This window comes from Globicephala melas, chromosome 3 (genome assembly GCF_963455315.2).
Source record: "Globicephala melas chromosome 3, mGloMel1.2, whole genome shotgun sequence".
Taxonomy (NCBI): domain Eukaryota; kingdom Metazoa; phylum Chordata; class Mammalia; order Artiodactyla; family Delphinidae; genus Globicephala; species Globicephala melas.
In genome coordinates, this window is record NC_083316.1 from 77,427,352 (window position 1) to 77,499,440 (window position 72,089).

The 72,089-nt window shown below is 40.0% G+C and overlaps 1 protein-coding gene across 3 annotated transcripts; it reads right to left on the bottom strand.

The window, feature by feature from the left end:
- Window positions 1-4,290: 4,290 nt before the first annotated feature.
- Window positions 4,291-47,617, bottom strand: PCSK1 (proprotein convertase subtilisin/kexin type 1). 3 transcript variants are annotated; one of them, XM_030848191.2, is made up of 14 exons: window positions 46,871-47,613; window positions 43,610-43,714; window positions 40,200-40,310; window positions 38,103-38,249; window positions 36,717-36,793; window positions 31,010-31,098; window positions 28,195-28,367; window positions 26,966-27,178; window positions 24,377-24,477; window positions 15,997-16,230; window positions 12,741-12,898; window positions 11,229-11,362; window positions 9,512-9,673; window positions 4,291-7,404 (listed from the first exon to the last, which is right to left on the bottom strand). In XM_030848191.2, the coding sequence occupies exons 1-14, from the start codon at window positions 47,048-47,050 to the stop codon at window positions 7,027-7,029; spliced, it is 2,262 nt and encodes a 753-aa protein (XP_030704051.1). In that variant the 5' UTR covers window positions 47,051-47,613; the 3' UTR covers window positions 4,291-7,026. The 3 variants fall into 3 exon arrangements, with proteins under 3 accessions (XP_030704051.1, XP_060152012.1, XP_060152013.1); XM_060296030.1 differs by lacking the exon at window positions 46,871-47,613 and adding an exon at window positions 45,207-45,329 and having other exon boundaries at window positions 4,292-7,404; XM_060296029.1 differs by lacking the exon at window positions 43,610-43,714 and having other exon boundaries at window positions 46,871-47,617.
- Window positions 47,618-72,089: the final 24,472 nt, after the last annotated feature.

Genomic DNA, 72,089 nt, shown 5'->3' on the forward strand with positions numbered 1-72,089 from the left:
GACAGAACCCTAGGACAAATGGTGAAAGCAAAGCTATACAGACAAAATCTCACACAGAAGTATACACATACATACTCAAAAAGAGGAAAAGGGGAAAAAGTCATAAATCTTGCTCTCAAAGTCCACCTCCTCAATTTGGGATGATTCATTGTCTATTCAGGTATTCCACAGGTTCACGGTACATCAGGTTGATTGTGGAGCTTTAATCCACTGCTTCTGAGGCTGCTGGGAGAGATTTCCCTTTCTCTTCTTTGTTCTCACAGCTCCCTGAGTTCAGCTTTGGATTTGGACCCGCCTCTGCATGTAGGTCGCCTGAGGGCGTCTGTTCTTTGCTCAGACAGGACAGGGTTAAAGGAGCAGCTGATTAGGGGACTCTGGCTCACTGAGGCCGAGGGGAGGGAGGGATGCGGATGCGGGGCGGGCCTGCAGAGGCAGAGGCCGGTGTGACGTTGCACCAGCCTGAGGCCAGCCGTGCGTTCTCCCGGGGAAGTTGTCCCTGGATCCTGGGACCCTGGCAGTGGCGGGCTGCACAGGCTCCCGGGAGGGGAGGTGTGTATAGTGACTTGTGCTCGCACACAGGCTTCTTGGTGGCGGCAGCAGCAGCCTTAGCGTCTCACGCCAGTCTCTGGGATCTGCCCTGTTAGCCGCGGCTCCTGCCCGTCTCAGGAGCTCCTTTAAGCAGGGCTCTTAATCCCCTCTCCTCGTGCACCGGGAAACAAAGAGGGAAGAAAAAGTCTCTTGCCTCTTTGGCAGGTCCAGACTTCTCCCCGGACTCCCTCCCGGCTAGCCGTGGTGCACTAACCCCCTGCAGGCTGTGTTCACGCCACCAACCCCAGTCCTCTCCCGGCGCTCTGACCGAAGCCTGAGACTCAGCTCCCAGCCCCGCCCGCCCGGCGGGTGAGCAGACAAACCTCTCGGGCTGGTGAGTGCTGGTCGGCATTGATCCTCTGTGCGGGAATCTCTCTGCTTTGCCCTCTGCATCCCTGTTGCTGCGCTCTCCTCCGTGACTCCGAAGCTTTCTCCCTTCGCCACCCGCAGTCTCTGCCCGCGAAGGGGCTTCTTAGTGTGTGGAAACCTTCACAGTTCCCTCCCACTCCTTCACAGTTCCCTCCCACTGGTGCAGGTCCCGTCCCTATCCTTTCGTCTCTATTTATTCTTTTTTCTTTTGCCCTACCCAGGTACGTGGGGGGGTTTCTTGCCTTTTGGGAGGTCTGATGTCTTCTGCCAGCGTTCAGTGGGTGTTCTGTAGGAGTTGTTCCACGTGTAGGTGTATTTCTGATGTATCTGTGGGGAGGAAGGTGATCTCCGCGTCTTACTCTTCCGCCGTCTTCCCGCTCTAGCCCATCTTCTTGATTGATTCTAATTTTTTCTCCTGTCTTGAATTTGTAGGTAAGAGCTGCATATTGAAATCTATTTGGCTTTAATGTCCATTTTGTTTTCACAGCACCATAGTAATAATAAGAGTAGCAGTCTCACTAATTATAAAAACTAAAATTTATTGAATATTTATTAGGTCAAGAACCATACTGAATTATTTATCTCCATTATCTTATTTAATTCTAACAGTGAACCTATGAGCAGTAGACTTCATTGTCATACATGAAGAAACAAGACCCAGAGAGGTGAAGTAACCTTCTCAAGGGCACACAGCTGGGACATTGTAGAGCCAGAATTCAAATTTACTTGTGGCTGACTCAAGAACCTATACCTTTAGCTGTTGCTGTTGCATTTTCAGACTTTTCTTGCCCTTTAATAATGATGATGCCAGTAGTAACTCTAAAGGATTTAAGGCAGAACCAGATATAGAGGCTACTCTCCTCACATCAAAGCAGCATCTAGAGTTATAAACCATCTGCTGTTAGGGCTACTAGGGCCAGGGATAAAGGAACTGACGATGGAAGGGAATAGTCATGACAGCCCTGTAGGAGCAGACCTGAGAATGTTTCCCCCTACCTTCTCCTATGAAGAAGACCCTTTTTGAGACTGTGGCCCCTTCCCCAGGTAAATATTCAGTGAAAATACCTACAATATGGGCTTCTATGGAGGTGGAGGGTATGTGGGTGTGGATGAGAGTGAATGTCCTTTATGGAGTTCCAAGCAAGTTGTCTGGAAGGAGCACACATGATAGAGGTCCCATATAGAAAGTGATTTTTGCCTCCCTTGCACATGCCCTGAGAATGGTGGACACATAATGACCATAGTCACCTCTTTGCGCATACACTGATGATAGATTAGTGCTTACCTAATATCTATATGTAGCAATATACAGGCAACACAAATTGTATAGATGTACAAATTGCAAGCCAAAACCCAAGTGAGCAAAAGTTACTTCATTATTTTTTTGTAACAGAACTTTGTTTATGTTGAAAGTTGCGTTTCTAATAAGTGGTGTCAACTTGATCTCAGCCAATCAAGTTTTCTTCCCTTATGCTGGGGTTGCTTCTGAGAGCGGCTGGTGGACCATGAAGGCATTGAATGGGGTAGGGACGGGGGAGAGAGGGGAGCATAGGTGTCTGCTCTGAGCTACCTTCTACCAATGCCATTGTCAGCTGAAACGTCAATTCTAGTCTTTGGGAAGTCTTGTGCTGATCAATGTTACTCCATGCTCCTTGAGAGTTATGTGAGAGTCATTTTTGCTCTTGGCTATTACCTCCTAAATGACTACCTGTATGCAGTTGTTTATTATCTGAGGCTCTGCTTCCAGGTAGAACTAAGCTTGGGCAGGGTTTTTGTTTATCTATTGGATCAGCATTAAGAGGTGCATGGTTTAATACTGGCTCTTTTTTGTACTCTAGGCTCAAGAAGGCACAATTTGAAAGGGATGGTATTGGTAGTGGAATGAACAAATGGAACTTTTATGAGTTTTGTTGATATAGTAAGGCTGTGTAATCAACTACCTGAAGACTCAGTTGCTTACAACCAGCATTTATTCTCAATTCAACTTGCCAAGGTGACGAGTTCAGTTTATTTAGGCTGCACTCATCTGGACAGCTCTGGTTCATGCTGTGAGATGGCTGGGGTTTGTTCCAGAATGTGGATCTGCTCCATATATATCTGTTCCGGAAACAGGCTGAAGGGGCAATAGCTCCCAGGAACATACTCTTCTCATAGCACGGAACCACCGAAAAGTAAGCGCCAAGCCAAACCGCGAGCAGATTTAGGGCCCTTATTTGCACCACGTTCACTAATATTTCGTTGACCAAAGCAGATCAAGCTTAGCATCCGTAGGCCAGGAAAGTACACTCTGTCCACTGGGGCAGAAGGAGTAGAGTGAATAATCATCATCATCGTGTGTGTTAGTGCTACATAGCCTTGTAAAATTATGAGGCAGTTAGGAAAACATTGCTCTTCCTGCTTATGGGTTTAAATTTATATTTAAGAATTAATGTCTGTCCTTGAGTCATGTGTGTGTATTTGTGTTTGTACTCACAACCTGCACATGGTTAGTCCAATAGTTACCAAATGGGCATTCAAAAGAAAACAGAGATATATCTTCAACCCTCCTGGTGGGAAGACTTTGAAGGTGGCTGGATATGGAGGACAAAAGCCAGTTGAACAATCCTCTGGAATTCTTGAAAAATTATTTTAGTTTTACTGAGTATTTATAACTTAGGGGGAAGGAATGGGGTTTGGGGGAAAACCAACACTCCCCCTCCCACCTCCCAGTAGGAAGAGGTCAGATTCTGCAATGGTGGATGGAAATTCCTGGAATGAAGGTTTGAAGCAGGAGAGAAAAATGGGCCTGAGAATAGGAGATCAGAGTTAGGAATTGGGGGCTTCTAATGAGGGGCCCTCTGGGAGGGAGTTAATGCTTAGTTGCTGTAATCTGGCCTATAAACAATGTCATGATTAGTGAACTGTTGCAAATGACTTCTCTCACATGCAGTCCCTGTAGTTCGGGTTTTTTGTTTTCTGTTTTTCCCTCAACACTTTAGTTAACGCTCAATCATACAATTCACACAGTGAAAGACGGGGCTATAAAGGAAAATGAAATATACCTATTTAAGCAGATTCTTAAATTACCTTCAAGAAAGCCCATTTAGGGACTTCCCTGGTGGTCTAGTGGTTGAGACTCTATGCTTCCACTGCAGGGGGCTTGGGTTCAATCCCTGGTTGGGGAACTAAGATCCCACATGCCCTGTGGTGAAGCCAAAAAATAAAGAAGAATAATTAATAAAAAAGGAAAGAAAGCCCATTTAACTTCTTAATGTAAACCTTCACCTTTTCCTTTTTACGGTTCATTTGGGAAATATAATAAGTAAGAGAAGGAGGTCCTGTTTTTGTTGGAAACATAAGCTTTTTTTTTTTGACTTTGTGAGAAACCATTTATTCTTTTGATTTATAAGCATATTGTACATATTCTAGTTAATACATCAAGTATATAATGTGGGAGTTCCTTTAAAAATGCTAAAACCATACATGTTAAACTCAGCTACACATTGTATTAGGCTACTAGACAAATGTCATTTTTAATACCACAACACATATATATTATACTTTTTGTTTTCACTGACAGAGGAACATGCCTTTCAAAAATATTTTATTGGATGAAACTCTCTTATTCTCAGGAAAATTTTGGTTTTTGATATAATTTATTATGCCTTTTAAAATTCTGTTTGATAAAAGCATTTGGTAAAGCATTATAAATACCTGTAAAGAAAATATAGTTTAAAATTCTGAGGGAAATATTATATAAGTTTCCTTTTCTACATTTTCACAAAAATCCACACAGGCACTAAGAAAGACTGACAAAAATATTTTATGTCTGAACAGTATATTCCAGGTTGGAAACATTCAAACATGACTTTATTTAAACATTAAAGCTTCTCTTGATTGAACCTTTGGCTACAATCCAATGGTTGGTTGGGGTTTTAACCAGGAAAAGATACTGTCAGAAGAATGAAAAAGAAAGCTTCATACAATTAGCACTAGGTTAGGAATGGGGATAGGATGAGTTTTCATTTTTTACTGTTTATTGGCCTCTCTGGGCCTTAGCTTTATTTTTTTAGTTGAAAATTGATCTAACAACTCTCTGGTACTTTTCAGCTTTATTTAATACTTTTTCTTGTGCAGAAATTTTCAAAATTCTATCTAACACTATGTATCAAACACGTGATACTTCCAAGGACAGAGTGATACTGCAGTTCTTTCAGGAGAACATCCTACATGCATCATGGGTATTGCTCTGGAAATACCCTCATTCTGCACAAATTCAAATGGTAGAATTGGGGGTGAAAGTTTGTCTTACCAAACACACTTTAAAGCAAGTGACAGACTCTAGGGTTCTTTTCCTGATCTAGTTCAATGTAGTTCTCTTCCTGGTCCAGTGCATGTGTGGCCTTATGAAGTTCAGACTTCATGGAAGAATTGCAAACAGCAAATTCAGTGGGAGAATGCCAGTATTGTAGGTGACAGGAAGCTTTGTGAGCATATAGGGAGTGGAAAGTGAGGGGATTGGCAGTTAATGAATTAGTATAAATGAGCATCTGGGTAAGGTGAGATTAAACACATAAGTCAAACAGTATTTCAGAGCTACTTTCAGGGGTCTCAAATACCATTTTTTTTTTTTTTTTGGCCTATAAATTAGATCATGACAGATTCTTATAATTATGGATTATCATACAGAAAGAAGTTGGGGATATTTCTTTCCTAATGCATTTACACTTTGTACATGTTCATTAGTGCAGGAAAGGGTAAAATCAAATGCCTATTGAATGCTGACCTGTAAGGTGCCCGTGATAAGCAGCACGGAACAGGGTATCATGGGGGCATGTGTTCAAGTCTAGCTGGGCAGCTGCTACTCAGCTCCAGCCAACTGTTGCGATGAGGGAAGATGGGTCTGAGAATTAGGTTTTATGTGAAATCTCATATTTTCAATAATCACTCACATATTTAAAACATTTAACAGGCCAAACAAAATCTAGCCTTTGGGCTGCCAGCTTGTGTCCTCTGAGTTGAAGCTTGGAAACAGTTTGGTGAGAATTTGGATACTATCATCTATAAGACTGGAGAAGGGCCTTTAACGTCAAGGAATAAACACTCAGTTTCAAAGATCCAGAAAAATCTGCTCTAATGAACATAATTTAAAAAGCAAATGAAACCTCCCACTGGCTCTCCTTATTATGAATAATTTCCTGTTATTGGTTTTCCATGTTATGAGTGGTTTCCTATTATGACTATTAAAAACATTATGATTAGGAATTTGCCAAGTCCCGAGTATAAGTTTGTTCTAAGAAAGTGGTATCAGTAGCTCTCTCAGTATTTAGTTTGTGGCTGAGAAAGGAGAAGGTAATGAGGAAGAGAGGAAGGCCAGAGCTCACAGCACGAGTCACAGTCACCTTTAGATCCATGGAGGCCTCTCCATGGTACACCAAGCCAAGCAAAGAAAAATGCTCTAAAACTGCTCAACCCAGAAAATGCAGGGTTTGAGGCCTATTTCTGGATCTAAATAACCCAGCCTTTCCCCAGGATGATCTAATGGCCACTTCCTGAATGAGCAGTACTTTGGAGTAGAAAGACCCAGGGTGTGAGTCTGATTGTGAACTCCTTCATTAGAGACTTTCCAAACCCTTCTTTGGCATCAAAATTTGAATCACCGCATGGCAAAGACAGAGGACAAGCTGTTAAGAATAGTTTTCCTTCCTCTCATTTTTTGCAGATTACTTTTTCAAATTAACTGTTGCCCAGGTGATGCCTTTTCTTTTCAGACATGAAATGGGAGGCTTGAGGAGGCATTCTCATGTGGTATGAGGACCACGTCTGAACCGTGGCTCCAGAAAGAACAAAACATTTGACTTGTGCAGGCAGGGAAGATGTGTTTTGAAAGAGCTATAATCAATTCAGGAAGTTGGATTTACTGCTTGAGCTCAGAGCTTTCAACTATCCAGGTTGGGGAGAAAAAGAAAAAGTACCGCAAAGGATATTACAAGCAGAAGAATCAATGACAAAACAACCACTTCAGACACAGGCAATATCTAACGGGAAGGAAAAAGCATGACTATTTCCAACTTAGGGCCACCACTCATTTTAATTTTCCTTCCTCAGAATGTCCACCAGAGCTTGCAGCAGCCGGTCATCCCTGTGCTTATAAGGTTTCGTGTTATAGAAAACATCAACATAGTCATTATACAGACTATCCTCAGAGTCTTTAAGCTGGGAAGGTTTGTTCAGCCTTTCCAGGGCTTCATAGAAATTTTCGTAAGGGATGTTGAGCTTTGCACTTGGAGACTTCTTTGGTGATTGCTTTGGGGGTGAGTTTTTGCTGAAAGCGCTTTGTAGGAGTTGTAGCATGGCCTCAGAAGGGGCTCCCTCTGCCAGCTCATCCCTTCTGCCCCCCACACCGCTGCTGCTGGGGCTTTTGGATGCCAGAGGATTCTCATTCAGGTTCTCTTGTGTGGGCTGCTCCTGAAACACAGAAAGCCACCGGCAAAGGGGAGAAGGCTCATTATTCAGGAGCAGGCAAGCCAGCTGCAGCACACGCCCACTGCCTGCCCCTCGAGAGGCAGTCTGGGGAGCAGAGAGAGCACAAGGCTTGGAATCACACTATCTCGGAGTTCAATCCTCATTTTCTCATTTACTGAGGCACCTTTGGCACCTTTTTAAACTCCATGAACTTCTCCTGTAAGATGGCAATAAGAATCCCTCCATTTCTGGTGGTGTTGAAGACTGAACCAGATGATGTATGTAAGCGCTCATACCTATCGGTCTCCTTCACTTGTCAGCCTGCTGTAGTAGAATTCATGTTAGGGAATTTAACAATATTGAATTCATTAATTTTAATGTCTGAATTCTGGATGAAAAAATAAATTTTAAAAGATAGTAGGGGGCTTCCCTGGTGGCACAGTGGTTGAGAGTCCGCCTGCCGATGCAGGGGACACGGGTTCGTGCCCCGGTCCGGGAAGATGCCACATGCCGCGGAGCGGCTGGGCCCGTGAGCCGTGGACGCTGAGCCTGCGCGTCCGGAGCCTGTGCTCCACAACGGGAGAGGCCACAACAGTGAGAGGCCCGCGTACCGCAAAAAAAAGATAGTAGGGTTTCATCCTATGGAAAAGAAGCAGTTTACCACTCCCACTCCCTTTCCTCCCACCCATGTTTTGGGAAGGAGCTGATAATAATGTAGGTAATAACTCGTACAGAGGCGCCAACAGTGCTGTCATGTGGGAATAGCTTTCTAGAGGCCTCTTGCTCTGTCAGGAGCTGCACTTTCAGCCTCTGAGTTGTCAGAAGGGGCCTGGGAAGAGATTGGGGTGGTGGGCGGGGAAGGGGGGAACTGGAGAAATCAGAGAAGCGGCTCTTTGTCAACGTTGTGGAAGCATTTCAGTATTTTAACAGCCAAATGGTCCTGTTAATACCCCTTAAGGAATCTTGGAGGAAGAAATACCCACAAGGTCCACCTGCCTCCAGAATTGGGAAGAGGAGGCCTCCAAGGTGGAGTCCCAGAGGAAAGCTATTCTGCAGAATGTAAACGGGCCATAATATGAGCTGAGGCCTTCTCACAGCTAGTTTATAAATTTCTTGAATAAATAATGTCTTTGTACCTTCCAAAACACCTGTCACAGAGCCAGACCTATTCAGGAAAGGACATTCTGGGAATTCTGATAACCTACCTACTACCTCTGAGGCACTGTGCTAGAGGCCTGGGGGATACAGAGATAAAGAAAATGTGTTTTCTGCCCACCATCTGATAAGGGAGAAGCCAGCAGCCTCAGTAGGCTGAGACCTAGGAACGTAACTGACTGACTTGAGCTTTCCTTGGCAACTTTCTGAGAGAAACTGTGATTCTATAGCTCCCCTTGGAGTTGCCAAGAAGTGTCAGTTAAGGAATTAGTAAAGAGAAGCCTGCATGATTTGATCAGTTGAGCCTTGGTCTTCTTTCTGTAAAATGGATATATTGAGGTCTCTCCTTTCTAGGTTACAAGGATTATTCGTTAAATGAGACAATGTGAAAAATGCTTACAAACTAGGTGCAATACAAATGTTAGCTATACGTGATCATACAAAAAGACAGCTCTCTTTAAAATTTGATATTGTTATAAATGGAGAAAATTCATGTTAGAGAACTGAATAATTTTGAATTCATTCATTTTAATTTCTAACTTTCGGATAAAAGAATAAATGAATGAAACAATTTCCTATGGAAACTAAACAGTTTACTCCTACTCCCTTTCCTCCCAACCCATGTTTTTTTGTGTTTTTTTTTTTTTTTGCGGTGCGCGGGCCTCTCACTGCTGTGGCCTCTCCCGTTGCGGAGCACAGGCTCCGGACGCGCAGGCTCAGCGGCCATGGCTCACGGGCCCAGCCGCTCCGCGGCATGTGGGATCTTCCCGGACCGGGGCACGAACCCGTGTCTCCTGTATCGGCAGGCGGACTCTCAACCACTGCGCCACCAGGGAAGCCCTGCCAACCCATGTTTGATTCACTTCCTGCCTAAAAGTTAGGGGCAGCTTCACCCACTACACTGTCTACTACAGTTCACAAAAGAACATGCCAGTAAGAACAGAGCCACACAGACCTCCCCCGAATCCACCATCTTCTCCACCCCTCTTCGGTCATTCTGAACGGTGTTGTAGGACGTGTACACTCGGGGCTGTTTCATGTGTTCTGGTTGAGAAGAGGTCCCATGCAGAATTAGCTTCCAGTTCACGATTCTTCCTTCATTTTGCATTCTTCCAGACTAATGAGTAAGCATACATAATTTTAGTGTATGTTCTGAGCAATATAAACTCCTTCAAAATACTAAATTTTATAGTTTAATTTTAAAATTCTGTGCATTTCATGTGTAGAGCTCTGGGTACAAAGACAAAAATCACTGGCCTCACTCTTCCTATGAAAATAGATAGTTGACAGGTTCAAAGATTTAAAAACTGATTAATTGCCTTCAATTAAAAAAGGAGAACTCTCTACGTGAACCTTCTTTTCTATACTGGGTGTGTCCTTGAAAAGTTGACTATATCTTATATAATGAGAATTATATTTATCAATTATCAACTTGTAGAAGCATTCCATTGGGGAAAAAAAAAGTCTGCAGAGTAATATAAATAGCCCTCAGCATTAAGCAGTCCTTAAGAGCTGTATATTTATGGGAAGAGTAATAATTTTCACAGGCTCAACAATTATGTTAAAAATAATGCTGAAATCTAAAATATCTTTTAAAAAAATCTAAAATATCTTTAAAAATAATCTAAAATTATAGAATCAGATTTTGCAGACTTGGTATAAAATAGTCCCATCTTGGTAAACAGATTTTCTTAGTTTCCTTATGGTGAAACTGAGTAAAAGAATGGAAGCCAAGGTCAGGAACAGGACCATAAACTAAGAATGTTTTCTTGTTCTCCCTATGAGAGCAGAAATTTTTACAACTTCCATTGCTAAATCACAATTTTAGCAGTCTTTAGATGAAAGCTATTCTCAGAGAAAAAAAAAGTAACAATGACTGTAGAATTTTTATTAACTTAAGTAACATCTCCAGGAATTTAAAATCATTTATTTTAAAAAAGTTATCTAGACATTGAATCTGGTGCTACTGGTACTTATAACACTGCTATCTCAGAATAACTTGGACCTGAAAAACCACTCATTTATATGCTCACCTATAGAAAATGCTGGAGAAATGATATAAAAATAAATAATTCAAATGTATTTGGCTTTTTGCTCAGACACTTTATTTTTGGGACTGTGTGTTACAATTATAGAAGAAAATCAGTGTTAGCAAACAGAAAGAAAACTGAGAAATGCTTTTGTTTCATAACTGAAACAAAACCAAAAAAGTCGTATTAAATAAGATATGTTATCTAACAAGTAAGCTACTTTTAAATAGCCACTGCAGTAAATATTGCTAAGAGTTCTGTCATATGACCCCAGCAGAGTGTCATAGCAAAGTTGGTGTAGCATTTAACTATGGTTGTAAATACAGCTGATTCTGGTGGCTGAGTAGGTCATGTGGCTGGCTGTGTTTTGACATGACATGGGTATACTTGGATTTGCCCCACAGTCTGTCACATTGTGTATCAAAATATATTTTCTTCCTTCTTATATGGCTGGTGCCTAATTTTTTTAAATTTATTTTCTATATAGCCAAGTGGGGAGAGCTTGAAACACTAAACTTTCTCCTTACCTCTATAAGGAGTGATCAAATTTCCTTTGGGCCCTTTCTTATGCACTAACTTTAAAAGAGCTTCAGAGTGTTTAAAAGTGAGCTTGTGGTTCTGTATCCTTTCATTCATACTTACAATGTCTGTAATTCCCAAAGTCCAAGTGCCTATGGGATTCTCTCCCCATGTGTGAACAGACATGAAGTCCCAATTCTTAAAGCCATTAGGAGATGTATCCCGCTCTCTTTCAGCCAACAGTACGGTGCTGGTTCCTGTTTTCATGCAAGCATCACAAATTAACAAGTGTCCTAACAGATCTGATAGTAGGACACACTTTAGCATTTGATAACTGAAAATAGAAGCCGGGTAAAACTAGCCCTCTTAATTTTCCCTTTGAGTATAATACTAGGATGGAGACATTCTCAGGAAATAAAAAAGTTTTTATTCACAGTACTTAGTGCATTGCCTGACATATAATAAGCTGTCAATAAATATTGTAGAAAAATAAATAATGGATGAATATATTGAGTAAGGTTTATCTGAATAAGGAGAATTCAGAGAACTATGTTTATGAACTACATTAAAGAAGAGCATCAAAGACCTAACATACATATTAATGGAACTATCATTTTGAAATTTAAGAGGAAGTTTTGAAAATTTAATAGGTGCCTGAGTCTATAATGTAGCATAGACATAATAAAATAAAGCCATATATAATTTAATCTCTTGTCATATAAAATCTACTAGTAAAAGTAGTTTACTAGTAAGAGTAGTTACTCTAAATTTTCAAATCCAAGTTCTCTATAGATCAATAAATAATATTTTTAAAAGAAAGTGTCAAATGAACTATAGGGCCATTAATGAAAAAGCATTCTGCCAATATTTCAGGCCAATTCCAAGGTATTAAGGAAGCATAATTCCAGAATTAACAGAACTTACTCCAAACCTCTAGGAAGTTCATATCCTGGAAGGGCATTATAGAGATAGTTCATCTTTCTCATACATCACTTATGGGAATTAAATTTAGTCAGTTGAACCCTACTAAAACATGAAAAAGGATTAGGACAGCTTCTCCTGGTTGGATTATGGTTTATGTTTCACAAGCTCTTTACCATCTATGATCTTGTCTGACTTAGTAACCTTTCAGGAGAGGACAAATTGTCCATATATCGTATCATATGCCTTAATCATATAATTGTGGAAAATTTGTTAGTCTCCTCAACTCTCTTTCATGGATCAGAATTCTCAGTTTTTCCACTTAATTCCTTGGATGAGACTGATATATCTGTCAGCTTAATTATTAGAGTAATTTTCACTAATGTGTTACCTGAGAGAAATGAATGATAGATCAGTGACCTGGGATAATGAGCACAGTTTGAAAATGCATAACTCAGAAGGGTTTATTAATTGGTATTATTTGAATAGGCCTCATTCTTTGCTTATCTAAGGATCAGTTTGAATGAGCAGAGCAGAGTTCTGATGCAAAAAAAAACCAAACAAACATATTTTTTAAGACCTGAAAGTGTCTATGGGAAGACTTAGGTCTATATATAAACAAAAATCAATCATTGATTTGAAATCATTTAATTTATACTGAAAAATTTAAAATTTAGAAGAAATTGAATTTTGTTTTGTTTTGTTGAAATTTACCAGCAGCAGAAGTGAGGGTGACATGAAGGTCTCCTCTGCGGGAATATTCAATTGTTGCTTCAAATTGCACATGTTCCAGTGACTTGATAGCATTTTCTTGTCCTTCACAAGCTCTTGTTGGAATTTCTATGATAACTTCTCCATTAGCTTTCAGGGCTCTAAATACATTAAAGAATCATCACTGAACAAAGTGTATCTCTTCTTCCTTGCATTTTATGGAAATATGTACACAACACTCTTAAGGAGATACTCAGCTAGGCTTGTTGTCTCTGTCTATTACGAGTAGAAACCAATTCAGGATTAGGTGTAAAGTAATTTTAATGCACAAGAAAATGATAAGGTTTTTCTGGAAATAGAAAAAACAATTCTACAATTTATATGGAACCACAAAAGACTATAAATAGCCAAATCAACCCCAAGAAAGAAGATCAAAGCTGGAGGAATCACACTTCTTAATTTCAAAATATAATACAAAGCTACAGCAATCAAAACAGTATGGTACTGAAGGAAAAAAAGCACTAATTCGAAAGGATACATGCATCCCAGTATTCATAGCACCATTATTTATAATTGCCAAGATATGGAAGCAGCTTAAGTGTCTATCAACAGATAAATGGATAAAGACGATGTGATACACACACACACATACGATGGAATACTAACCAGCCATAAAAAAAAAATGAAATTTTGCCATTTGCAACAACATGGCTGGACTTGGTGAGTACTATGCTAAGTGAAATAAGTCAGAGAAAGACAAATGCTGTATGATATCACTTATATGTGGAATCTAAAATACACAACAAACTAGTAAATATAACAAAAAAGAAACAGACTCACAGATATAGAGAACAAACTAGTGGTTACCAGTGTGGAGAGGGAAGTGGAGGGGCAATACAGGGGTAGGGGATTAAGAGGTATAAACTCTTAGGTATAAAATAAGCTATAAGGTATATTGTACAACACAGGGAATATAACCAATATTTTATAATAATTATAAATGGAGTATAAACTTTAAAAATTGTAAATCACTATATTTTACATCTGCAACTTATATAATATTGTACATCAACTATACTTCAAAAGAAAAAAGTATAGTACTGGCATAAAGACAGAAATACAAGCCAATAGAAGAGAATAGAGATCCCAGACATAAACCCACCCATTAGACCTGAAACTGTAAAACTCCTAGAAGAAAACAGGGAAAAAGCTTCATGACATTGGTCTTGGCACTGATTTAATGGATATGACATTAAAAGCACAGGCAGCACACACAAAAAAAATAAACGAGTAGGACTACATCAAACTAAAAAGCCTCTGCACAGCAAAGGAAACAATCAAACTGAAATGGCAACCTGCAGAATGGTAGACAATATCTGATAAAGGGTTAATCTCTAAAATATATAAGAACTCCTACAACTCAATAGCAAAAAAACCAACAACCTGATTCAAAAATGAACTAAGGACCTAAATTAACATTTCTCCAAAGAGGACATACAAATGACCAATAGGTATGTGAAAAAAAAATGTTTACCATCATTAATCATCAGGGAAATGCAAATCAAAACCCACATCAAAACACCTGTCAAGGGGCTTCCCTGGTGGCGCAGTGGTTGAGATTCCGCCTGCCGATGCAAGGGACATGGGTTCCATGCCCCGGTCTGGGAAGATCCCACATGCCACGGAGCAGCTGGGCCCGTGAGCTATGGCCGCTGAGCCTGCGTGTCCGGAGCCTGTGCTCCGCAACAGGAGAGGCCACAACAGTGAGAGGCCCCCGCGTACCGCAAAAAAAAAAAAACACCTGTTAAGAGTCAGATGACTATTACTAAAAAAAAGAAAAAAGACAAAGTGTTGATGAGCATGTGGAGAAATTGGAGCCCTTGCACAATTGGTGGGAGTGCAAAATGGTACAGCCACTATGGAAAACAGTATGAAGTTTCCTAAAAAAAAATAAAACTGCCGTATGATACAGCAGTCTCACTTCTGGATATTTATCACAAGAATTGAAACCAGGATCTCAAAGAGATATTAGCACTCCCATGTTCATTGCAGTATTAGTCACAGTAGCCAAGATGTGGAAACAACCTAGATATTCATCAACAGATGAATGGATAAAGAATGTGTAATATTCCATACATACAATGGAATATTAGCTTTAAAAAAGAAGGAAATTCTGCTTTATGTGACAATATGGATACAACTTGAGGACATTGTGCTGAGTGAATAAACCAGTCACAGGTAGATAAATATTGCATGATTCTACTTATATGAGGAATCTAAAATACTCATAGAATCAAAGAGTGGAATGTTGGTTGCCTGAGGCTTGTGGGGGGAATGGAGAGTTCCTAATCACTGGGCATAAACTTTAAGCAAGATAAATAAGTTCTAGAGATCAGTTGTACATTGTACCTATAGTTAACAATTATGTATTGTACACTTAAAATTTAAGAGGGTAGATCTCATGTTAAGACTTCTTAACACAATAAAATAAAAAGGGAAAAAAGGAAAAAAATGTTAAGGAAGACACAGATACTTAAATACAATGCTATTTGCCATGGCATTGAATTCAAGCAGATTTGCCTTATAGCCTTCAAAAAGTGGTCCAATACTGAAATATACCCTCTTAAGAAATGATTTTCTCTCCCTAATGCAGGGCCTCCAAGCCTCCCACCCTTGGGTATTTTGTGTGAGTGGGTCTTCAGTATAATTGCAGTTGCCTTGATACGAGATTCTGCTTCCGTAGCTAGATGTAGTGGGAGAGGTGTAGTCTAATTGAAAGCCATATGATAAAAGATCCTTCACGGAAGGAAAGTCATGAATCACAAAGCACTGTGGCATGAAGCGAGGTTCTTTTGGAAGTAGGTTTGGGGTAACACTGGTTGGCAAGTACTGCATTTCATCATTTCTAAGATGCATTAAAAAAAACTTTAACATCTTTGAATTTGGAATGAATATTAAAGAACTGATGGTTGGTAATAGTTTAATTGGCAATGATTTTTCTTAGTGATATATAAAACAATTGTGCACATTAACTTACTGCTATCGGGTTGGTAGGCTATGAGAGGAAAATACAAATATGTTAACATGATTTGCAAATCTTTGATCTCTGTGATTCCTCATGGACACACAAGGAACACTGACAAATGCCATCTCCATCTACTTCAGAAGGGTAGGTGAGAAAAATTAGGCAGAGTGACAAATGTCATACTCAAATAGTGCCATGGGCGCACATTTGTTTAAAATTCCTGGAGACACTTACCTGGGCTCAAAGTCATTGTCCTTTACAACACATTCCTTCTTCTCAGGCACACTGCTCCAGGTCCTGGGATCAGCTAAATCCACCAGAGCTTTGGCATTTAGCAACCCGAATCCAAATCGACTATTCACCATCAAGCCTGCTCCATTCTTTTTCCATCCAGGGTTATTGGCCAGTGGGTCATACTCAGAGGTCCAGACAACCAAGTGCTGCATATCTCGCCAGGTGAGATTTGGACTGGAGAGGAAGTGACCCAAAGAATCTTTAAGGGACAAAAAGAAGTTTCCTTGCAAAAGCAAGTGCTAAAAACAATCATCTCCATTCAGAGATGATGAGGTATCTTTTGCAACTGTGCTTATGTAAATTTTGTGTGTATCACTATTGTTATGTCTTTCATTCATAATTTAAAATACAGTCTTGAAAACTTCTCCTCATACCACATAAGTTACAATCTTAGCATGAGTAAAATTGGTTTTCAGCATTGTAGAAAAGTAGAACTTGGCCCCTGATTCCTATGTACTTACATTTAACTGGAGCAAAAATTAAAAATGACAGCACTTCCTTTGTGCCCTCCAATCTTCTGCTGTTCATTAACAGCCTTAGTATTTTCAGCATTATGAACCCACAGTTGAGCTTTTGACTTCCTTCTTAGGAACACTCAGATTTAGACATGGGCTGGCTACCTACTCTTAAATATATATATATATATAATTTTTTTTTTTTAAATTTTTTTGCAGTACACAGGCCTCTCACTGTCATGGCCTCTCCCGATGTGGAGCACAGGCTCCGGACGCGCAGGCTCAGCGGCCATGGCTCACGGGCCCAGCCACTCCGCGGCATGTGGGATCCTCCAGACCGGGGCACGAACCCATGTCCCCTGCATCGGCAGGCAGACTCTCAACCACTGCGCCACCAGGGAAGCCCAACTCTTAAATATTTTTTATCTCTTTTCTTTATATAGCAAAAGTGTCAAGAAGCTCTTAGCTACTTGAGATCATTCTTACAAGGCACCATGCTGAATAGTGTGGGGATATTCAAGGAGGTAGTTCATGTTTTTAAGAAGTGTACAATCAAGTAAATGAACTAAGTCTTTCAATAACTATAATATATCTGCTGAATGCTGTATTCATAGCATAATGTACTGTAGAACTTTGAAGAGAAAGAATTCTTTTGGGATGGAAAGATCTAGGATGGCTTTTCTAGGAGGAAATATTTGAGTTGATTTTTAAAGGGTGGGTAGAATGTCAAAAAGTTGAAAGAGAGAGAACAGGGGATGAGGCAATGGGTCAAAATCTCTGACAGGGGAAGGATAGGATGTGACCAGAGTACAGTGAATAGTCTTGTTTACTGAAGCAAGGAAGAGGTGAGCTGGAGTACTGAGCCGGATGGTGAGGGCCTTGAATGCCAGGAAAAGGAGCTTATACTTTATCGTTTGGGTAAAGGGGAGCCATTGAGGATTTTTGAGCAAGGGAATGGTATAATGAGGAGTCTTGGCAAAATTAATTTAGCAGCAATATAAAGATAAATCAGAGATGCATGGGATTGTCAGGTCTGTTATAATGAATATGAAACCTTCCCTGATCACCCTATTTAAGATTTCAATTCTCCCCAAATACTCCTGAGCTCCCTTGCCTTGCTATACTTTTTTTTTCTTTCATAGTGCTTATCATCTTCTAACATACTGAGCAACTCATTTGTTTTGTGTATTATTAATGTCTGTCTCCCCTGCTAGAATCAGCTGGGAGAAGGGCTGAGATTTTTATCCATCTTGTTCTCTGATGTGTACCAAGCACTCAGAAGTATGCCAGGCGCAGGGTATATATGCTTGGTAAATATCGGTTGGTTGGATGATTGAGTGTGTGCAAGTGTTTAACTAGCCTTAAATACAATTTTAAAACTTACTGCTATTAGTCATTAGAGTCTTTCATGATCTCAAGCTTTTCCTTAGCTTTGAGACCTGCATTGTTTCTACCAAGCCAATCAAGCATTATTTATTAAATAATAAATGTCTAAGTGTTGAGTCTTCAAGGTTTCTATCTTACCACTAGGTTGTGAAACAACCATCAGGGGAATCTGTCTCAACTTGCTATCTTCTCCCCAGAGCCCATCATGGACTGGTTTAACAAACCCCTGGTGACAAGCAAGAGGCAATACACATTCCTAAACACTGAGGAGTCTGTTGCTGACTAAGATCTAAGTCCTCATCATGAGTGCTGCAAAGGCTCTATCTGGTGGGCCTCATGGGGAAGCTGTCCTCTCCACCCCAGTTTGAGTGCACAGCCCGTGCATCACCATCTCTGAAGGGAGCTGCAGTCAAGGACTCAGGCCTTCCTCCCCCATCAAGCTTTTCCCATATTTACATTCTTAGGCCCTGCGCCTTCGTGCCTAGGTCTCCTTATCTGAGGCCTTGGGCAAAGCTCTTCTTCAGGCCCTCAGCCAAGGCCTCCTAATGGGGGAGGAGAAGGAACCTCGAAGATACTTCTCCCCACTCTGACTCAGTACCCAGTACTTCTCCACTCCGAGCCTTCCCCCTCACCCCACCCCACCCCAGAGTCCATAAAGCTACCAGAGCCTTCTGTTGCGGCTTCCTCAACAGTGAGACAACCCCCATGTCCATGCTTTCACCTGACCATCAGCTGGTGCACCTTTCCATGGGGGAAAATGGAATAGGGAGAGTCAGTGTTTTCTCTGGTTTTAGACTCTGGCCTTTACCATCACAGTAAGTGATGAAAGGCTTAACTCTTTCATTTTTGGTCTGTTGCTTTAAAGCTACCCTGACCCCTGGCAGCTCAATATGCTTTCTCTCTGCTCAGCTGAGCTCCTGACAAACAGCACAGAGAGTGACTGATAAAGGCCTGAACCTACTGAATCAAAATATCTGAGGGCAGGGCATGATTTTCTATGTATATTGGAAAGAAACTGTCTAGGCAGTTTTATGTTATACCTAAAATAATAGGAGTTGGAAGAAAGAATACAAGCATATAACTAATTAAGACAATTAGGGGTCAGAATAGGGAGTAATAGAAGGCACATTAAATTATATTCTACTGCCAAAGACCCGTGTGATCTTAAGCAAAGCACTTCATCTCCCTGGGCCTGAGTGGACTCATCTATAAGATGAGTGGTTGAGTATGACAATCTTGAAAATTCCATATTATTCAGAGCTCCAGTCTGCCCAATACCATACATACTTCATTGTAGATCTTGTTTCCACATTGGCCATCCCACACGGAGGAATAATTAACTAGCTGAGCAGAAGTGGCTTATTTTCTGAAAGTGGAAACTAGTTCTGGCCTATATGGCACTTTATTGAAATTCTTGCTTCCAGTCTTTTAAAGGGAGTTTTAGGTAAAAGCCTCTTATCAAGGGGGTCTCTGGGCAACACACCAATTTCCCACTTGGACTCTCAGTGCGGGCGTGTGTGTGTGTGTGTGTGTGTGTGTGTGTGTGTGTGTGTGTGTGTGTGTGTGTGTGTGTGTGTGTGTGTGTGTAGGTTGGGATGAGGATATGTAGTAAGGAGGCATGGTCTTGATAATCATGATAATCGAACACAAAGCAGATTTTCTACATTTCTACAGTTAGAGAATTGTTTTTTATTTAGTTGCAGATTTTGTTTTTTAATTTTCTTTTACCTATTCTTTGCAAAATATTCAAAGAGGCTTCATTGTCATGCAATTAGGAAAATTAAGCCTATTTTTCATTTGAGTGAGTGCATTTGGTAAATGAAAAGGAGCTTCTAACAATAGTGCATCTCATTCCTGACAGTCTTCCTCTGTTAATTAGCAACTCACTCCTCAGTGGCATCCAGAATAATTAAATTTTTTAAAAATTACATTGGGTTGCTAATCAAGGCTGTGTTTATAGAAAATAAGGGCTTTGGAATTAAACACTGAAATTAAGCATTGCTTCTAATTAGAAGAGTGTAGGTAAAGTAATCTGGAGACAAAACTCTAAGGGGAAAAATCTCAAAGGCTACGTGGGTTAGCCTCTAATCACAATTAGATAAGCCTAGATGTTGAAGATTTTCTAACCTAGAGACTTTCCAACATTTCACAATCCACTGAGTCAAGGATTTCTTTGATGTGATTTATCCAAAGGTTTCACGCAACTTTGAAAGTCCGTTTCCCATCCTCTAACCTTTAATGAAAACAGAAGATTGGTTCATCTGTTTGTTTAATACCTCCAAAGATGTGAAGGGATTCAATGCTTCACTTTTTGTTCTTTATTAAAAATTATTCTGATTCTTTGCTCTCCCCTCAAAAGACAGGTTACTGTCTGCCATCTTTCTTAAGTATAATAGTACCACAGGCATTTATCCAAGGAATTCCTGTCTCTTAGTGTGTGTGTGTGTGTGTGTGTGTGTGTGTGTGTGCGTTTGTGTATTATTTATAATATATATATATATATTTCCAGGATATGCCTATTAAGTATCCTAATGGGCATCTTTACAGTCACAGCCCAGTGAGATTGTAGGAAAATACAGTTGTAAGGTAACCCTTCATAGCAGCTGTTTCTCAAATTTTGGCTAAGGTAACTACCAGCATAAACATTGCCTGGAATATCAGAAACTTCTGAATCTGAATCACTGGCCGTTGGACCCGGGAATCTGCAAACTAAATAAACACCCAAGGTGATGACTGTATGCTGGTGTTTGAGAAACACTCTTTTAGGGAAGGAAAGTATTCCTCTGTACATTTGCCCCAGAAACTATTCTTTGAGCCAGAAATCATTCTTTCTCCTTCCCTCTCCTCTTCCCTTTCCCCAGAGTCCCATATTTAATGCAGCATAGTGAGTAATATGCATGACAGGAGCCTTTTATTCAGAACTCATAAATATGAGTTAAGATGTTTATCAGTCTCAATCTTCTTAACTCCTCTTTCTTTGAGGGGATGAACTTTCCCCTCCCTCACAGGACTATAGGAGGCAGTGTCCCGTAGCTGCTGGTAGTACAGGCTTTGGGGTCAGACAGACCTAAGTTTGAATCTTTTGTGGGAACTTGGTTACATTTCTCAACCTCTCTAAGTCTCAGTTTCTTCCTTAGTAAAATGCAATTAATAATTTCTGTGTCACAAGACTGTTGTAAGGATTAGAGTTGGTCTTGTATATAAAGAGGTTAGCACAGTGTCCGGCCATGGTAAGAGGCTGATAAATACTGAATGTTATTATCCTTGATAAATTTAGCCCAGAGTTGTTCTTCAGTCTCCATAGTTGTTCCTTGAGGAGAAGCACATGGTTAAATGATTCTTCCAATCTTGATTGTCTAGGGACTCTTCTAGAAATTCTGGCATTCAGATTTTCTGAAATAGTCATTTGGGTATAGACAATTGAATGGAGCTAAGAAAACTGCCCAGTTGAGAACAGACATCCCAATAATCTGTATGTACTTTGGCAGGAAGTTTATGAATGTTAAGATAGATTATGGCCATCTTACTGATGATTGAATCAAAACGAAAAGAATTAAATTCTTATTACATGCACCAGGGAGATCATAGACTCTTAATGTCTCTTAAATCGTGAGCAGTGTGAGAATCTGATGGAACCTACAAACCATTCCCCCCAAAATGCCAGACACGCACTCCCAAACATTTCTGCATCTAGTTTCAAAGAAGTTCATGGACCCCACGTATTTCATAACAATCCATGGAGCCCCTGCTTTATACATAGTCCATTAGGAATTAACTGAGATTAATAAGGCTAGATCATTCTTAATCACTTTCTCCTTATACAGAAATAGAAGGTTTGAAATTTTAGAAGTCAGAGATTACACTTTTAAAATTTCAGTTCTTGGTCAAAATAACATTACATCTGTTCAGCTAGATGGGTGTTTCTACTATTCTGGTCACTAGACAAGGATGGGCTAGGTCTGGCTAGTTACATTTGCATGCGTCTGATAGGTGTTGGGTAGGGAAGACAAGATTTTAAGGATGGTTTTCTTTTAAAAGCTCCCTGGAGCTAAAAGCTTGTATCCTAAAATCATAAATATCATGATCTTGTTTCACTACGTGTGTATAACTACTTGCCTTTATAGGACCTTATTTCTTTCACTCTGGACCTCTTACCACCAACCTCAGCAATTCATGTTAGATGATCTCTATATGCTGATACCTTCAGTTTCAAGCTGGAGGATTTTGTAAAGGGAAAAGGTTCAAAAAAAAATGATCTGATCTGACCCTTCCATTCTATAGATGATAAATTGAGCCCTCTTAATTTGCCTAAGGTCACATAGCTAGTGATACGCCTAGAACTTGAAGCCAGGTGTTCCTTGCACTTTTCACTGCTTAGATTATCTTTCCTCATATTTGGTTTGGGTCTGCTGATGCCAGTCAAAGCTTGTGTCTTTAGACTTTGCCCTCTGTCCATCCCCTTCCTGTTACAACTGGACTCAGATTCTGAACATAGCTTTTCTGTTGGATTCAAGAGCTTCAGATTTCCCTGTTTCTGATCGGGCATCTGGATTTGCTCTTCCTTTATCAGTATCTTTCCAGCCCCTCCAAGTAGGTAGACTCTTGATACAAGCCTTACTAGGCCTATCTTTCTTAGCCGCTGTGGCCATTGCATAACTGAGATACCAGGGACTAAACCACAACTCCACAGGAGGCTCCAGGGCTCCTGGAACAATGCTGGACTCTCCTCAGCAGCTGCAGGGCTTTTCCAGCTATGGCCCGGGCCAAGGAGTTCAGTTCTTCTACTACTGTGAACCTCACCTCATCTACTGAACCTGACATGAAGGAACTGCTTTGTCCTCTCTGTAGAGAATATGGATGTTCTTCTAAGATAACTTCCTTATTAGGAAGGATAATAGTAATTTACAAGTTTTAACACGTCCTCTATCATGCAACCATGCACCTGACTTAACATTTAAAGATTTCTCACCACACAACATCGGAACATTTTTTCCTCTGTATTAAGTATTAGACTATTGAATAACTATTATGAAGGGAAAAATGTTGCTAAACCTCTTTTTGGTAACATACACTAAAATAAATTCCAGGGGGATTTAGAACATAAATATGGTTAAAGAACCATAATAAAAGACATATAAATAAATGTGTATATAATTTGGAGTTGTAAAGATTTTTCTGAGCATAAAAAGGAAAAAAAGCTTAAAGAGACTAACAAAGATAACCGTATACATATTAACTTCATTACATTAAAAATTACATGTAAGTAAAATTAAAAGGTAAATGTCAAACTAACCAAGCATTAGTAGCTTTTCTAACTAAGGCCATAAAATAAAATCAAGGTCATAAACAGTCACAGATGATAAATGGCAAAAGAATATAAAATATTGAGCTTCATTAGTAATGAAATAAAAGCATATAGAGATGAGATGCCATTTTCACCTAACAAAGTAGCAGACATTTTAAAAGATAATAAAAGTAGGTTTGATCAGGGTTTAGGAAACTGGCACTCTCACACATATACTGCTGGTGGGAATACAAAATGGTACCATCTTTATCAACAGTAACTTGTCAATATGTATCAAAATCATTAAAACATGCATGCCCTTTGACCCCAAAATTCCAATCGTGTTTATCTTAAGGAAATTATCAGAAATGATAACTGATATCTATGGACAAGGGTGTTTGAGCATGAAATGGCCTTAATAAAATTTGCATTTATATAATGGTATACTACAAAAAGATAAAAGTTCTGTTTTTAATTCTCATGTCCCCTGATGTGTTATATCAGCTCTAGGGTGGGGCTTATATAATCTAAAAAAAAAGGATGTTTTTTAAACTTATTATTCCTAACACTACCCACAGGAAATTATCTGGACAAAGTCCTTCTTGGTGGGAATAAACAGAAGTGAGAAGGCCTTATAGCTGAGTGGTAGGAGGACTGGGGAGGACTGAGTGGGAGGAGAGCATGAGTTTTTTTAAAGCCAAGGAAGATTGATTTAGATATGAGAAAGTGCTCTTAATATAGGTGGATTAAAAAATTTACAAAATAGGGCTTCCCTGGTGGCGCAGTGGTTGAGCGTCTGCCTGTCGATGCAGGGGATACGGGTTCGTGCCCCAGTCCGGGAGGATCCCACATGCCACGGAGCGGCTGGGCCCGTGAGCCATGGCCGCTGAGCCTGCGCGTCCGGAGCCTGTGCTCCGCAACGGGAGAGGCCACAACAGTGAGAGGCCCGGGTACCGCAAAAAAAAAAAAAAAAAGAAAAAAAAAAATTACAAAACAGTGTGTGAATTAAGATTCCAATGTTGCAAGATAAGTGTGTGTATTAAATCTACATTGAGATGTTGACAGGAAGAGAGCTTATTTTTTATTATTTTTTGTAGTTTTCCACTGTAACCATATATTCAGAAAAAATATATATGCTATGACAAAGAAGGAGAAACAGCTTTTTACAGGTGATTAGACGCATTCTGGGCCTTACTTTGCTTCCAGGGCCAGAGCGAAGATGCCAGCAGCCAGGGGTGCTGAGGCAGAGGTGCCTGTGTGGGTCTCTGTGCAGTCGTTGTGCAGGTCAGCACTCGTCTGAGGGGCACCAGGAAAGAAAGAAACATGGGAGAACATGTGAGGAGTGTGATCGTGTCCCCGGGGGTTAGCCCTACCGAGGGCTGCATCTGTTAGGATCAGGAAGCCCAGCTGATTCGATTCCCTACTTCCTCCTCTAAACTACAGGCGGATGTTTGCCATCTGCTGATGTTTTAGCTCACTCTCCTCTATATGCAACTTGTCTATAATTCTGGCATCAGAATGCCTTTTTCTGGGGATGAAGTCCTCCCACTATGAATTTTTTTTCTCTTCTGAGATTCCCAAATGAAATGCTGTCTGTAAGAAAGGGAGTGTTTCAAAATCACGGTGAATCATGCTGGCCCATTAATCATCAGGTCCATTGTGTTTGGCCTGGCATATTTAGAAGGTTTGCCTCAGGCACAATTCCCTTTTGCCTTCAGATTGACATTTGACTGCCTCTTCAGCACCAGGAGGTAAAGCCATCCTGATCTGGGCCTCTTGAACTATTTGCACAAAACGTGTCTAGTGTGTGGTTTGCACTCACTGTTGACGTAATCTGATGGCCATGAGTTAGTGTCACATTTGTACTTTGATGAACATGGCGAGTTTTTCAAATGAAAGTGTGCTGGACTTAGATCTGGGCTCAAATTCTAAACCTGCCACTCAGTAGATGTGTCCCATGGGCAAGCCACTTGGTTTCCCCATCTGTCAAATGAGGTTGATATTTCTTGACTCCTATTCTGAGGCTGAAATGAGATCCTGTCTGTGAAAGCATTTTCACACAATGTGATTGCACATAAGGAATTACCCAGGCTAATTTTAGCTTAGTGAAGAGGTTGCTGAGATGAAGGGAAGAAACCAGAGAGACTTCCAATTAGTCTGCCTGAGGACCACAGTGGTGTTGGTTGAACAAGTACCTGGGCCAAAGGATTACTAACAAGACACCCACCCAGGCTCTCACACTATGATTTTTAGCTAGAGATTTCAAGGTGTGGGAGGGAGGTGCAAAAAAACCAGTTTGTTCTATTATCACCTCCTTTGGCTTCCCACTTGGAGTCGCTGAATATCTCAAGTTCTGGTAGCCCTGTTCCTCTGGGGGCTGCGGAAGCAAGGTTGCCCTTTTTACCTGTTGACGCAAGTAAGCCCCAGAGATGACTGTGCTGAGGAAGAGGTTTGCGTAAGACAAAGGCTATGTTAGTGCAACTGTCTCAAATAGAATCCACCAGCTGTCTCTTCTATGGCTCATTTACTTAAGGAGGGATCTTTACAAAGATGGAAATTCTTCCTCCTGCTTCACAGAGTGGCTCAGATGAGGGACCGTCTATGAAATGGTGACTCTGAAATGGACCACAGGCCATTTTTTGAAAAGCCACTCTGAACACCCACAGGGTCATCAAGAACCAGGGGCTGTGAATGCAAGTGGGGCACATGTCTGGTAGGCTCCTTTACAGCAGGGTATAAGATATACCTGCCGTAAAGAACCCCTAGGTAGAATGTTACTGTCTCTTTGAGTAATTGAAGATGTGGGCACGAGAGGTAGGCCAGGGCTTCTAAGTTGAGACCATAGTTTTACTGTCTAAACTAGAGTAGGTTGCAGAAACAGGGAGTTCCGGAAGAGTGATCCTGCGTGAAGATCGTAGTTCTGACAGTTTTGTTGAGATGCCATTAATATGAATTTTACACACATTCCAAAGGCTAATTATTAGGCAGGTTACCCACAATCTAATTGGATCATGACCTGGTTTTTTACTGAGATTAGGCTCTACATACTTTAGCTGGTTGGTTCTTTCTGTGTCAGGAATTAAGTTTGAGGCTTTCAATTCTTAAATGAAAAGAAGTGCCTCTCTTTGTTCTCAGAGCCCCCGAATGGGCCTTCATCATCATGCCCTTGAAGGGAAATCCAATAATTGCCCTTGGCAGTCTGACTCATGGAAACGAAGGCACAGCCACGCGGGGGCTGGAGATGTTCTCTGAGCATATAACCTTCCTAAGCTCCTTATTTGGATGCTGAGAAGTTCACCTCAGGGGAAATTTAGACTGTTATTTTCCTGTAGGTCGTCCATCCTTAGGAGACATAGCCAGTGTATGCTCTGTATTTTTATCATCTGCTAAAGGGCAAGTCAGACATTTTCCCTGCTATTAAAGGATCAACAAGTACAAGGGTGATAAAGCTCCAACAGCCCTAAAATCTCCTTTAAGGCTGTTTTCAGGGAGGCATCACACAAGCTGAACAGACATTTGGAGTCTCGGCCATATGTAATGACAGATTGGTGGCTTCTCAGGGCTGAGTTTAAAAATGACTGAGAGGCGACATCATTTTGGCAGAAGCATCATTATGCCCGGGAGAGAAAACTTCCCAATATATACCCACCCTTCAAGTGAGCAAAGTGTGAGTCTCCCCAGCTGAGACATGAAGCTTAAGCAAATCGGTTTGACCAAAGGATCCTTCTGAAGGCGAGCCGTGTTCTCCTACCTAAGCAGAGAGAGTTAGACAAAAGCAACCTACGATTCGCTGGTCGGTGTAATCCCCGCTGCTGTACGAGGTGGCCAGCGTAGAGGAGCACTTCTCAGCGTACCAGGGGGATAGGCCTTGCTGCGAGGCACTGCTGATGGAGATGGTGTAGATACTGTCCGTGTACCCATCACAGTCACAGTTATCTCCCTGACGCCCCCCATTCCCAGAAGCCCAGACGAAGATAGAGCCCTTTCCTTGTCTCCCCTAAAGGAAAAGCCAAAACATATCACGTCTATTATCATCACTGGGGTCACTGTCACATCCCAATAAAATCCCCAACAAATATATAAATACATGCATGAAGTTCTCAGAAACAGTAATTTGGAGTCTGTTTCAACTCCAGGTCCTCCAGCATCGATACTGGAACTCTCGCGAGACTGTATGTTATAAGCCACTGAGCTCTGGTGCTGCCAGCCCTCCTCCATCTGGGCCCTCTCTGGGATGGCGCTGAGTGAGGACTTTTCTCTTTTTTCTTTATTATGTGGATTCATAATCTGGCCTTCAGCACTCACTCGAATTTCTTCACTGTTCCCTTGGCTTATGTCACTACGCTTGAATCTTTGAACTTCCTTTCTTTCTGCTTGAATCTTCTGGCTGACTGATAGAATGACAAAATCAGGCATTATTCAGATCTGCTTTGCAGCTGCATTAAAAGGGACTCTTCAATTGAATGGAACTCGTCAAGGCTACCCTTTCTATGAGTTTTCAATTTGTGCTCTCCAAAATTCCTACTTTTGTTTCATCCTGTGCAGAACGAGGCCTTAGAATCCTGGCAAGAATGCACTCAACCCCAGTGACAGAGAAACACAACCAAGGCACAAGTATTCATCAGGCACGTGCAGAGAGGGAGGTGGCACATTGCTATATTTAAGGATGCATTTTCAGAGTATTTGAAAGAAGTCTGGGTAGTAGTTTACCTCATGTAGAAATCCAAAAGCAGCAGGAAAATGAGAAAGGACATATCCAGAGTATTTTTGAAAGTAAATATTCTAAGACTAATGAATATCTGTTGAATGTCAGACCCAAATGGGGAAAACTTTCTTAACCCTTAACTTCCATCCCTTTTAAGGACGATTTGGCTCTCTAAATGCACTTCAAATCATAAACAATAACAAGAAGTTCACAACCATTTCTATGCATATAAACTAAGTGTCCTTCCCTTCTCCTCATATTCAAACAGTCAGGTTTCATTTCAAGTGGGTCTGTGTTAAGCATCTCACCTGTTTGACACCATATTCAAAAGCCTTCTGGGCTAGTCGGCCAGGCCCCTCCACAGTTTTCCCATCATCATTAGGGCCCCAGCTCGCACTGTAAATGTCCACATGTCCAGGATTAAATCCAATTGAGCTGGCTTCAATAGCATCCGTCACAATGCCATCGAGCATCCTTATCCCTGAACAGCAAAACAGACAAATACATATGCTGATGTCAGTGTGTACATGTAGAATGGCACGATGCTCTTAATATTCATTTTTTAAAGGACTCCCAAAAGAGTCAAAAATAGGTAACCAGTGTATGTCCCAAATGACTGTGACCCAGCTGCTAAAAGCACAGCAGGGAGATCAAGTCACCGCCTGCATAAGCTTCCTTATGTGCTGTGCTGTGCTGTGGCCATGGTTGTTGTCACTTACAAAATGTCTCCCCTCCCTCTGCTGCCCTGATAACCTGAAAATGACAGGATAGCTTTCAGAAAGAGGCATCAAACAGCTCTCTCTCAACATGCCTGCTCATGACTATACCATGAATGGCTGTGGCCTGGTCAGTGCCTTACAGAGGACTCTGTACGGGAAACCGTGCAGCTTGAAAAGATCTACTTACAATAGGAAGCTCACAAATAGGGAACAAACTCTTGTTTCTAAGCACTGATTAAAAATAACCCAGAGGCCATTCTTTCATGTGTTTGCTAAGAAACATTTTCAGGGAACATGCTTCCTTTTCTTCTAAATAATCTCAAGGATGAAATCATTGCCATGGATTTTACTCCTGAGGGGGAATCGGTTTTCATCAGGAGAAGGCAGATGCAGTGGCTCTATGCTTTCCAACAGGCTGTCACCCATCATCAGACTCATGTATTCAAGAGCCAGGAAGGCAAAAGCAATTTAGACGGATCCAGGCAGCTACCTGGTTATTCCTGGCTTCAGGCTAATGATGCAATGGAGTGCACAGCTTTATATTTTCACACTATTATTTACTATGGAGCTTGGGTAAAAGAACAGGTAGTTGACATGACTAGTAGAAGTTATATTTATTTAAAAAAAATTGTTTAAAATGCATTTAGGAGAAAAATCCCAGCTCTGCTATTTACTAGCTCTGTGATCTTGGGCAAGCCACTTAACTTCTATGTGCCTCAGTTTCTTCAGCTGTAAAATGCGGATGATAACAGCTCGTGTGCATTGAGGATATACTGTATGCGGCTACCATTGTACAGGCCTTAAACATATGAACTCATTTATCCTTATGACAACCATTTGAGGTGGGTGCTGTAATTCTCCCCATTTTACAGGGAGAGAGACTGTGGCCAGAGAGGGACAGGGACTTGCCCAAGGCCACACAACTTGCAGCTGGGAAGCTGGGACTTGAATCCCAGAAATCTGGCACTCAAATCCATCCTGTTAACTTCCAGGATGTGGATAATGTCTTGGAAGGTAAATGATGGACATACAGTAGGTGTGTTTTGGTTTCCTGGAGAATCTTGCCTTTGATTCCTCCTCTATAAAATGAAGGGATGAGATGATTCTCTCACAGACTATAGCTACTTAGTTCATCATTACTTAAAAGCGCATTCTTTTTCTAGGTGATTATGTAATTTGTGCTCCTGCCTCCATTTTCTTTAAATTAACATGGCATTTTGACGATGCTGGTATAAAGGAATCAAGAATGACCCTTAAAATCTAGGAGTGTGCTGTAATAGTGAGAGATGCATTCTATATGCTAGGATGTATATTTATTTGATTTCTGAAATGGAATACAAAGCCAGATTCAAGGTATACTCAGGTAGAGCTTAAAGGAGTTTTACTGTCATTGCCATGTTCTACAATGAATCGTTTTGTTGTGGTTTTAGAAAACAAACTAAATGCAAAATTCATAGTATAACCATGAAAGCCTGAGGCAGGGCTAGTGTGAAGAGGAGAGACAAGTGTTTTATTCTCTGTGAGCCCCTGCAGATCCACCCTGCACCCTTCTTCACAGGAACGTGGATGGCAGCAGTGGGTTCTTTTGTCTTCCCATTGGTTTCAGCCAACTGAAACAGCAGCAGGAGGTTTGGGGGTGAGGGGAGAGTGAGGTACTCATTCCTGGATCCCCCCTGCTTAGAAGCAACTCCATTGTTGTACTCATGGCCACAGCTCCTGTCCAGTGGCTGTCTCATGTGGTCACAGCTTTCTCTCTCCAGTTTCCATGACTACTCCCTCCCCTTGCTCCATTAAGTCTAAAGGTGGTAACATCTGCTTACATCAGTTAGTCTCTTGTTGGTTTCTTTTAGCTCTTGTAAATGGTTCCTTTATTAAATTGCCCTGATGGAACTTACCATATGCTTACCTATAAAGACACTGACTGAAACAACCAGAGATTCTAAATTTTTGCTACCACAGATAACCTTTGGCTCCTTACTATAAGAAGTATGTATTCTTTTTATTGTTTTTAACTGTTCTTTGTTATGAACTAAAGGACTACAGAATTGACAGGCAGGGAAAATCTTCGCCTAAATTTACCTCCTCCTCCTGTTCTCTTAGCAAGCACTCAATAACAAACTCTTCTAAATCAGAACACAGAGAAAATTAGATTTGCTTCAAAAGCTATTCAACATTTCCTTTTCCCACCCAACAAAGACGTATGGGCTATATTCAGCTATCATTTTCTAAGAATCCAGGTCAATTGATTTGCTTGCAAATCACATTCAAGTCGTGTAGCAAATTTTGCATGGAGTTCATTTCTTCCTCTGGTTTTTGCAAAGTCCCCCCACACCACCCCATTTACACCAGGTAATGCAAGACTCAAATTAAGGTGCAAAACTACAGGAACAACCCTTTGCTTTACCTCCAACTTTGGAATTGTATGCAACTCCGACCCCACACTTGTGATTATTTGCTTGCATGGCAATTTCTCCTGCACATCTGGTCCCATGTCTGAGGATTAGAAAATAGGATTTATAAAACGTAAATGAGGACAGGCATTGGTGTTGCATATGAATCCATGGTACATGGATATGTTAACTTTTTGTCAGGCTTGTTGCTGGTTTTCTTCCCATCGGTATTAGATGAAGTGTAGGTATCAGATGAAGGGAACACGTACTGGAGCCCAAGTATATGAGTTCAAGTTCTAGCTTCCGCCACAAACTAGTGATGTGACCTTGGGTAAGTTACTCGTCCTCAAAGAATTGTGACATCCCATAAAATATTGTATGCAGAACACTTAGGAAAGTGGCTGGTATATAGTAAGAACCCAGGAAGTGTTAGCTATTGATACCATCTCAAAGAAATGGTTTCTGTACCAGAATTTTGGTGTTAAAGTGACTCCTCACTTCCCCTCACTAGTGACTTCCTTGGATTAGTTTAACCTGTACAAGTCCTAGTAGGATGTGTAAAACAGAGCCCCCTCTCAAGCCCTCCTCTCCTCCTCTAACCATATACCAGACTAAAACATCTGAAGGTTTCCTGGTACCAAGAGGATTTTGAAATTTTAACAAGACACTACAGGCTATTTGGGAAACCAGGGTGCTCCTGCAACTCTGACTGGGACCAGAAACCTGAACAAGACTAGTTTTGCAACTAGGGACAATGAGGGTAATTTATGATTTCAGAGTGTTTGGGGAAAAAAAAAAAATCCATCTCTAAAACAGACCAAAGTCCACCATTAAAGTATCAATTCTGAAATTCTGGGGATAGTGATTGTCTTTTCCCATCACTTCCCTGACCTCAGGAGGGTCAATAAGTTGAGAGAAACTTTAATGTGAATTTGTTTACTTCATGACTTTATTCCATTGTGGAAGCTCCTGGGAGCAGCATGAAGGCTGTTAGTGCCTTGGAGGAGCCACTGACCAGATATGCTGACACAGAGGAAAAAAGAGGAAGGGTTAGCTCTGAGCAACTCTGTCAGCCAGCTCCCTTTGAACACTACTGTACTAGACATCAATTAATTTAGCCCAGCATGAAATATAAAAATCCTAAATTGACTGGGTCATTTAAAATAAGCCTGTTTCAATCCCTGGTCTGGGAAGATCCCACATGCCACAGAGCAACTAAGCCCGTGCACCATGACTACTGAGCCTGCACTCTAGAGCCCGTGAGCCACAACTACTGAGTCTGCATGCCTAGAGCCTGTGCTCTGCAACAAGAGAAACCACTGCAATGAGGAGCCTGCACCTTGCAACGAAGAGTAGCCTCCGCTCGCTGCAACTTGAGAAAGCCTGCGCGCAGCAACAAAGATCCAATGCAGCCAAAAATCAATACATTAATTAATTAATTTTTAAAAATTGCCATCTCTCAAACCACTAAAAAGAGTTAAAAAAATTCTAAATATTGATACTTGATTTATTTAATACTTGTATTATGAATTAAAGAAAGAATAATTCCTAAGGAAAAAAATAAAATAAGCCTGTTTCACTTATCTTTTTTTCCTAAAATACCAAAGATGATTTCCTGTTCTCCTTCCACTAAATGATGTTCCTCCTTTATGTTACTACTGGATAGGAGTCCTAAGTCAGAACAATGTAATTATCTTTAATTCACAGTCTTCCCTAATGTAGCAGGCACCCACTTCTTTTTGGTCTTCTAGCATTTCCCCCTTTTGGGAAGTGGCCCTCGCTCACTTCTTGTGATTCTCTATCATGAGGCTTGTCCTCCCAGAGAGCATTTCAAGAATTGATGCAGATTCTGGGGGAAAGAATTATATTCTTTCTCAAGAATCTTCAGCTTTAAGTTCCACGTGAGCCATGTGGATCTTGCTACCAGGCAGTGTTCTATTGAGAATGAAGCTAAGTGGAGGTGAGCAGCACTAGGAGATGGATACAGAGTAATTGGTGTCCTGATGGCATACTATTTGAGTTTCTGGATCTTGCAATGCTTGAAGCTGAACATCTCTTGGGGAAAAATATTTTCATATCTCCATTTTACTTAATCTTTGTGTTAGGATTCTCTCACTTGCAACTGAAGCTCTCCTGACCAACACACCCATTCTCTGAGAAATGCATGCATATTGAACACATAGAAGGCACCTTATGCCTGTGGATTAGACTTCTTTCCTTTTGTGGAAGGGAAAATTCAGTTGCCATCATCGGGGAAATATGCTACCAGAAGTCACCACCACCTGTATTTCCATTTACACAAGATGGAGGACAGCGCCCAAGATAGCGAAGTCTCCAGGTGGAGCCTACAGAATCAACCTGTTGGCAAACATCTCCAGCATTGTACCTCTGTCCTAAAAATGATGCAGTATGACACTACCTATTATTTGTCTCTCTTTATATAGTGTTTATCTCTCTTTACATAGTACTATTTTCTTAAAATGTGCAGGATCGTGGTACAAATAGGGGTTGATATCTTTGCCTCCTCTTATCCTCACTTCTCACCTGCACACCTTGAGAAAAAAAGACTTTATTAAAGTGGTTCTATATCATTCTTCCTAGACCTGCAGTTTTCTTTCCTTAAATCAGGCTCTGAGATAAAAGAACACTCTATTATCTTAGAACAATGGTTATAACTGGCATTTAAACAAATTGATTTTTAAAAAATTATTCCAGAAGATAATGTAAAGACTACTATTGTACTAGTTAAAATATCCTTGCCACACATGTTATAAAATAGATGAATAATCTGTAATTGGTGTTGAAATACTGATCACAAATTCATGCCAGATTAGTAGTAAGAGTTACCTGCACTTTTAAGATTTTGTTATTTAGTGATTCCTCATTTGATTTGCAGAGGAGAATTCAAATGTAGCTTTTATTAACCTCATTTACATAGTAATAAAGAACAGCAGCAACACAGATAGTTTGGAGAGATAATGCCCTTGGAATTGGGAGATAATAGGTCTCTAACTGCTATAAAGGCCAAGACAAAATGGGGCCATTCATTTTCTAAACCTAAGGGATTTATTTCTGACAATATGCTAGAAGGGTAACTCTACTTTTATTATACATTTTGATAAATGATGGGGATGCTAGCTTTTTGGTTGATAGTCAAGAGGACCCTGAGAGATAGCTGCTTATTGTGTAATTTTCAAATAGCAGATTCTGAATTGGCTTAGAAAATTGTCTCTGCTTCTGCTCTTATCAGATGATACTATTCTTGTCAAGCTTTTTTTCTCAGTGAAAGGAGGTCTACCTTAGTTGCTAAATGAAAAACCTTGATCATTATCATCATCATAGCACACATTTAACTTTTTCTATATACAAGGCACTATCCAAGCCAATTACATATATAAACTTATTTAATCCCCCTAAGAACCCAATGAAGTAGGTACTATTATTACCTCTTTAGTAGATGATAAAAGTAGTCACAAAGAAGTTAAATAATTTGCTCAAGGTCACTCACCTATTAAGTGGAAGATCTAAGATTTGATCTAAATCTAGCTGCAAAGTCTGTGCTCTCTTGTTTGGCCATGCTACACTAACTCTATGCTATGTGCAAGGTCCACGGTCTGCTATTCTCTGGAAGCTCAGAGTTTTCAGGCACAAAATACATACAATTATGTGTTGCTTCCTTGGGGCCTTTGGAACTCTGTGAATTGGGGGAAATGTGGCTATTATCAGTACCATAAGTTGAGAGTCCCTTTTCTGGGGGGGAAGGGAAGAGGGACATCTGAATTTCCCTTCTCATGAGTACAAAGCTCTAGAGAATGTCATTTCACCAGGTATTCACCTATCATGCATCTACCACACAAGTTATCACCCACTTTGGATCCTGGGCCAGACCCAGTACACACTGCCTAAGAAGGAGGCTGACACCTTCAGCTAACAGTCTCCTCAGCTGTGCCCATGTGGTCGGGAGCAGATTTCCCTCTTAGTCTTGATCAAGGGGATGGATTGAGAGTTGTCATTTTTACTTCATTCTAGGAAGAGTGTCCTTTTCTTCCAAGCACTTACTGCCCATTTCCTTAGGAAGCTTCTTTTAGGAGGGTAGGGAACAGATACCTTGTCACCATTTTAGGAGACGAAATAAAAAATAAAGGCAGAGTGAGATGAGTGATTTCCTCAAGGTCATCCTCCCTCCTGGTAATTGGCAAAGCCATCACTACCAGGCAGGCTAACATTACAAGGTCATGCTCTAAAAGAACATGTGTTCCTCCTGGTCTTGCACTGCCCTCACTCAGAAATATGGCTGAACGTTTGTCTCGGGGGGTCCTGCTCTAAGTTCCTGAGATATCCCACTTTCCTCCAAGGGTGCCCTCTCATGGTTCCTTTTGTATTGTTACTGGAATGTTCTAACCTCAAGGGCTGTTTGCTGTTAACCCCTTTAAGAGATAAACCCTAAAAGAAGTAAATGGTACTGAAAGAACCCTCCCCAAGCCTCCCCTTCCCCTCAAGGAAGAAATATACACTCGGAAGTTGAGGCCAAGTCCTGGAGCCCCAGCCTCCCTTCCTGGGGTTTGTTGGCCTCCTGGAGGACAATCCAAAGTCACAACTTTAGGTCAACATTACTACACCAGCCACATGGGAATTCTGAGAAAATAAGGGAGAAGGAGAGAGGGAAACTGAGAGCAAGAGAGAGAGAACTCTATTGACCCTAATTGGTTAATAATCTGAGAGAGGAAGAAAGAAAAGGGAAGCACTTTATGTGGCATCCACGAAGAGCTTTTCCCTACTTGCTCTTTCCATCCCCACTTGTAGCAGCACTCATTTTGCCTTGGCTTTCATCTGCTTTGGTGCAAGTTTCCTTTGGGTGGAGCAAATGAAGAGGAAAGTGTGAATGTCTCCTTGAAGTCTGTGAGAGACATCATTATGCACAAAGATGAGTTTTCACACGGGCATGGACACTTGAGGCTGTGTGCCTAGAGGGTGAAGTTCCTTTGGAGCTAAGAAAAGAAAGGTTAAAATGTCTCTTGCCTTTGGGTCTTTATTTGGCCTCTTGCTTCGGTGGGTCTGGCTCTTGGCCTCACTCGTCACCTTGTGGCTGCTATGGAGAGTTAATTTAGGGGTCAGAAGATATCCTTTTTCTCTTCCCTTTAGCTTTAGAATACCCAGCAGAAATTCTGGAACAGGCTACTAATTAGCCCAATGCCCCGGAGACTGTGTTGGATTTGAGGGCCAAGCCCATGGTATATTTCTCGTCTGGTGCCTTGTCATAGTCTTCTGAGGGAACTAGTGAGCATGGTTGTGGCCGACATAGGAAGTCGTGGGGATTTGTTACCTTGGTCATCTATATTTCTCTTCATGACTGACATCAAGCATGTTGCTAGTAATAAACGATTCATAGAGGAATTGGGGGCGGGGGGGTGGACTCAGATTTTTATTCTTTATGTCTCAAACAATTTTTTTAAAGCCATAACTATTCAGTAACATTTGAGGGGAACATTTCATAATGTAAGAAGAAAGTTTAATTGAAATATGGTTCTATAAGCCCAAAGGAATATATAAATAGAAACTTTTGTTTCTGTTTTAAAAGCAACAAAATATTGTGGTATGGATGGTGTACACGAACATTTTCTGAGAGCTCAAATGTGGATTATATTTATAGTGTAATTTTCTCAAGTAAGATAAAAGCATTTTAAAGCACTTACCCCCACCCCCAAATCCACATTTACTCACTTGTTCTCATTTGTGGGATCATATCGGGGAAATGGATCATGGTCATTATCGTTAAAATCATAGCTAGCCTCTGGATCCTAAAGAGAAAACAAAAATAACATGGTAGCATCATTAAAAAAAGCAGTACTTTCCGAGCCTTCTATCCCTATCCTATTCCCATCCTGACTGATAGCTCGAAAGTCTGCATTTTAGAGTTTCTGGCCCAGTTTCTGATCATTTATCATCCCCATAAACCAGGCAGAGGTGATATACACAGAAAAGTGAGTCATCATCCAATTCTCAGTGAATGTTTCCAAACCTCTAGCTCATAGACTCTCATAGGATATTAGAACAGAAGGAGTCAAAGTTCACTTAGTTCAACCACCTCATTTTCCAAATGAGAAAATTGAGGCCCAGAGAATTTGAATGGCTTAATTAAGCTAGAGCCCTAGTTAGTGACACTTTGATGCTCATCTTTCTTAAGAATATAGGTGAAAAGAGCTGGCTGTGGGCTGGGGCTCAGGTCTGCAGTGATCTCCTTCAGCCTCCTCAGTTAAAATAAACATGTAATTTAATTAAAGAGGCTGTGCTTGAAATTCAAGACAAGCTTCCAGGTCCCACCCCCCTTTGCAATCAGATTGCTACACTTAAACATCTTCCACGTAGGAATTGTATCACTACTACTGCTACTTCTCTATGTTTTCCATATCTTTTAATAATTCCTAATCTTTTTCATCTCTTCTTTTCCTTCCTGTTTCCTTTGCTCTTTAGCTGGGGAATGTTGGTTGAGTAGAAAGGATGAGAGAAAGACAAGGGGCAATATTCAAGATGAAACACTGATTTAAAGACCTAAAATATTATGGAGAACTTCATAACCAATTAAGTAAATAACTTTCATTTACTTATTTCCCATTTTTAGTAAACTTTTCTCAGCTTCCCATTTTTGTATTGTGTAGTGCACGCTTTGATTTGCATGGAAGGAATCACATTCACATAACTTCACAATGTGAGAGATATTGACCCATAAGGGATGTCAGCAGGAAGACTGTGAACATGGTCTCAGGCATCAGGCTTGATTTGATTGCTTTCATGTCCCCAAATACTGAGTGGCATAGAGTTTGAATGGCTTTTAATAATCTAGCTGATGTTAAGTGCCTCCCCCTACCCCAACACACATGCTTTCATACGATCCTTGGCTCCAGCAAATTCTTTCGATGCCCAGTGATACAAAAAAAAAAAAAAAAATTTATGTGCACTGGCAGAAGGGTGAGGGAAGTGGCAAAACCGTGGCCCGTCATTACCAGGACTGACATCAGAGTAGCCTCCTGCTTGAGGGAAGCAAAGTCCTAACTGTGTGTCAGTGTAGACAACTCCCTAAGTTGCAGCAATGGGAGGGCTTAGACTCACATAGTTGGCATAGATGTCTGTGTGATTCCACTCCAAGCCATCATCCAGTACAGTGATAACAACTCCTTTGCCTGTGATGCCTTTTTGCCAAACAGGTATCACGTGGAGGTCCAGCTTGGGCAGGGCTGCAGTCATCCTAGTATCTTGCTGATAAAGAAAAACCAAGAAGCATTGATAAAACCATGACTTGTTTGCTGCAAAATAAGAACTGAAGCTCCAGTCTGGAGACCCATCTTTCTTCTTCCTGGGGTCACTCTATTCGTTAGAAGCGGGCAATTAGGTGAAATAAAAAAACAAAGTTAAGGGTGAGACCAAGTGAATCATCAGAGTGCTGCTCTTTTTCCAGTTGTTCCAATGGAAAATCACTCAAAAGGATGAATCACCCTGTGCCCCTTGTCTTTGAGCTGCGTGGCTTTGAAGAAGTTCATCCCTAAGTTGCTTTCATTTATAATTACGTGCTCAAGCTTTTCATCTACCAAAGCTTTATTTGATGTCCCATGTTTCCATCTCCCCCCAAATCCTGAGCCTCCACTGCCACACTGAATGTACTTTATATTGTCTGGTTCACAGCTCTTCATGGATGTTTTTATAAATTTTCTAAAAGAAAAGACAGAACCTGGAATGCCCAGGAGGCTGTGGTCTTACCAAGACTTGCAATCTAACTGCCTATGTCCAAGTATTAGTGATTTAGGGAGTAAGTACCTGTGAGAGAAGATTTGGGATTTGTTTTCAGATAATTTTTCTGTTAGTTACTGTATGTGGGACTGTAAGGAAGAAGAGCTAGACAGCAAGGGAACACAGATATGAGCACATCACCAAGCATTCAAGAGAGATGCACTAGAAGAATGCCTGCTTTTTAGTGAAGAGGTCAACAAGATATTTATAAATAACAACAATCAAAAGTATCAGTGAATGCATTGGCCCCTGGCTGATGCTCCTCAGAAAGAGGTGGGGGCAAAACAAGAATTTACTAGGCCAACATGAAGCTGAATCACAGGAGGCTGGAAATACACACAGATTGTTGGCCAACGCCAGAGAAGAAGGACTCTCTGTCAGTCAGAAGAACAATCATAGAGTGTGGTTGTTAAGAATATGGCCTCTGGAGCCATGAATTATGCCCCCTCCACTATAATTACGTGATTTTGGCAAGTTATTCAACTTGCCAATGTCTCTGTCTCTTCATCTGTTAAATGGGGATACTTACTATACCTACAACAAAATGTTGTGTGAGAACTAGATGAGTTAACTCATGTCAAACATTTAGAATAGTATTTGACACATAGCAAATGCACCAGTGTTAGCTAATGAGTCTCTTCTGCTGCAAGGAGTAGGTATTGCCTAGGTTAAGAGAGTTTCAAGAGGAATTGATCTCCTTTCCCATCTATTATGCAACAAGGATGTCTAAGCGTTAGCTTATGGTTGTCATGAAAATTCATCTTTTATAATATTCTCAACAATAAACACTTCTATTAACATGTATTACTACGATAGAGGCTTAACATTAAAACAGAGGAGAGCACTCCGTAGGCAAGCAGGAACACTTACAGTTTCTCCACTAGGTGCCTACATTCCAACAAGCATTTGATAACTATCTTAAAGGTAGAACTGGTTCGCAAGTCTGGACCTCTGCAGATAGATGCCTTTTGTCTTTCCTTGTGTTCCTTCCTTTAGCCCTAGTTCAGAAATTCTCACCTGTAAGCATGTGCAAATTGCCTCTCAGGGCTATATATACTGAATCATGTTCACTGTACTCTTTGGGTGATTAAAAGGGTTCTCAAGAGTAACTTTGATCAAATATGTTTTTTTGCCATGAGTACTGTTTTGGAACCCCTAACTTGCAAGACATGATTCTTCTGTACTTATTCCAGATGAACTTAAGAAGACAAAAGGCAACAACCCTTCCTCTCATAGTAGCTAAAGATCTGTGTTTCAGACATCCTCACAGAGTAAAACAGAAGATCCAGATCATGGAAGGTCCCGTCAACCCTAATCTCTAGGTAACACAGCCCTCTGCTGAATTATCTATCATTAAAAAAATCTGTTGTGCAGATATAACAAATAACCCAGGTCCTACACAGTCCTCCTGTAGGTACTTACCAAGTACCACTGCTGATTCCACATCGGATCATTGAAGAGATCTAGTGCTGAGTCTCTTAGAACTGAACGTTTACTTCTCTCTTTTTCATACTGTTGTTCAGCCCATAGCACCTACAAGGAGTTTTAGAGCAAAAAAATCAACAAATAGCCACCTCTGGTGTAATCATCTTCCCTCTAACTAGCTCTAGTACTCTCTCCATCAGAGTTCAGGCAGCTCCACAGTGTTTTCGTTTGACTATAGATCAAACTGGCAGCTCAGTGAGAAGAAGGGATTGCCCACTGGTGAGATGAACATTTCCTCTATTACAGTAAAATGTACCTTTAGGGGGAGGAGAAGCAGTCAGTGAAGTGATGATTCCCTCAAATTATTTACACTGTGATTACAGTGGAAGTAAAAGTTCAGCCTGCTTTCATCAGCAAATGGACCATATTACTCACTGTTATATTGAGGTTCCAGGGTTCTGTGGCAGAAAATTTGTGCATTTTCGTGGAATGAGTCAACAAGCTAAGAGATCCTAGAGACTGCTGTTATGTTGCTCTTACAGCTTAATTTCTCTTTCTTTATATACAAAAATAGAAATTGCAAATGTGACAAAAGACAAGAAAGGCGCTATGTCTTGGCAGATTTGAAATTCTGCCTCCTCTATTCTTCAACCTTCTGTTTAAGTGTATTTAATATGAGAAACAGATCCAGGGTGATGAATGGGCACTACTGACCATGCACACTTACCATTGATTTAGTTTCATGTATTATGCAAAGACACCTGACAATACAAAATTACCTTCCCCACATTTATAGCATAATCCTATTATACGTGAGGCCCTGAGAGGGTGAGGGGCTGCCTTGTGGTTATATTCATTATGAGATAACACCATGCTCTAATTTTGCTGAGCAACATGACTCTTTCCTACCCAAAACATATCCTCTCTTCTGTACTCATGATGATAGTCCATGGTGTGATAGGATATTTTTAATGTGAGAATACTAATGAGTCAGATCCAAAAATAAAAACTGAAAAATAATTTGCAACTAAAGGATAAAACCATCCACTAAGACTGTCCTGAATTTCCAATTAGAAAATGTACTGCAAACCTATTATAAACATTGGGAGGGACTTGAGAGTTGGAAATCAGTCACTATAATTTATTTTTAAAGTGCCTGTATTTTCAAGCGTAAGTGTTTTGGCTTAAAATACCTCAATGCTTGGAATATACTGCCTGTCTTCTGAGTTGGTCTTTGGGAACTGGCTGCTAGGGAACAAGTACTAATCTTTGAGGCAGAGAGTCACTTACAGTTGGAGATTTCATTAACAGACTTATAAAGATAGCTTATTGCTGCATTTCAGAGTGCTAATTTGAAAGAATATCATCCCTATCAAAAAAAAGGAGCAATAAAATGAAAAGCAAAAGCAATTTTTAAAAACTGGAATATAAGAGGAGGCACTCTGTCATCTGATCAGATAAACATCCAATTGTTGGAAACAGTGTTATGATTAATGTCATTAACTCCAAATGCCATATTAATCTCTGTAAGAGCAGACCAAGTGGAACAGAGCAAATTAATGGTGTCCTTCTATTATGTATATAATAAGTATCATGTGCTTAATTGTAAATAATCCTTTTGATTTGAAAAGGGAATTAAAAATCATCTAGTTTAACCTCCTACTGCAAGCTTCAGTGTGTTCTAGGGTTTTTCCTGAACTAAAGTTATTCTGGGTATAACTTTTCATAGGATTATATAGACTCCTTTTTTATGAAGTTATGCTGAAGAGTAAATTCTCAGCTCTTCTTCCTTATGCTTTGAGATTTCTCCCCCAAATCTATTATTAAGGAAATATCTAAAGAATAGAACTGGGCCATCTGTTCATTTTAGTGAGATATTGAGTAATAGTAACAGTTAGGTCTGCTCCACTCTATCCAATTTCCTCCTATTAAGATGAGAAGGAAGGTCAGTTTTACTTTCTTGTGCATTAATGTCAGGCATGTATTTAGGCAGACAAGGAAATCTCTCTCTTGTTTTGCCCAAGGACTAAGCCTAGCCAGAGTGCTAGAAGTTGCCCTACTTTCAAAGCCCACATACAATTAGCCATCTGCCTTGGGACAGCGAAGAGAAGATTTCGCTGGACAAGAAACGTTTAAAGTAATGTTCAGGGCCTCTGATTAGGTCTCTCACTTCTAGCCATTAACTTGGGTAAAAGCCAGCAATGGTTGTTTGTGAGCTGTGGTGTTGCTGTCTGTGGTCCTGATACAGCATTCTTGGTCTGGGTTTGGTTGCTTCTTTCATGTTTGAACACTGGTAACCCAGGCCCAGTCATTTCCTACTCTCTTAATCTGTCTTCCTTTTCTTCTTCTTCTTTTTTTTTTTTTTAAATTCTATCAGTTGCATAACAAATAAAATAGCAAATTATTTTACAGGGTTCACGAATTCCTGTACTTTAAACCGTTCTAGCACCTTTCTGTCACTTATACTTTTCTTTATGGGAAGTTGAAAGTATGTGTTGTATCTCTCACAAAGCTTCCAGAATTCTTTAGAATGTCCTAGACAACAGAAATCATGTACACAGATATCAGGCCAGCCAGGATAAGTGTTCACCAGTATGGCACATTCTTGTGAAACGGCAATGTTGTGTATGCAGATTCCAATACTTCAAATTTCTATTTCATTTCAACATTCTATTGGTGTGTTTGCTGACCCTGAAAACAGACTTCAAAATCAAAAGGTACATTAGATATACATGAAATTGGCTCCACACTTTACCTATATCCATTCTGGACATTTCCTGCTGTTGCCTAATCATTGACTATGTATACAGACCAGGATAAAAAGAGATCAAATGCTTTGGATCAGACTATACAATACTTATAGAAACATTTGCCTCATGAAGACATGGATTTAAAGCTCCTTCAAAAGCACTAGTTCCCTACATAACCAAACCAGACAGAATGGCAGAATGTTTTTTCAGTTACACTGAAATGTTATTAAGAACAGGGTTTATGTATTATATTTCTTTGGCATCATCACATCGGATATCAAAGTGCTTGGTACATAATAGGCATATAATAAAAGTTTGTTGATCGATTGTATTGTCAAACAGTTCATCAGTGCTGCCACTTGATTCTCATATTCATTTTCATGCTCTTAGACTGGATTTGTGAGCTAGTGTTTATATATATAGTGCGTGTGTGTGTGTGTGTGTGTGTATATATATATATGTATAAAATTTAGTCAACCAATTCAATCTGATCCAGTTATTATTATGTGCAATTATAACACTATGAAGATAATAAGAAACACTACATATTTTGTGAACACAATAAAAAAAATCATATTTGCTTTTGCTCTTGTTAGCAATCACAAAGAAGGCAGATAAGTCAGGTTACTGGTTTGAAGACAAATGCACAACACTTACACGATCATCATCAGATAATCTCTTAGTGATATGAAGGGCACTCCTTCGAGACCTCCGAGGATGGTTTTTATGTTTGAATAAGTAGTGATTTTCAAGTGACCCAATCTATAAAAGAAAAAATTAAAATAAAAATCCTCTTTCCAAAGTAAGTATCTATAGGTTAGGTTGAAACACAGCTAACTTGGAGACAGGCAGCTTTTGTTAAATCCATTTCTTGTATTGAGGTTAACTTTTTTCTTCATGAGGAAGACACTGATAGAAGCCTTTCCTCTCAGTGTGTTGAGTGAGACGAGCTTCATGACATTATCACTTGGGCTTACAGCATACTTGGGAGCTGTTAATGCTTCTGTTCCATGTATTTCAGAGGAACTACATTTGCTTTTCTAGGTGATGTTATTGTGTAGATAGACATTTCTTAAAAAATATTCATTTTGTCAAATTTATTCTGTCAGAGAACAATAATTTGTGGAAGGCAGGCAAACCCTTTGGTACGATATATAGGCAGTGCCACATTCAGCTAGAATAATTTGTTACGAAATATAGCCATTGAATCCATAGTGATAATTATTATAAGCTACTAGTAGTGACCATCTGACTTTCCAATAGTTCAAGGCTTTGAGGAAGAAACCAGCATGCCACATTTAGGACAGGTGTTCCACCTTGGAGTGTGTAAACTTCTCTGGGTGACTGTCAATACATTTGGTCCATTTAGAACTAAGTTCATTATTCTTTTAAGCTAGTTTCCCTTTATTCAAAATAGTACTTAATTTGAACCTACCAAATTCTCTAGATGCCCTGTATGTTTTTAAACCGAGACAAACAATTGACAATGGGTTATTTCAGAAGAACTACATTCTTTAAATTGGTGTTTCTTATCACCTAGAGAATTTTTTAATAGAGATGCTTAGGGCCTGCTCCAAGCCTGAACCTCAGGGGCTGAATCTGCTATAAGCTTTACATGGAGTTGGGGAGAGAGAATATTAGCCATAAGAAAAGATCACCAGTGCTTAGCTCTGTTTCTGCTATCAACTGGTTTTGCTTCTTGTCACCCCTGCCCCCAATCCTAGCTTTTGAGGCCTTAAGGAGCTCAAGATAGTGATGCTAAGTTAAGTGTAAACAAAGGAAGAAACAAGCAGAGCCAGGAAAGCACTATCAGTCTTTTACAAAGAATTATTATTTTAAAAGCATTTACTAGTAATGCCATTTAACTGGAAATATGCATATGCAAATCACATGCAAGTATAGATAGGTTTTCCCACTATTTTCTAAAGCCTCTTGTACTCTGCCACCCCTTCCTCAAAGATCCTACCAAGAGTACTGATTTATTGTTATTTATTTATTTATTGAGACTTGTGATTTTGAAAGACAGTCCACATAATGAATGGTCCGGGTTTGGATGTATGTCTGGGGCTAATAAGGTGAGAAAATGAAGAGGGAGTTATTTTTTGCTCTCTCCTCCAATCTCCTTTCACACAATTGCCAATGCTATTTAGCTGCCCAAAAGATTAAGTTCCCAGGTTTTTTTTTCCCTCATAGGACACACAAGATTTCCATGATGCCCACAGTACCCACCCATACAGTTCTGCCCACTACTCACTCTCTTTTTAGATCCCAACAATGTCTTGTGGTTTCCAGGCTTATAAGTAAGTCACTTTCTTTTTTATCTCCCTGGTTTCCCACAAGCTGTTTTCTACGCCTGGAGTGCCTTCTCCAATGTCCTCATGTTCTCCAGGGCAACCTTTGATTCTTCTTCCTGAACCTGTGCAAGTGTTTCCTCCTTGGGCTGTCTTCTTTCACCCCTCCCCAATTCCCTTCCATCCTCAATCCTTCAATCAACAAGTATTGAGACTCCAGGAACAGCTTCTTTTGCTATACCAATTGCTTGCAATTGCAGTCATTTGTTTCTAAACAAGTCTCTAGACCCTTGATTCCTTGAAAGTTTATTTTCCTCCTATTATTCCTCAGCCCCTAACACGGAGCCTAGCACAGAACAAGGACTGGACAAAAGCAGAAGTATGGGTCTGCTACTGGGACACGGAGAAGAGAATTCAATATGCGTATTGACTTCCCTGCTGGGGATTTCAGACGGTTTGGCTCATGAAGTTGGAGAATGAAGCCTATGGGAAGGAAAGGCACGTTCCCAGTGGATCTGGATTTATGGAATTGCCAACACCCACATCCCATTACTCATCCATGACTTCAGCTGCATCTCTACCACCACCTCTAGAAAAAACGCGCCAAAATGTTTTACAACTCCTTCCTCCCTCCCAACCACCCGCCCCCCCCCCCGTTTCCATGCACAGCAACTCACAAGGCAAGGAATGAGGGCTTGATTCTGAGCCAAGGGAAAGGAAAGCTCAGATTAGAACTCACACCCCCTGCGGTGCACAGCTAAGGAGCCCCCTACATAATGCCTTAACGGCCCCCCACCCCCCAGCTGTCTATTAAGCCAGGCCTTGCTTGGACGGGCAACAGCTTTTTTCACTGGATGAAACCCCTGGAAAGCGAATACGCATTTGGCTGGGGAACAAGAAAGATGTCATTTCCCCAGTCACTTCGGCAGCTTGACCCTTCAGGGGAACTGACCGAGCAAAGTTGTGAAGCTCGGACTTTGCAAGTTTCCATTGAGAATCCAGAGCTCGCGGTAGAGGCCCGGAGAGTTGGTCCCATGTCTTTCACCCACCTCATTCTGCCACTCCATAGCCCCCGAGCCCCCGGGTCGCGAGGCCCGGCCACTGACACTCTCCCATTGCCCTGGGTGTATCCTCGAAGGCTGCCGGCGAACATCTCCAAGCCTGCTTGGCCCCTTGAATCAGGACTTGGATCTGCTGCTGCCATATTGAAAAGAATGAAACAGCCAGCTCCTGACGCAGACCTGCGGAGTCTCAGGGGACAGAGCGCACTGCCTCTCCTCTGGGCACTGGTTAGTAAGAGCCTGCGTGCATCTCAAGTTCCGTGAACAAGCGTGGAGGGATTTTTCTTCCAAACCGCGCGGGAACGGATTTCAATTCCAGAGCGGACAGCAGCAAGACTAAGCTGTACCCAGCTGCAGCGGCTTGGTTCTGCCTGGCTGCGCCCAGCCCAAACAATAAATAAGGCAAGCCTTCTCCAAGCGCGCCAGGGCCGAGAGCTGGAGAAGCTCCCGCTCCTTGCCACTGTGCTCAGGAGAGTGCAACCTGGGACTCCCACATGGGAGATTACGCTCCAGTCCCGCCAGTCCCCTCGAGCCCCAGAAAGTTTTTTGAAAGTGCAAACTCTTACCTGACCCAAAAGGTCATAGCCCAGCTCCTCGGCTATCGCGGAGGCTGCCTCCGGTCCCCCGGGGATCTCCGCCGCCCATTCATTCACAAACTGCCTCTTCGCTTTTACATTATTCAATGCACACCAAGCGCAAAAGAGAGCGAAAGCAGTACACTGCAGAGTCCAGGCTCTTGGCTCCATGGCTCTCCCACTCGCTCGCACACGAGTGGGAAGGAGAGGGGGAATGAGAAGCAAGATAGAAAAGCCAGAAAGGATCGCCCCTTCCACCCTCCGGCTCTGGACCACTTCTCGCTCCCGGTTGTTCTGAGACAAGACAGAGACGCGCAGGAGAGGCTGGGCGGCGGCGAGCGCTCAGTGCAGCGCTTCGGTCTCCCGGTCTCCCGGTCTCCCGGCAGAGTGGAGCCCCAGCCCTTCCGAGTCGGAATGGAAATCAGTGTTTACACGTCAAATCTACGAAAGCCATCTCTTGACGTCAGATCTACCTGGACTAAGATCTGGATGGTATTCCCAGCGGGATGGAGAAGCGGCTAAAATAAGCAGCAGAGAAGAAAAGGAAGGAAACCTTTGCTCGTATCGGTTAAGTCTGCTCCCGTTCTGATTGTAAATTCTGTAGCCGTGAGGAACACCTTCACTTCTCAAAGAGAAGTGCCCCATTTGAATATAACTACCACGAATCAAAGATCTGGCGTGCAGCACATTTTCCTTCCCTTCTGTCCGTTTTCTTTATCTTTACTTGATTATCTTGTGTAAGAGGAGAAGGGAGGGAGGAGGATTCTTATAACGGCCCTGTGGATATCGGCACCTGCTATGAAGAACAGGGCTTTTCAGTCTTTCAGATCGGACAGAGGCTGGGAGGGCAGAGAGAAGGGAAGCTTCTACTGCCCGGATTCTAACCTAAATCGCCTGGGACAAACGAGCACTTCTGGAAGACAATGCTAAAACAATACTTTTAAAAACGTATTTTTAGCCGTTCAAACCACCTTAGTTAACAAGTTTACATCCTTCTCTCCTCCGTTTCTCAACCTCAGTAAAACAATATCTAAAATTCTATTCCAGATATTGCAGGACCCACTACCACCCACTTTACAGTCCTTATCAGAAAAAAAATGATTAATCTCGTGATTTTAAAATTTTATTTATTTTTATTCACATGATTTTTAAAAACAGAAAATTATTTCCTTTATTTATAAACAAGGGAGTGTAGGGACCCAAGTGCTGTTGTGTTGACTCAGGGAGAGAAAGAGCAGGTTTCATTAACTCTGAACTTTCCATTCTTCCTTCAGTAGAGCTCTTCACTTTGGTGTTGAACTGAAGCTATGCCATTACTTTCCCATAAAATGCACAATTTCTTTTTGTGGAAGGGTGTTTTCCCGTGGAAGGAGAATAAGCAGACGTCTAAATGGTTCTCCCCGCCACCCACCCCTCCCCCCCACCCCAGAACAGGGAAATGGGTACAGTGCACTGTGGCTGAACCTATTCTGATCCTGAGGGGTTGAACCTGGCGGGAAATGCCAGGATCTCCATTCAGCACCGAGGAATGGACAGCGCCACAAGCGCTGGTTGCTGGAGCTGCCCTTCTGAGCTCCAAAAACTGTCGTCCTCCCGCAACCGCCTAGAACCAAACTGTTTCTCTTTTGACTGGTGCCTTTCCTCTCTTTAAAATGGAAAAATAAGAAATTGACCTCAAGGGAGAAGGACGGTTAGGTAATGATCGTGACTACCTCCGTCGGAGTTCGCGGGAAAGCGACGGTCTCAGCCCAAAAGTAAAATTGCAGGGGATTCAAAGTCTTGCCTTCGAAAGGTCTTTTTCTTTTTTTAAGCTCACAGCCGCCGGGGGGCGCAGCCTATTCTAAAAGAAGAAAAGAGATAAGAGTGGAAGAAAGCATATGAGCTTGTGGAGAAAGGAAGCAAGAGAGAACTTTTTACCGGAAGCAAGTGAGATGGAGGCTTGGTGGAGGATAAGGCTGAGAAATGCATTTGCCTCCATGTTTGCAGAAATGTGGAGTAGATTGATAATTTCTTTAAACATAAAGCTTCTTAACAAAAACAAATTCCAACGTTAATAAGCCATGTGATGCAGTTAAGTCTATTACTATAATGTAACTCTCACATGAGGTGCTGTAGAATGGGCTCAGATTGACAGTTCTTCTGTCAGCTCCGTAAATTCACGTGTGTGAACGTTGATGGCTAGGTGAACTGTCTTCTTTTCTCTTCGTGCCTCAGCCTGAGTTGTGGCCTCAAGCTCTCTAGGGTGTTTCATTCTCACAACAGACAGATGCTAACTGTGTGCTAGCAAAGCAAAGGAAACTTGTGGCAAATATTTAATAATGGTGTTTCATTATTAAATATTTTTAAATATTTAATATTATTTATTTAATAAATATTTAATATTATTTAATAAATATTATTAAAAATTTACTGTGAATTTGACAGTTCAAGTAAATCGTTAGCGAGGCCAGTGTCTCAGTAATGAAGAATTTGTCTTAAACGGAGCACCCTACACACCTGGAGTAAACATTTGGTTGATATATTTAATAGGGCAAACTAAATTCTCACAGTAAAACGATAATCTCCCCATCCAAACTATATACTATATATATATATATATATATATCAGTAATTTATTTTGAAATTCTGTGAATCTTATCTGATGGACCTTATTTGCCACAGTTTCTGGGATGCAGAAGAAATGAATGTTTACCGAGGCTGGAGGGTGAAAATAGATGTAGAATTCATCTTAACTTTGTCATATCAAGGGCTAGTCTTATCCTGCTATGTGGATCATAGCAGGCCCATCACTGTCATATTTTATATCATGAATTAGAAGAGCCAATTATCACCCTTAAGTTGGTTTTAACAGCATTTGATTCATCTGATTAATTTATGTAGAAAACAGGATAATTCAGAAACTGAGGAGGACTGTGTTTCTATTATGAATTATTAAGTAAGTGTCATGCCTTTCATGACTGCTCCCAACTGCCCAGTGATACAGTTAATCATTTATTAGGTTTTCTTGGAAAGTAATAAGAGCAAGGCTATTATGAACAGGAAGTAAGAATATGTTCAGAGGAGACTGTATCTCTTTAGTCTTAGAAAACAAAATGTTTAAACCTTTTGTTACAGTGAAATAAACTGTGTACACTAAAGTGCACAAAGCCAGGTGCTCAATGATTTATCACAGCGTGAACACTATATAACCATTTAGGTCAAGAAAAAGAGCATTGCTAGCCCTCCAGAATAATATTCCAGGTTTTTTTTCAAGAGGCATGGGAGAAGGAGTGAGGAAATAACTTAGGTTTAACATTTTCCAATTGTTATGTAGACTTACCTGTTTTCTTTGGGTAATAGTAGCTATATATTAAGACAAATATATAATTAATTAGTCCGTATACTAGAAGATATTTGGTAACAGAACATATTATAGAGGGAAATCTGCCTATAGCAGTGTTCCCCCAAATAGAAAATTAACAATATTTGTATGACACACTGGGGTAAAACTGGAGGAAATTTGGGAATATCTGTATGGTACTTAGTAAAGGTATTCATTACATTTTTTTATATGATACAGTTTTGACAAGAAAATAAAATACAATATTTGGAGCAATATATTAAAATTGAATATAGATAACATTAAATTGAGAACTGTGAATATACTTCCATCAATATAACTTTTTATCTCAGGTTTTATGCTTGAAAGCCTATATACCATTTCTAATCAAAACAGTAAGTCTTTTTGAATTGTTGATGGTTGCTGTCAATGAAAAAAAAATTTTGTACAAGAGAATAAAAATTTTGAAACAAGTTTTACAACCATTAAACAATTTGCAACATTTGATTTTAAATATAGCAACTCTTCCTTTTAGCTCCTTGTGAGATTTACCATTGGAATTTCATAAGAGGATGCTATAGATTTAGAATTTACCTAAACTTTATATGTCAAGTATTACAAAATCATTTTTCTAAATTGAAAAATACACATACCTTTTAGAGATGTTACCATGCACCTACTTTGCCACAAATGGATAAAAGTATTTAATGTGTGGGAAGACTGATATCGGGATCACCACCTAAAGACACACCTGCCAAAAACCTCTTTCTTTCTCATTGTCTATCCTCCCATGGCCAAATTTTGGTGGACATGCTATGCTAGTGAAGCACTTAAGACCTGAACTTCTCCAACAGATCCACAGAGCCTTCTCCTAAGATAAAAACGGACATGCTTGCAGCAAGTTGCTGAAGTTGATATCAAGATGATAGACACTTGGCTTGGTTGAGCTCAATGTCTTGAGGCCAGACTAATGAGTGCTAGGTGTCACTCACTAATCGTGATTGACTAATTGTCAATCTGGTTGGGTCTTCTTCCCAGGAGCCCAGGATCAAACTACTTGGCTGGCCTTCCCAAAGGATAAGAAGACCGAATATCTTGAGGGACATCTATAGTTCTACCAGCTGGAAAGCCCTAATCTATAGAAATGAAGGTAAGAGAATAATAAAGCAAAGTCAGTACACTGAAAGGCTCTGAAGTGGTTGGATAATTATAAAGGACTTCTGTTGAGTGAACTAGACAAACGCTTAAAGTCTTGAATTTAATATAGATTTGGATTATTAAAATTGAAGAAATGAGTGCTATTAATTCTGATTACTGAACATGACTCGTCACTTCTAATGAAAGTGGATAATTAAATGTAGTCATGTACAAGTATTTATTAACAATTTTTCTTACCTTAGAACAGGTTCCTTAAAAATATGCATTTACTGTTTTGTAGTTTTGTAGTATGGCTGCTTCTGTCTCCAGGCAATGCTCCTGCTTCCTCTATGTGCTCAAACACTGCCATTTTCATACGGAAAACACAGTACATAACTGCTTTCTTTGTTCCTGAAGTGTATTTTTTTTAATGAAAATTATAGACTCTCAGTATCAAAAAGTAACCTTAACAAGTTATCTGGTTCCTTGCTTCTCAAAGTGTGGTCCATATACCACATGACAGGCATCACTTTGGAGCTTGTTAGAAATTTAGTCTCTCAGCCCCACCCCAAAACTACTGAATCAGAATCAGTTTTTCTAATTAGTCCATGTCGATTCACATGCAATTAAAGTTTGAGAAGCATTGGTCTAGTTAACACGTCCCTAAATACATAACACTCCTCAGGAATCGTCCTTTTCACCATTGAGAATGATGTTAGCTGTGGGTTTGACATTTATGGCCTTTATTATGTTGAGGTAAGTTCCCTCTATTCCCACTTCTGGAGAGCTTTTATCATAAATGGGTGTTGAATTTTGTCAGCAGCTTTTTCTGCATCTATTGAGATGATCATATGGTATTTATTCTTCAGTTTGTTAATGTGGTGTATCACACTGATTGATTTGCATATATTGAAGAATCCTTGCATCCCTGGGATAAATCCCACTTGATCATGGTGTATGATCCTTTTAATGTATTTCTGGATTCGTTTTGCTAGTATTTCATTGAGTATTTTTGCGTCTATGTTCATCAGTGATATTGGCCTGTAATTTTTGTGTGTGTGTGGTATCTTTGTCTGGTTTTGGTGTCACAGTGATGGTGGCCTCATAGAATGAGCTTGGGAGTGTTCCTTCCTCTGCAATTTTTGGGAAGAGTTTCAGAAGGATAGGAGTTAACTTTTCTCTAAATGTTTGATAGAATTGGCCTGTGAAGCCATCTGGTCCTGGACTTTTGTTTGTTGTAAGTTTTTTAATCACTGTTTCAGTTTCAGTACTTGTGATTGGTCTGTTCATATTTTCTCTTTCTTCCTGGTTCAGTCTTGGAAGATGGTATCTTTCTAAGAATTTGTCCATTTCTTCTAGGTGGTCCTTTTGTTTTGGCATATAGTTGCTTGTAGTAGTCTCTTATGATCCTTTGTATTTCTGTGGTGTCAGTCGTAACTTCTTTTTCATTTATAATTTTATTGATTTGAGCAGATAAAGGAGATGTTGTACATATATATGATGAAATATTACTCAGCTATAAAAAGGAATGAAATAATGCCATTTGCAGCAACATGGATAGACCTAGAGATTATCATACTAAGTGAAGTAAGTCAGACACAGAAAGACAAATATCATATGATATCACTTATATGTGGAGTCTAATAAAAAATTAAAGATCCAAATGAACTTATTTACAAAACAGAAACAGACTACAGATATTGAGAACAATCTTATAGTTACCAAAGTGGAAACGTCGAAGGGGGGAGGGATAAATCAAGAATTTGGTGAACACACACACACTACTATGTATAAGATAGATAACCAACAAGGGCCTACTGTATAGCACAGGGAACTCTACTCAGTATTATGTGATAACCTATATGAGAAAATAATCTAAAAAAGAATGAATGTATGTATATGTATAACTGAATCACTTTGCTGTATACCTGAAACTAACACAACATTGTAAGTCAACTCTACTCCAATAAAATTGAAATTTTTAGAAAAAGGAGTATTTCTATCAAGTGGTTAAGTAATTCAAGGTCTCCCAAAACAGCCCATTCTTTGGTTTGGGTTGGCTCAAATAGTTACAAAGCCCTTCCTTATAATGACATAAATCTTCCCTCATTACCTGCCTCTAGTCATGCTAACTTTGCCCTATAGTACCACACTGATAGGTCTCAAGCTCTTTTCTTTATGACAGCTCTTCTGACCTGGAAGACAGATTATTTTGCTTCTAAGTTTTTTCTACTCCAGGTTAAACATCCCCAATCTTTTTAATGATTTTGCATCCTGGTTACTCTTGTCTGAACAGGGTCTTTTTACCACACTTTTAAAAATATGGTACCCAGAATTAAATGTAATATAGTTGGCCAAACCTTGATTAGAGCAAGAATTTTACCTCTTTTTGGAAACTATCCTTTTGCCACTATAGCCTAAAACTGAGTTAGCTTTACTTTTTTCTTATTGAACAAATAATTTACTAGAATCTCTATTTGTAGTCACATGTGCTGCTATTAAGTTACATTTCCATCCTGATTTGCACAGTTTTTATGTTTTTGTTATCTGTGTATATAGAGGCAGGGGGTTAAGCATTTTCCTTGTTGAGTTTCAGCCTCTCAGGATTTTTGGAATCTTGATTTTTTCATCCATTGATTTGCTCCTAGCTTTATGCTATATACAAATGTAGTCAACTTTCCATTAGTATCTTCATTCAAGTTATTAATAAAAAGATTTAAATTAATTAATTAAAAGACAGGAGAAAAGATAGAACCATTAGAAACTTCCCTACAAGTTAATTGATTTAATAATCATTATGCTTTAGAATCAGTCACAAATTTATCTTGCCGGTGACTGTTCAAAAGGAAAGCAAAAAGACCTTGTCACATGATATGCAGAAGTCCAGATATATAGTGGCTATAGGACTGACTCTATGTCATGCTGGGTGTCAGTGATCAAAATTTATTTTGTGAGTAATAAAAAACAAAACTTTAATAATTTGTTCTGAAATTGATGGTAGTCCACTGATCTAGTTCATAGAACTTACTTCTTTTTCGTTCTTGGAACTGAGAATTTTTGACTCTCTCGTCTTTCAGTATGAATCTTTATTCTGCTTTCTAATATTCCTCAGTGATCTTTGACACTGGTTCAGGTGTCTCACGTTTAGAATAAATTTATTCTTAATTGAAGTTTACCCATATTATCTCTCCCCGCCCCTTGAATTAGTCCCAAGTAGTAGTGGTATAAACAGAATCATTTGATACATGTAACATTTTTGTCTATCAAAACAAAAGTAATCTTGGATGAATCAAAATTATTTTGGTTTCAAAAGACAAAGAGCTGTATCCTAACTAAAACTAGCTTAAACAAGAAAAAGGAAATACATTGGCTTATGTTATTAAAGCTTGAAAAAAGAAAGATAGAACTGGCCCAGGAGACTGGAATCAGAGACTTAAACAGCATTATCGAGTGCCCTCCCCACCCCCTCTCTCCTCACTTCTCAGCTTCTACATCTTCTTAGCTCTTGTTTCTCAGGCTTTTCCAAAGGGTGAAGTACACAACTGTTGGTACTTCTGGGATCGCAGCTTTCCAGTTCATAATCCAAGGAGAAAAAGAGGACCTCCTTTCCATCCTCAACATGAAAATCCCAGAACAAAACTCTGGGTGCTAGGTAGGTTTGGGTGATATGTTCGCCCTGGGCCAATCACTGTGGCCAGGAAGTTTTAATGTTGTGATAGACCAGACGTAGGCCATGTGGCCAACGTTGTATTTGAAAGTGGGAGGAGGGTATTAGCTTTACTACGACTTGTAGCCGCATCATTATTTCAGTGTTTTCAGTAAGGAAAGAGCAATTCCCCAAAGGAAGGGTGAAGTGGAGGTCCCTATAATAAAGGAAGAAAAAGTGTTTAGAAACAAAAGGAAGTTCCCATAATAAAAGGAGAAAAAGTGTTTAGAAACATAAGCAATCACCATGCCCTTCAGTAGGCAGAAAGCAAGTAAAGAATAGTCATTGACAATTCATATTTTCCCATTCTGCATATTATCTGTCCTGTGTTTGATGCATTTAAGCATCATTTAACATTTAAAAGCAAATATCAATGTTGAATTAGTTAATTTAGACAAAATAATATAAATATAGCATGTGATAAATTTAAATCCTTAAAAATTGTTTAAAGAAGACTTAGGGGTAAGGTTATAAAAACAAGATAATATCTTTTCTAACTTTTCATCTTGAAAGTTTAGATTTACAAAACGTTACAAAAACAGTACATAGAACTCTTATGTACCCTTCACTCAGCTTTCCCACCTTATGTATCTATAGTACAATTAGCTAAACCAAGACATTAACATTGATACAATACTATTAACTATTCTACAGAACTTCTTCAAATTTTCTCATGATTAGATTGGAATTATGCATTTTTTAGTAGGAAGTGATGTTATGTCATTTTCATTCCTGGTATCAGGAGGTACGGATATCCATATGTCTAATTACTAGTGATGCAATCTCTGATCACTTGAGTAAAGTGGCATTGGCCATGTTATCCTCCACTATAAAGTTACTATTTGAGAAAGACTATTTCCATGCAAAAATAATTGTTGAGAAAATAAAAGAAAATAAAAATAGTTTCACTTCCACGGACACTTGTACTTACGATCCTCATTATTTATTTTCCCACGTTCCAGGAGATTGCTTTTCAGCCTTACTGATTGTATTTTTTGCTTGTCATGTCTGAGATCAGGGTTGGCCCACTCTTATAACCACAATTAGAGACAATTGTTTGAGGCCTGCTTTTCCTCACCTGTTTACAGCAGCTTCAGTGCAATCCTTCCTGGATTACATTTGTTTAAACAATAAACAGATTAATTCCAGCATTCACTGGTGGGACATGAGAAGCAAAGGAAAAGTTAGGTTCAGTCCATTGTTGTTTATCCCTCACTGAGGATGACCAATCCTAAAGCTGATGCTGGGGGATGGCACAGATGACTCAGTTCTCAGCTGCTCTCCTGGGCCTCTTTGACCACTGCTCTCTGACTGGAAAGAGAAAGCAAATTTGTGAAAGCAGAATCGGTCCATAGCACATTACTTTAAAATTCTGAACTGGTTTCTGACGCTCAAGCTCAGGAGATGTCTAATGCAAATAGGGTTTTCTGGCTTCTTTTAAAAACTAGAAAATATGGGTCTGAATTCCCACCATTCTCAGACACTGAGACAACAAGTGTCAATTTCTGCCATTACGTTTACCCCCGCTTTTGTTTTCTTATGATAGAGTTCAGGTATCCTTAACTGTACCGAGAGTGGGAAAACAAAGCACAGCAGAAGGCATCAAGTTTTTAAAGACAACTTTCTCTTATGCCTGACTTACTCGTTCAGCTATGGTATCTGCCTGTCTCCTCTGAGTATTTGTGTCTGCAACCTTTTCCCTGGAGCTTCCTGAAGACTCTTTCCTGTATTGTCCAGAACTGGCCACACTGCAGCCATAGCTCTTTACTCACAAGAAGAAAGAGGCAAAGGACAGCAGGTCCAGTAGCTTAAGAAAACATGTAATTGACCAGGTCTGGGTTGTTACATCCCAGGAGGAAACTAATAGGTGGCAAGAGTTCATTCCCAGCCCATGAACTTGGGGAAGAGATGGACTTGTGAGTGGGTGTGTTGGTGGGGATGGAGGTGGAAGGTATGTTAGCAAGGTGAAGGGGTCAATTCAAGGATGCTCATGGTTTTCTGACTCTCCAGTCCAGGTTAATCAGGATTCTAGGGTGGCGTCACACCTACACATGGGGAAATGTGGGGTTTGGCACTGGGAAAGCTGGGGAAAAATGGGCATGAGAAAGTGTTTTGTGGTGTGTCGTGGCTGGTGATCCATTTTCTCCTTCCTGGTACTCTATCGCTAGACCAAGCAGAAGCACGGCCTTTAATTTTATTTGCAAGGTTAGTTGAGAGTTGACTGGAAAACTGACACCATTTGACAGACTGGCCCCAAACTCTACATGGACACTGTTTTGAAAAGTAATAAGTACAGAGGTAAGAACAGGCTCTGAAGCAGACTGCCTGGGTTTGAATCCCAGTTCTGCCACTTATTAGCTGGTGATGTTTGGACATGTTTCTGACCCTTCTGTGCTTTAGTTTCTTCATTTGTAAAAAGGTCTATAATAGTAACTTACCTGATGCAGGTATATAATATACCTAGTGCAAGTAAATGATAGTTATTTTTATTGAGAAAAGAGCACATTGGATATACCACAGTTTGCTATAGAAGTGTCTTTTCAATGCGGAGGAGGTTGTGGGGCTGGGGAAGCACACTGGTTGTGTGATTGCAGTGCTTAAACCTGCCTGGCTCTGGCACCCAATTCACACATCACTCTCTCTTCTGTTCCTACTCACTGTTTTCCAGTGCGCTTCCCTCCCTCTTTTCTCTCTTTCTATCATAGTCTTGCATATTCTCAGTAGTTTTTTCCCATAATCCTGTTGAGAGGAGCAAGACAGATTTGATTAACTCTACTCCATTGAGATGGAGAAGAGTGAAGTAATTTACCTTGGGCTCATGCAGCTGACATCACACATTTGACTTTGGGTACCAGCTCCTTCCTCTTTGAGCACTTGGCGTTTGATTTCATGGTGGAGAATAAACAGTCACTGAGTTGAGGGTATTGGGAAGAACTAGAAAGTTACTCCTCTAAACACAGTCTCTAAAAATGGCACTTTAAAAAAAATGAGGTACTATGTTGACTTGATATGTTAAGTATGATGAAAATGTATTATGTGGGGCTTCCCTGGAGGCGCAGTGGTTGACAGTCCGCCTGCCGATGCAGGGGACACGGGCTCGTGCCCCGGTCCGGGAAGATCCCACATGCCGCGGAGCAGCTGGGCCCGTGAGCCATGGCCGCTGAGCCTGCGCGTCCGGAGCCTGTGCTCTGCAACGGGAGAGGCCACAACAGTGAGAGGCCCGTGTACAGCAAAAAAAAAAAAAAAAAAAAAATATTGTGTGAAAGCTTGAGCCAGTGTATTCTACAGTCAGTATCAGGAGTAGTGGTCAGAGTTTGAGGCACACAGAGAAAACAGTCAAAAGGGCACCTTTTTAAAAACTTTACTTCACCCCTCCACCTTGTCCTCCTGCTATTAGAACCAACCTATGATTCTACCTGTGTGATTGAATAGTAACAAAATTACTTCATTTCTATTTTCTAACTTCATGTGGGAGGATTTAGATCTGGCCCACGTGTACCATGATTACAGGAGTATAATGATAACTGACATGGTATGGTACCTTATACTCTTGATAAAGAGTTAACATCTACTAGCTTCTCACTACACCAATACCACCAATCCCATTTTACAGACAAGTAACCTAAGTCATAGGCAGGTGAGGCCACCAGAGTTTGCATAATTAATCTGGTAGAGCTAAAATGAGAACGCAGGCCTGCAGTACTTCTATCTTCCTTTGCATGGAATATTTTGATGTTTAATAGTTTGAGCAGTTGAGGATATGAGTCCTCTTACTTAAACTGAAACTTCAGCTTCCTCATCTGTGCAGTAGGGGAAATAATACTGACTACTCTTTATAAGAACTGAAGGTTCTCAGTCATGTAAATCGCTTAGAACAGGGCTTGGGGCGGCATGGTAAGTGCTCAGTAAAGGCTACCTGTCATGACTGCTGGTCTGTCCTCTCTGGTCATTTTCTTGGCCTTGAATCAAAGAGAACTGCCCATGGTTTGAGAGTAATCCTGGAAACACTATGTCCCTAGGTTTATATTATCTTAAAATATTATTACCCTTTGTTGCTTTTGCAAGACTGGGAGCTCGCAAAATAAATGAGTTAAATTGGACAGCATCCCTGGCATTAGTACCAGGCATATTTTAGGCCAGTAATTTTCAAACTGTTTATTGTACATAAAGGTCACCTGGGGTGCTTGTTTAAAATGCAAATTGCTAAGCATCCCTCCTCCCATTCTGATTCTTGGATAGTGTGGGGTGTAGGCATCTGCAAACTTTAACAAATACGCTTGGAGGTCGTAAGAAACTCTGAAAGGCCCTTAACCAGTGTTGACTCCTACTCTGCTGTTGCTTCTCCTGCTTCTCTTTCTTCTGTTCCTTTTTTGTTTTTGTCACTGTGACCATCATCCTCTTCATCCCCTTGTCTTCTCTATCTTCTCATTTCTTTCTTCTTTTTTTTAGCCTTTCAAACAGACTTCCTGAGGTTATTTTCCACTGTTAAGCTAGCTATATTATTATCTCTTTAGAGAAAATGCCACTGAACCTGGGGGAAAAATACAGAGTAATTACTCAAAGGGAAAAAATATATATATATATAACTTCCCTGGAGCCAATTAGGAAGACAATTATTTAGTTGAAGTGATCATTTTGCTCTCACATGGCTGCTGGGCTCTGGCCCTGTCACCAAGAGTAAAATAGCCCATGCTTGTTTCCAGAGCTTATTAACGTTAGAACCAAATTTAATGCCCTGAAAGTCTTTAATGCCCTTAAAGTCTTTCCTATTAAGATGCATAACTAGGTATAGGATTATTATCCATACAATCCAATAGGAGTCTTACTTATATTGATTTTTTGCTTCAAATCAGCCAGGCATTCCAAGAAATATGTTTTTGGTCCTCTCTCCCCATCCCAACTCCCACCTTATTGAACCTTATTGCTGAGAAACCAGAAAAGAGAGCCAAGTGCCAACTATAAACCACTTAATCGAACAAAGTATGGTCACCTATTTGGATACTATATCTGTACCGCTTCAAAGAAAGAAGATATTTAGCGCTTACCAACTTTTAAAGAAATATAAATAGCTAATCCAAAGCATGAGTTTCAAGTGTTTTTAGCCCAAATTATAGATGTGATTATCAGTGGTTGTCAGTTCTTGCTGCACATTTGGGTCATTTAGGTAGCTTTTAAACAATACTGATGCCATGGACCCACACCCAGAGATTGTGATTGAATTAGTGTGTCCCAGAGCATGCTAGGAAGGAACTCTACTGAGCATAACAGGATGGTTATTAATACACACAGATCAGATTTACTTGACAACTGCAGCTCTCTGCCTTCCTCTGTAAGGCATAGGTACGGATTAAGATTAGAAGTAAAATAAAGCAGAGAATTTTAAGAACGTTTTAGTCTCGATTCCTGCATATTTTAGGGAAAGCGAAATATTAGGTCTAGGACTTCTTAACTGCCTGAATTCTCCATTTCACTTTGCTAGGGTGTACTTGACCTTGTCAAAATACTCTTATCACCTAATAACATATGCAACTTCAAGGACATTCCAAGTGAATCTTAGCAATGTGAAGAATGAAGGTAAAAAGCCTGCTGGTCAGTCATTTCTCATGGCTGAATCAGAGTAGTCATAGAAGTAGCCAGAAGGAGTTGAGAGTTTATTCACCCCCCCTCACCCTTTCTGGAGCTTGTGAAGATTAGCTGGAGAGATTTATGTAAAGAGACTATTTTTTTACACTGGTCTTCAATTTCGGCTTAGGCCTTTTCAGCTCTCATTGAAAATAGGTGCATTGAGATCGTGATTTGCCAATGTGCCTCGTGTAACAGATTTTTCACTTTGTAGGTGCTAGGCATAAAATTTGTTTTCTTTAGAAAGATCACTAATAAAGTTCTAGTACTTGCTGTCTGCCTAAATGTTCTGGCACTGGGGAATAAACTTCTCCTGTTTTCTATATTTTAAAGTTTAAAGACCTTTTAGAAGTTGAATTCTTTTCTGATTTTATCTCATGCTGCAAAATCTGCTGGCTTATATAATTTAAAATCTTTCCTTCAAAGATTTCCACCAAATCATTGTGTATAATAGATAAAAGAAAAATCTTTTCTTTCTCATTTACAGTCTTTTTTTTTTTTTTTTACTATTTCTGGAAAATTTTTCTTATATTCCAGCTCTTCCACTGAGTTCTTCATTTTCATTTTTGCCATCATATTGTTAATTTCCAAGAGATCCTTTTTGTTTTACGGATGTTCCTTTTTATTTGTCCTTGTTTTTCTCTCATCGTTGCAAAATGTCCTCGTATCTTTGAGAATATTCCTGCCAGTTTTTTGCTTTTTTGAAGTTTCCTCCCCCTGTGCAGCCACTAAGTTTTTTTGGTTTTTGTTTTTTTCTGTTTCTGCTCTGTCAAAGCAAAGGCATTCCTCAGATATCTGTCAATCCTTGATTGCCAGACCTTATTTAAGAGTGAGGCAAGGAAAGGATGGTTGGAAGTTGTGATCCTTTCAAAGGGGACTGACAAGTGAGAACTTTGCTATAAGGCAGTCTAGCAGATAGTCGAGGTGAGAAAACTGATGCCGGAGTCTTTTAAGTCTTTCCTCTTGGGTTGGTCAGGTGCCACAGAGAAGACACCAACCTCCATCCCCCAGTCTGGAGGGAGAGAGGGTGGCTGCAGAGGGAAAAGAACCCTGGGGAACTCAGCATCCATTATGCCTCACGTAGTTCCATAGGAAAACTCCACCTTTAGTTGCGCTTGTGTCCTGATAAATCCCTGTTTTACTCTCTGTAGAGAAGAAACCTTTAGTCTTTGGCTGGGGTGGCAAAAGAGTGGATTCCTGGTAGTGATAAGGGGATCTGGGGGTATAGTTGCTTCAGAAGCAGGCTTTAGAGTAATCCATTTTATTTTAGCATCTCTTTACATCTCAGCTTCCAGAGCCATTTGGTGCCATGAATTCCCAAGCCTTAGGGGAATTCTGAGATGTAGAAAGGGTTAGTTCTTAGTTTTCCCTGCTGCTGGCTTAAGATTCACTTTTCTTGGGTCCGCCAAAGTATTTGCTTTTCTGCTTCCAGAAGTTTATTGCTATCGCTTCCACTCCTGTTCTCATTACAATGAGTTTATGCCTTAAAAAAATCCCTTCCCTGTAGTTTTTGAGGGGTTTGGGGAGGGAGTGCATGTAGACACATGCATTTAATCAGCTAACTTTACCTGAAAGGATAATAGCCAAACAAACACAATCTAAATGACCCCCAATATTTGACTAGTTAATAAACCATAGGACTCTCATAAAATGGAAGATTATCTAATCATTAAAAAATTATGCCAATGAATAGTTATTGACATAGAAATGTATCAATTTCCATGTGGAAAATGACAGATTAATAACATTAATAATAGTAGCTAACAAAGTACTTTCTCTGTCCTCACCCTTTGCTAAGGACCCTAATGCATTTTTTTCATGTAATTTCACACAAAAAAAATGTTATAAGGAAACTATCTTTATTATCCATTTTATAGATGAGGAAACTGAGGCTTAGATAGACTAAGCAATTTGCCCAAGGTCACAGTGTCTTTGGCCCAGATTTGAGAAGACTGTAACTGGGTTCAAAAATGACAGAAATAGAACTCACAGGCACCAGTGAATTCTATTCACAAGCTGTATCCGGCGTCAAAAGGGTATGAGAACAATATTGACAAGGATGCCTCTGACCAAGAATAGCCTCTGGTGTTCCTCTTCTTCCCCCAGGGATAAAGCAATGGTCAGCAGCTTGAGCAGGTGAGAAATCTGACAAGTCTGAGAGGCCCAGGGCAAACAGTGGTCAGGCTTACTTCCTTGTATGCTTTCCAGGCCATTTCAATCCCCAGAAATAATTTATTCTACCATGTAAGGTAATACTTGGCAATCGTGCTACCTGGCTGTGTCCAGGTTCCAGGCCCAGAGATTCTTATTATGACACACTTTTGTGATTTACTTTGTTCTACACCTGCACTGTGGGAGTCTTCCACTCATGTGTATTCAGTGGCTGTCCATAAGTAGGCCTGGTCACAGCCTATTTTGTAGAGTTAATAAGCAAAGTTTATAATATATGATTCAATTTCTGTAAAATGAAAAGAAACATGCTGGGTTCTGAGAAAAGATGAACCCAGTTCTCATTGTTCTATGTGAAATTGGGGTGGGGAGTAAGGGGTGCTGGGATTCTATTTGGAATTGCAAAATAATTTTGTGTCCAAAAGAACATCACAGAACTCCTAGGATTACCTCCCTACCAGAACCCTTCATTGAGTCTGCATAAGAAACCCGTCCTTCTGTTGTTAACTTGACTCTTTATTATGGTATAAGAACCATTTACTCATGACCCTGGGTTACATCACAAAGTACTCTACCATTACCATGACTTTGAAGGATACCATGGCCAGTTGCTTCTCTCTAATTTCTTGGCCTTCTTCCGTGTTTGAAAAAAGAAAGGACTGGGTAGGCCCATCACTTTTACGGGTGTGGCAGGATAAAATTTTGTGATATTAGCCAGGGTCCAACATCCTCTCCTATTCAGTCAGTAGCAAGCACTGCTTCAGAGAAGATGTGGGGTTTTATACCAAGAATACAAAAAGAAAATAAGCAGTCAGTGCTCAGCTTTTGAATGTCTAAAAATAAAATTTCAACCTCACTGCAAAGAAAGTAATCTATAAAGTCAAGGGTATAGATATTCCAGTTTCTTTTGAGCTGCAAGAGGCCAAGCCCCGAAGGAAACTGAGCATAAAGTTTGTGCTATAAACAATAGAATGGGAAGAGAATACAGAAAGAGTCAGAGTGCCCCATCCTGGAGACCAGAGAAAGGTTATCTAGACTTGGGGAAAAAGTTACCTTGAAGAAAAAGCAACAGTGGAATATGGGCATGAGACTTCAGCTCCTGTCCCCATCAGAACAACATCTAAGAGAGAGAAGTGACTGAGCTTTCTATCATTTCGGAGATTTGAGAGTACAGTCATCATTCTAAGTATTTAACATAGCACAAAGATTGGCCAATTAGAAGAGATACACAATCAAACCAACTGATCATTCTGGTGCATGTTGGCTAAATAACAGACCTGGACAGAGTGGAGTAATGCCTGATTCCCATTTGAGAATTCAGGGTGGCAGAGCCTTGTGTATGTGTTTCATAGGACAGTGGCAAGAGAGGAATAAAATTAAAAAGTTAAGGCATGAGAAAGCATGAGATACCTCTCTGAGTTTCTTTCAGGCTTCCAGTAATATGGTGACAGCTGAAAGTGTGCAGCCCCAAGGGGTCTTGGAAGTGGCTGAGAACACCAGTGGACTCTAAGAAGCTTGAACCCGTGTTAGGACCTCAGGCAGTAGCAGAACTAAGGAGTATAAGGGCCTATTTCCAAAGGGTAGGCAAGACAATTTAAATAGCAGCTGATGCCAGCAGAGAATAAAGAATGCCTACTGACCACACACACATGCACACACACACATGCACACCCCTGCCAAGCACTCTTCAGAATTTAAATATCGTTCAGGGGAGAAAATAGAGAAAGGCAGAACCTTAAAATTGTCTGAGTTTGAAATTAGAATAGCTGAGCAATAATTTTACTATCCACTTGGGAAAATTTGATCACATTTTCTGCTTTTAGACAGAAATGTGAATTTATGATAGACACTACATTTATTTACAGATAAATAAAGATGTATTTTACCCATTGGGTGCCTAATGAGGTGTGTGTGTGCACATACACGTGCACATGTATATAAAACCCAGATGTCAGCCGAGGGGCCCTGTTCTTTGAGATTCTAATTAAATTGGCTCACATGCTGTCCATCGTGTAGTGAGACCACATATCTGTTCCAGTCTCTCCAGAAAATACACAACAAGAAGTAGAACGGCTGCTCTGCTAGAACAGCACATGTCTACATCAGTGGTTTCATTTTAAGCAGTAGAGATGTCCTGTTGGATGGAACTCTCATCTGTAAAAAAAGATAAAAGCAGGGCCCTCCTGGCTGAGTGGAGAGGAGGGACCAGGAAGCAACTCAGGGCATCTGTCTGGAGTATTTTCATGGGATAGGACTGCCCCTATATAAAGAACATCATTTTGAAAACTATTGCTCTACTATTGCGGCACTGGGTGTGTTACAGAGAGTGTATTAACAGGTGTGGGGGCTATTAATCTTTTTTTTAATTAATTAATTTATTTATTTATTTTGGGCTGTGTTGGGCCTTTGTTGGTACGTGTAGGCTTTCTCTAGCTGTGGTGAGCGGGGGCTACTCTTCGTTGCGGTGCGCGGTCTTCTCGTTGTCACGGAGCATGGGCACCAGGCACGCAGGCTTCAGTAGTTGTGGCATGTGGGTTCAGTAGTTGTGGCTCGCGGGCTCTAGAGCGCAGGTTCAGTAGTTGTGGTGCACCGGCTTAGTTGCTCCAAAGCATGTGGGATCTTCCCAGACCAGGGCTCAAACCCATGTCCCCTGCATTGGCAGGTGGACTCTTAACCACTGCGCCACCAGGGAAGCCCGGGGCTATTAATCTTAAAGGCCTAGGTTTAATTCCAAATGGAACAGGAAATTTGTGCATAAAATGTTTCTAATTATGTCCCTTGGGCTTATAACTTCATCTGAGTCCTTGCCTTGCTGGATTTAAAGAAGTGATAGAAAGTAGCCAAATGTTTTACTCTGACATATGCAGACCATCCTGTCAGCCGTCCCAAAAGAATTTGCTATATTTCATTCATTCTATGTATGTTTATTATGCTTTCACCAAATACCAAGCACTGTACTTGGAAACAGTTTCCCTGCCCTCAATTGACTATGATATCTTTACATATATGCTGCCTTTTCAGATCAGAACAAGCTGTGAATATTTGGATGTGTTTCTAACAGTGCTTAAATTCTCAAAGCTCTTAGTGCATTTAGTCCCTTCGGAAAGGTCAACCCAGAAACTCGAAATATCTAGAGCTTGCCCAGGTTGTCATGTTCACATGAGGAAGGAATCTGGTCTAAGAAGACACAAGGACACAAAGATCATATCACTGATCAAAAAAGGTAGACCAGCAGAGACCCTCAAAAACATTTCTGTTTGCTGCTTAATTGATTCATATGCCATTTAAAAATGCAACCATTCCCTAGACCTAGACTCCTTGATAAATGGTGAAGAAAAATAGTACCTTTAAAAAGATTTGGCATTTTATTTGTATAAAGTTATACACGTAATTAGATCAACTACTTCTGCTGGACTCATTATGAAATGAGGAGTCCTCTGCCCTCCATAGTCTGTTCCATTTCCAGTTCCTCCAAAACAACACTTTCTGCTTTCTTAGCTTTCAATATTTTATCTTCATTTTATTTCCACATCTCTATATTACCTTATTTTCTGCTTTCTTGATTTTTTTTCCATTTTAAGCATTATCTAGCCTAAAAGCACCTAGTTTTCTTTAACCACATTTGCACTCCAGCCATACGCAGTAACTTTTGTCTCTTCATACAGTTATATCACAATCTTGTTTAAACACATATTCAGTGTTTACATGATTAGACTGTGTAAAGTCTTTTCACCCATGAGGCATATTGTCTACTATGATTACTTTTCCCTTCTTATACACTTTGCCAGGTGTGTTCTTTGCTTAGTGTTTTACGTGTTTATCACCAATTCATCTCTAAATTCTCACCCATTTGTCTAAATCTCCTCTCGTTATGCTCAGATGCATCAACTAATCTGTCCATCTCATCTTCCTGGGGATATTCTCCCAGAGCCGCCTGGCCTGTCTGGACAGGATTCTTCTCTTCATGCCTGGTGTATCCTGTACACTTTCATCATCATCAGGGATTCTCTTCACCACCCTCTTGAGTTAGAGCCAATTTCTTGGATTCTGTCTCTTTTGCGTTCTTGGTATTTTCCCTTGTGTTTATAGAGTGCTTTTAAAAATACGATTGTGAAAATGTGTAGTACGTGTCTGCAAATGCCTTCAATTTACCCTCACATTTAACTAAGAATTTAATTGGATGTATAATTTCATGTTGGAAAAATGTTTTCCTTGGAATATTTTAAATATTACTCTAATTTCATACTACTGCCAAATGTTTTGTTGAGAAGTTCAAAGTTATTATGATTCCTGTTGTTTGTTTTTTTTATTGCTGGAGGTCTAACATTTTCTTTTTAAAATTATCCCAGTGTTCTGAAATTTCACAGTGAAGTACCTCAGTGCAGATCTATTTTCATCCATTGTACTGGACATTTGGTGTATCTTTCAATCTGAAAACTCATGTGTGTCAGGAAATCTGAAGGACAATCTGGAAACTCATTTTCTTGCCATCAATATTCCTTATCCTCTCTTTCTGGGACTTGTATCTGTTATTTGGATGCTGGACCTCCTGGACTGGTCATTCTTATGGGCAGGAATTATTTCATATTCATATTTTTATCTCTCAGAGTCCCAGGTATCTTATCCTTAGCAGTTGCTCAGCAAATCATGGCTGAATCAGACTAAACTGAAGGAGTTCATATTAAGAAAATTCTCTCCTGCTGGGATGCCCTCCTTCTTCATTTACTGACATTCTGCCTTTCCTCCAAGATCTGACCTATGTCCTCTCTTCTGATTCTTCTACTCTTTCCCTGCAGTACTCCAGTGCACCTATCATTTACTTCTGCGGCATATATTTAACTCTTTATATGAATTCTACATAAGCTTAAATTGCAAACCCCTGAACAGCAAGGACCTAGCCATACATCTTTGCATACCACCTATTACCTACATATAACCTCAGGAATCTAACTCAGTGCTTACCACTACATAGTTCTTAATAAATGTCTGTTGAACAATGAATAAATGAAAGTGAGGAAATTGATGTATTTTTAAACATCCTGTCACAGAAATAACAAGTAGCTAAGGAATGACTTCAGCCAATGAACAGCCATGACCCCCAACAGCTATAGAGAAAAAAAACCCAACTGTTTATTTCAGCTAAGAAAGAATGAATACAGAAAAATGGGCCTCCAAAGTATGATGAAATGTAAATCCTCAAAGTCATTGTTTCTGAATCTCAAAACATAGCAGAAAGAGCTATTTAAAAATGCCAGTTGAAAACTTAACCAAGGAGGTGAAAGACCTATGCTCTGAAAACTATAAAACACTGGTGAAGGAAATTGAAGATGATACAAAGAAATGAAAAGATATCCCATGGTCTTGGATTGAAAGAATAAATATTGTTAAAATATCCATACTACCCAAAGCAATCTACAGATATAATTCAATCCCTATCAAAATACCCGTGACATTTTTCACAGAACAAGAATAAATAATCCTAAAATTTACATGTAATCACAAAAGACCCTGAATTGCCAAAGCAATCTTAAGAAAATAGAACATGGCTGGAGGTAGCATGCTCCCTGACTTCAGACTATACTACAAAGCTACAGTAATTAAAACAGCATGGAAAGACAGCTTACTGAACAGGAGAAGATATTTGCAAATGACATGACCAATAAGAGATTAATATCCAAAATCTATAAAAAGCTCATACAACTCAATATCAGAAAACCCAACTGAAAAATGAGCAGATGACCTGAATAGACATTTTTCCAAAGAAGGCATACAGCTAACTAACAGACACATGAAAAGATGCTCCACATTGCTTATTATTAGAGAAATGCAAATAAAAACCACAGTGAACTATCATCTCACACCTGTCAAACCTCAAAAAGTCTACAAATAACAAATGTTGGTGAGGATGTGGAGAAAAGGGAACTCTTGTACAGTGTTGGTGAGAATGTAAATTGGTGCAGCCGCTATAGCAAACAGTATGGAGATTCTTCAGAAGACTAAAAATAGAACTGCCATATGATTCAATAATTCCACTTCTGGGTATATATACAAAAAACCAAAAACAATCATTTGAAAATATATATGCACTCCAATGTTCAAAGCAGCATGATTTAAAATAGTCAAGATATAGAAGCAACCCAAGTGTCCATCAACAGGTGAATGGATAAAGAAGTTGTGGTATCCTAAAGATGCCACCAGAAAACAACTAGAACAAATCAATGAATTTGATAAAGTTGCAGGATACAAAATTAGTGCGCAAAAATCTCTTGCATTTCTATACACTAACAATGAAAGATCAGAAAGGGAAATTAAGGAAACAATCCCATTAACCATTGCAACAAAAAGAATAAAATACCTAGGAATAAACCTACCTAAGGAGGTAAAAGACCTGTACTCAGAAAACTATAAGACACTGATGAAAGAAATTAAAGATGACACAAACAGATGGAGAGATATACCATTTTCTTGGACTGGAAGAATCAATATTGTGAAAATGACTATACTACCCAAAGCAGTCTATAGATTCAATGCAATCCCTATCAAATTACCAATGGCATTTTTTACAGAACTAGAACAAAAAAATCTTAAAATTTGTATGGAGACACAAAAGACCCCAAATAGCCAAAGCAATCTTGAGTGAAAAAAATGGAGCTGGAAGAATCAGGCTCCCTGACTTCAGACTATACTATAAAGCTACAGTAATCAAGACAATATGGTACTGGCACAAAAACAGAAATGTAGATCAATGGAACAGGATAGAAAGCCCAGAGATAAACCCACACACCTATGGTCAATCTATGACAAAGGAGGCAAGGATATACAATGGAGAAAAGACAGTCTCTTCAATAAGTGGTGCTGGGAAAACTGGGCAGCTACATGTAAAAGAATGAAATTAGAACACTCCCTAACACCACACACAAAAATAAACTCAAAATGGATTAAAGACCGAAATGTAAGACTGGACACTATAAAACTCTTAGAGGAAAACATAGGAAGAACACTCTTTGACATAAATCACAGCAAGATCTTTTTTCATCCACCTCCTAGAGTAATGGAAATAAAAACAAAAATAAACAAATGGGACCTAATGAAACTTCAAAGCTTTTGTACAGCAAAGGAGACCATAAACAAGATGAAAAGACAACCCTAAGAATGTGAGAAAATATTTGCAAACAAATCAATGGACGAAGGATTAATCTCCAAAATATATAAACAGCTCATGCAGCTCAATATTAATAAAACAAACAACCCAATGAAAAAAAGGGCAGAAGACCTAAATAGACATATCTCCAAATAAGACATACAGATGGCCAAGAGGCACATGAAAAGCTGCTCAGCATCACTAATTATTAGAGAAATGCCAATCAAAACTACAATCAGGGGGCTTCCCGGGTGGCGCAGTGGTTGAAAATCTGCCTGCTAATGCAGGGGACACGGGTTCGAGCCCTGGTCTAGGAAGATCCCACATGCTGTGGAGCACCTAGGCCCGTGAGCCACAACTACTGAGCCTGCGCATCTGGAGCCTGTGCTCTGCAACAAGAGAGGCCGCGATAGTGAGAGGCCTGCGTACCGCGATGAAGAGTGGCCCCCACTTGCCACAACTAGAGAAAGCGCTCACACAGTAACGAAGACCCAACACAGCCCTAAATAAATAAGTTAATTAATTAATTAAGAAAAAAAAAGAGTAAGTCCTATTTTAAAAAAAAAACCCTACAATGAGGTATCACTTCATACCAGTTAGAATGGGCATCATCACAAAATCTACAAACAACAAATGCTGGAGAGGGTGTGGAGAAAAGGGAAACCTCATGCACTGTTGGTGGGAATGTAAATTGATACAACCACTATGGAGAACAGTATGGAAGTTCCTTAAAAATCTGAAAATAGGATTACCATATGACCTAGCAATCCCACTACTGGGCATATACCCAGAGAAAACCATAATTTAAAAAGACACACGCACCCCATTGTTCATTGCAGCACTGTTTACAATAGCCAAGTCATGGAAGAAACCTAAATGTACATCGACAGACTAATGGATAAAGAAGATGTGGTACATATATACAATGGAATATTACTCAGCCATAAAAAGGAACAAAATTGGGTCATTTGTAGTGAGGTGGATGGACCTAGAGTCTGTCATACAGAGAAAAACAAATATCGTATATTAACCCATATATGTGGAATCTAGAAAAATGGTACAGATGAACTGGTTTGCAAGGCAGAAATAGAGACACAGATGTAGAGAACAAATGTATGGATGCCAAGGGGGGAAAGTGGCGGGGGGCGGGTGGTGGTAGTGGGATGAATTGTGAGATTGGGATTGACATATATACACTAATATGTATAAAATAGATAACTAATAAGAACGTGCTGTATAAAAAATTCAAAATAAAACCCTAAGGTATGTATAAATTGTTTAGAATGAATAAGGGAAATTATCGAAGTTGAAGATACAAAAATCAGTTATATTTCTATATACTGGGAATGAACAATTAAAAAAAAATGAAACAAAAAACTCAATTTATGGGGCTTCCCTGGTGGCGCAGTGTTTGAGAGTCCACCTGCCGATGCAGGGGACGCAGGTTCGTGCCCCAGTCCGGGAAGATCCCACATACTGCGGAGTGGCTGGGCCCGTGAGCTGTGGCCGCTGAGCCTGCGTGTCCGGAGCCTGTGCTCCACAACGGGAGAGGCCACAACAGTGAGAGGCCTGCGTACTGCAAAACAAACAAACAAACCAACAAACAAAAAACTCAATTTATAATAGCACCCAAAATAATATACTTGGAAATAAATTAAATAAAAGATGTTCAAGACTTGTACACTGAAAATATCAAAATGTTACAAAATAAATTTAAATAAAGTGTAAAACAAAATGAATATGTGGTATATATAGAAAACGGAATACTACTCAGCCATAAAAATGAATGAAATTCTGCCATTTTGCAACAACATGTATGGACCTAGAGAGTATTATACCTAGTGAAATAAGTTGGACAGAGAAAGGCAAATACTCTATGTTAACATTTATGTGGAATCTAAAAAAATAACACAAATGTATATGACAAAGCAGAAACAGACCCACAGATATAGAGAACAAACTAGTGGTTACCAGAGAGGAGAGGGAAGGGGTGAGGGGCAAGATAAGTGTATGGGATTAAGAGATACAAACTATTATATATTAAATAAATAAGCAACAAGGTTATATTATACAGCATAGGGAAATATAGTCATTATTTTGTAATAACTTTAAATGG

Excerpts from the sequence above, each read along its gene's own strand:
- PCSK1 (XM_030848191.2), bottom strand. The coding sequence starts at position 47,050 with ATGGAGCCAAGAGCCTGGACTCTGCAGTGTACTGCTTTCGCTCTCTTT. Across the intron at positions 38,250-40,199 it reads GGAATCAGCAGTGGTACTTG|CAAGATACTAGGATGACTGC; the intron begins GTAAGTACCTAC and ends TTTCTTTATCAG. Across the intron at positions 11,363-12,740 it reads CACCCTCACTTCTGCTGCTG|GAACCAGCACCGTACTGTTG; the intron begins GTAAATTTCAAC and ends GCATGAAAACAG.